This window comes from Lithobates pipiens, unplaced genomic scaffold (assembly GCF_037356315.1).
Source record: "Lithobates pipiens isolate NorthernLeopardFrog02 unplaced genomic scaffold, aLitPip1_a1.2 Scaffold_28, whole genome shotgun sequence".
Lineage (NCBI taxonomy): Eukaryota > Metazoa > Chordata > Amphibia > Anura > Ranidae > Lithobates > Lithobates pipiens.
Window position 1 is genome coordinate 139,281,492 of NW_027507789.1, and position 72,089 is coordinate 139,353,580.

General features: G+C 46.1%; 1 protein-coding gene across 1 annotated transcript; it reads right to left on the reverse strand.

The window, feature by feature from the left end:
- Positions 1 to 35,749: 35,749 nt before the first annotated feature.
- Positions 35,750 to 56,022, reverse strand: CBX2 (chromobox 2). Its single transcript, XM_077459614.1, has 5 exons — positions 55,781 to 56,022; positions 55,638 to 55,681; positions 45,052 to 45,117; positions 40,448 to 40,517; positions 35,750 to 39,223 (listed from the first exon to the last, which is right to left on the reverse strand). The coding sequence occupies exons 1-5, from the start codon at positions 55,850 to 55,852 to the stop codon at positions 38,042 to 38,044; spliced, it is 1,434 nt and encodes a 477-aa protein (XP_077315740.1). The 5' UTR covers positions 55,853 to 56,022; the 3' UTR covers positions 35,750 to 38,041.
- Positions 56,023 to 72,089: the final 16,067 nt, after the last annotated feature.

Here is a 72,089-nt window from a genome sequence, read left to right on the forward strand (position 1 = left end):
CTCCTTAGGTAAGCATATCTTCTGGAAGGAGATGCTCTTCAGCACAATCATCCTTCTTTAAAAAAAAAAAAAAAAAAAAAAAAAAAGAGAAGGAAAATGTATTTTCTTTAGGAGTCTCCAACCAGTTGTAATCCATGTCACCCCTATAGGTCCATATTAGGAGAAAACCCGGATCAGAGGACTTGTAGCCTCGCCAGACCCGCATTCTGCCACCATGTCCCAGGCTGGCAGCGAGGACCTCACGGCTCCATTATCTCCATCTGTTGTCTCAGAGAATGGCAGCCAAAGGGCCTTCAGAGCGTGGACCATTCCCAGGCTCACAGCCGAGCTAAGACGCAGGGGCGTGCCCTTTCCAGCAACAGCCAGAAAGGCCGAGCTTTTCAGGCTCCTGTTTCCTCCCCCTGCGGCGGTTGAGGCTTCTGCCCAGCAGGCCTCCCTGGGCTCCATCGCCTCCTCAAACTCACAGCTTCACACCCTGGTGTCGTCCCTCGCAACCTCAATGTCAGAACTGCAGAGTCGAGTGGCCCTCCTCGAGACCCACCCCGCTGTTCCTCTGCCAGTACCAGCATCCGAGCCAGTTGTTAATCCTCCCGCAGGTATCTCCGGGTGTGCACCAATAGTGTACCCATCCCATCTGGTGTCAGCTAACATCAGGAAGGACATCTTAGAGGGCAAAGACGTCAATTTGGCGTCTCTCCTGATCTCTATTCATGAGCTGGCAGAGAACAAGGCGTATACTTGGGGGGACGTTTCAGTGGTCCTCAAAGCCAAGGATTCCAGACTGGACAGGAAACTCTCTATCACCGAGTTTACCTTGGCTTTCGGCATGATGAGGGACATCATTTGCTCAGCTTCCCCTGGCAGGAGGGAGGAGCTGGATCGGTACCTCCATGTGGTAGTTGACCTGGGTTACAAGTACGGCGGGTTTTCATTCTATGATTACCACCGCTCCTTCTCTGCTAAAGCAGCCGCCAGGCTCTCCCAGTTCCAGACACCGACGGACTGGAGCACCATGGATACCGAGCTGTTCTGCCGCCACTTCGCGGGGCTACGGTCCCCTCTGTGTGCGATCTGCCAGTCAGCAACTCATACTGCGGCTTGGTGCGCTAGCCCAGTGGCAGCCCCGCCCTTAGACGGTCCATCTACCTCGAGTGCCGCTCAGGGCCTACAGGCACCGGCACGCCTGCCACAGACCGATAAGCTTGGGCGCCCAGTCAAAACCATGGGCGGTGCACCAATCTGTAACAATTACAACAGTGGGTCGTGCAATTTTAGCCAGTGTAGGCTGCTCCATGTGTGCACCCAGTGTCATAGAGCTCACCCCCGGCTGATGTGTGAGCTCAAGCCGCTCAAGAGGTCCTGACTATGCCGGCTCAACATTTCATGGCTTAGTGCCTACCTCACCAGTCATCCTACCCCCTCACTATCCGCCTTCCTCGTCCAGGGCTTCACGCATGGTTTTCATACTGGACTTGTCTCTCTCCCTCACATCACGCACGAATGCCAGAACCTACGGTCGGCAGCCACGGATGAACAAGCCATTGACCTACTGCTGCAATCTGAGCTAGACCAGGACTTTGTCATCGGCCCTTTCGTACAGCCCCCATTTAACACCTGGCGAGTCAGCCCTATTGGGCTTGTCAAGGGCAAGTTCTCTAATAAACTCCGATTGGTTTATGATTTGTCAGCGCCTCATTCCTCTACGGTCCCCAGCCTCAATTCCCTTATCCCCTCTGAGGAGTTCTCCCTTAAATATGCATCTGTAGACATGGCCATCCAGGTCATTCTTAAAACAGGCACAGGTACCTGGCTTTCCAAGGCCGACATCTCAAACGCCTTCAAGCTTCTTCCCATCCATCCATCCCTCTGGTGCTGGCATGGCATTAAGTGGAGGCAGCGGTACTACTTCGCCACTAAACTCACGTTCGGATCCAAGAGTAGTCCCTGGCTCTTCGACACTTTTGCGCAGGCTCTCGCATGGATCTTGCTGCACGTAGCCCAGTGTCAGGAAGTCATTCATTATCTGGATGACTTCCTGCTAATAGAGTCACCCGGCTCTCCTCCACAAGATCTGGGTAAGTTGAGGGCAGTCTTCAATAATCTTAACGTCCCCATTGCCGAGCATAAGGTGGAGGGGCCATCGCAGGCCATCACCTTTCTCGGGGTCAGCCTAGACACTAACACCATGCAGGCCAGCCTTCCCCCGGATAAACTGACCCGCATCAGGACGGTCCTGAGGGACTTCACCCGTGCCAGGACTTGTACCAAGAGACAGCTTCAATCCCTTCTGGGCATGCTTAACTTCGCCATGCGCATCATCCCTCAGGGGCGCTCGTTCGTGTCACGCCTGTTAGCCTTACTGTCCCACTCTCAGGACCCGGAGCAAGTACTCAGCCTGGATTCCACAGCTATAGCAGACCTTGCCATGTGGGAGGAATTCCTATCTTCCTGGAATGGAGTGTCCCTGTTCGTCCCCTCCGTGTCCTCCCTTTCACCTCGGGTGGTGACCGACGCGGCGGCCTCCACGGGCTTTGCGGCGATCTTTGGCAACCTCTGGCTCGCAGCCCCCTGGCCTCCCCAGATACTGGCTATTCCTGGCTTCACTGAGACGTCCTCCCTGTTCGAGTTATATCCCATTGTAGCCGCTGCACACACGTGGGGCCGCAGCTGGTCGGGCCAGACGGTGGTTTTTTCTACAGATAACCTGGCCACTGCGGAGATCATTAATAAAGGCAGGTCCAGGTCTCTACAGATTATGTCCTTCCTGCGGCGACTGACCCAGCTCTCATTGTTGTTTCAGTTCAACCTTCATTGTTCCTTTGTCCCCGGTAAATTTAATCAGGCAGCGGATGCCCTCTCCCGCTTTAACTTTGTTTCGTTTTTTGACCAGGTGCCCGGAGCCGGACCAACATCAGCGGCTATCCCGGACTGGTCTCAACTGACCTTGGATTAGCCCCACACCTCTCAGCAGCAACTCAACTCATTGATCTCTCCCTCTCAAACAATACCCGCAAGGCCTATCAATCGGCCTGGAGGGCCTTTAGCCGTTTCGCATCGTCTCACAGCACAGAGTCCTCCCTGGTCAAACAAGTCCTTGCCTTCATTTCTTACTGCCATTCGGAGTTGGCATTGTCTTTTAATACGATCCGGTTGTACTTGGCCGGGGTACAACATTTCACGTCCCTTCAGGACCCTACTAAGCCCTCCTTGTTCACTTACCACGCCGTCCGGGCTCTCATGCGCGGCATTCAGAAGCGTCGGCCGGTGTCCAGCACCAAACGGCTGCCTATCACAGGTGAAGTGTTCAGGGACATGTCAGATATTTTGGCCTCTTCACCTTTCGGTCTCCACGTTAGTGTCGTCCTGCAAGCAGCCATACATCTGGCCTTCTACGGCTTCTTGCGACCAGGCGAGTTTACCTGCAGTAGCCCCTCAGCACGCATGCTGTGTAAGCACCATCTAATCAGGTTCGAGGACCACTTCATCCTACATTTAGCGGTTTCCAAGACACAGCAGCTTGGATCAGGCACGGACATACACTTCTATAAGACCTACAACCGCTGGTGCCCGGTCACTGTTCTCACCCGCTTGTTGACCCTTTTGGCCGATCAACCAGGGACTGGCCCGCTTCTGCCCTTCCACACGAAACCTCTCAACGCAGCCCAGTTCATGGAACATGTCAGGATACTCCTGGGCATCCTTCACCTCAATCCTGCCCACTACTCTGGACATTCATTTCGTATCGAGGCAGCTTCGACGGCCTCCCGCCAAGGGGTCCCGGTCCATGTTATCAAAAAGTTGGGTAGATGGAAGTCCTCCTGTTTTGCCCGTTACATACCCAATCCGCAAGTGGAGATGGCCCAGGCCTTCGTCAAACTCACCCAGTAACAGTCTTGGTTCAATAAAATGTATTCCCTACCTGAGTGTTTTGCCCCCTTATTTTGGTATACCGTACGTTAGACCAGGGCACACTTTCAGGTCCATTTCAAGTAAGCGAGTTTATGTTATCCTTGTTTGTCATCCTTATCCGTATCGGTTAGAGGGCTCTACACCATAAATAGAAAGGCCAGTATGGTGGCCTGAAATTATGGGAGGAGCCCGGTCGTGTATATAACCCGCCGTTCGCCCATCCTTCCTCGTCGGTTCTGATGCGCGATACCCGCCCACCCGCCCCTTTATCAGGGCTTTTCTCCAGCATACTCCTCATATGAGTACTCATTTCATCATTTCATATTCATTTCATTTTGAGGTATGCCCCCTTATTTTGGTATACCATACGTTAGACCAGGGCACACTTTCAGGTCCATTTCAAGTAAGCGAGTTTATGTTATCCTTGTTTGTCATCCTTATCCGTATCGGTCAGAGGGCTCTACACCATAAATATATATGTATGTAATTTTCCGCTTGATTTTATCACTCGTTTGCGAGTATAATTAAAACCTTTTACTTAATTAAAGTGTCGCAAAGGTAATGCACAAGGCTGGTGTGCCCTCTGTTCCTTTTCTTTCTAGAGTTTTCCTTTGTGTTTCCCCTGACCTGTTGAGAGTGGCAGCACAGCTGATATGGTGGCTTGATCAACGAAGATCGAAGTCTTCGATCAACCACATTATCATCTCTTGAACACAGGAATATTCGTTCTTTTTATGTTGAAGTAATCTGATATTTGCTATCCCAGCCGGGAGGGTAGGATTTAAATCCTTTCCCGGTTCTTTTGTCTTTTTGGCGAGTTCTTCTCCGGGTTTGGCCCACTGGTCCTGTGTGATATAAAAAGGGACAGTGGCCCGGGCAGAAGTCCGAGTTCCATTCAATTACTACTTCATTACTGCAAATTAGTAGTGCAAAACGCCAGCCAGGTGGATGTGGACATTGGTTCAGCATGTCCCTCTTAAATGCTAATTACAGTAAAGGGGTACATTGTCATGGGGAACCAAAAGTTAACTGGAGAACAGTTTTGTGCCAGTGTACATGGTATACCAACAGCTGAAGGGGCGAATTCCAAGATGGTTTTTGCACATGTGCAGTCTGACCCAACACCATTGCAGTAGCTTGGGTGGTCTGTGCATGCCTTACTAGTGTCAATGGCAGACAGTGAGACCCTCTGTGTTTATCACAGGCATCCTAACCAATGGTACATCTCCACTCACAAATGCGGCAGGAGCACTCCAACAACCACACCTGCGTTTCCTAGAGCCTGAAGGTGGGAACACAGCACCAGGGACCCCATTAGCAGGGGCAGTTACAATGCGAATGCTGCAAAGTACAGAGGTCAATCTGCCTTTCCAGGTCAGGCATACCCCATAGAGTCTTCAGGGAATGAGCTTCACTGCAGCAGACTACAGTTCTAAAGCTGTATAACACCATACAGGCTAAGCGACACAATGGAACTGCCTGCCAAGGTGAAAGCTTTTCTCAGGACCCAGAGCACATAGCAGTATACAGGGCACTCCCCTTCTTCTAGATATACTGCAGTAGAAGGGGAAGCTCTCTCAGCAGGGCTGTGTTAAGCTTTGTGCCAATATCAATCACCTTATGGTGGAGCATAACCCAATGGTTGAGAATTTACTATTTCCTGTGTCCTGTGATACACAATTAAGAAAAGGGATTTTTGTATTCACTGTAAAATTATTTTCCTTGGGTCCATTGAGAGACATTGATGCCACCCCTCTGGTTATGATAATACTCTTTATACTACTTGCTACAAATTGAGGCATCCTGGGTAGTAGACAGGTTATCCTGGGCTGATCTACATTTTTTTTTTTTTACCAGTTTTCAAACCTCCTGTAAGCGATGCTAAATACCAACAGTATATGACTTCTTGTGTCCCTCAGTGGTCTCCAATGATTTTTTGATGAGTAATTATGTGTGTAACGTGAAACGTGCTCAGAAAGGTGAACTTAGCCTTTAATAATGTATTAAACTAAAAGAGTGGCAAGCTTGTTAGAACATGTTTATAATGCACTGGCTTATGATCTGATAGGTGATCAATTTTTGCCAGGGGCTGCAAGCAAAAGTAATACATGGGTTTTAGAAGATGTGATATCATGATTGATTATATGTAATAATTGCCGTATTTATGAGGGAAGTTTCAGGAAGAAAACTTACATTTTAAATAAAGTGCCCATCTGCAGCCTCACCATTGCCCATCATTACAGCCTGATCTGTGCCCATCTGCAGCCTCACCATTGCCCATCATTGCAGCCTAATCTGTGCTCATATACAGCCTCAACATTGCCCATCATTGCACCCTGATCTGTGCCAGATTACACAGAGCAGGGATCTCCTGTGTACTCGGCGCTCGCAGTCATACACAGTCCCACCTCCTCGGCCAGCTTTTATGATAGACAGAACACTGGTCCACTGCCGGGGCATGTGACGTCTATTCTAAGAACTGGTCCAAGAGGTGGGACTGTGTGTGACTAAGGGGGTGCTCGCCCCCACACTTTCCCGCCGAGGCAGCCAGGTACAATATCTGCGTATAACATACACGTGCCGATAAATACAGTATTTTTCACCGTCACAGTGACAGACAGATTATTATTAACCACTTAAGCCCCGGACCAATTGTCAACCTAAGGACCAGAGGTCTTTTTACAATTTCGCACTGCACTGCTTTAACTGGTAATTTCGCGGTCATTCAATGTTGTACCCAAACGAAATTTGCTTCCTTTTCTTCCCACAAATAGAGCTTTCTTTTTATGGTATTTTATTGCCTCTGCGATTTTTTATTTTTTACGATATAAATGGAAAAAGACTGAAAATTTTGAAAAAAAAAGATATTTTCTACTTTTTGTTATAAGAAAAATCAAATAAATTCAATTTTAGTCATACATTTAGGCCAAAATGTATTCAGCCACATGTCTTTAGTAAAAAAAAATTCAATAAGCGTATATTTATTGGTTTGCGCAAAAGTTATAGCGTCTAGAAACTAGAGTACATTTTCTGGAATTTACATAGCTTTTAATTTATGACTGCCTATCTCATTTCTTGAGGTGCTAAAATGGCAGGGCGGTACAAACCCCCCCCCCCCAAATGACCCCATTTTGGAAAGTAGACACCCCAAGGAAATTGCAGAGGGGCAATTGAATATTTTTTTTTTGTCCGAATTTTTTTTTTTGACCGAATAATGACAAAAAAAAAAGTTTACAAAAAGTTGTCACTAAATGATATATTACTCACACATGCCATAGTTATATGTGGAATTGCCCCCCAAAACATATTCTGCTGCTTCTCCTGAGTACGGGGATACCACATGTGTGGGACTTTTTGGAAGTCTAGCCGCGTACGGCACCCCGAAAACCAATCACTGCCTTCAGGATTTCTAAGGGTGCAAATTTTTGATTTCATTCCTCACTACCTATCACGGTTTCGAAGGCCATAAAATGCCAAAATAACACAAACCCCCCCCCCCCAAATGACCCCATTTTGGAAAGTAGACACCGCAAGCTATTTACTGAGAGGCATGTTGAGTCCATTGAATATTTTATATTTTGCCACAAGTTGTGGGAATATTACAAACTTTTTTTTTTGCACAAAGTTGTCACTAAATGATATATTGCTCACACATGATATGGGCATATGTGAAATTATACCCCAAAATATATTCTGCTGCTTCTCCTGAGTACGGGGATACCACATGTGGGGGACCTTTTGGGAGCCTAGCCGCGTACGGGACCCCGAAAACCAAGCACCGCCTTCAGGATTTACATATAAAACGCTACCAAAAAAAACTGTTAGCGATCCCAGGGATCAGGCCTGACTCTGCGAACGCTGCAGTTATGTGTTTAGTGTTTTGTAAGTGACAGTGATCGATCGATACTGCACTTGGGTGGGCTGGGCGGAGGGGCAAAACGCAGGTGCTAGCAGGTATCTGGGCTGATCCCGCTAACAACGCTAGTATAGATCTGATCAGATATTGATCTGTTCAGATACTATACAACTACGGGTGGTGTATGCTTTGCGCGTGGGTGTTAGCGGTACTGGCACTAATCTAGAGCTGCCTGGGGCGACCCTATCGGACCCTAAAACCTAATTGATATCACCCGCCGGGTGATCAGGGGGTTAAACCTTTATTGGGTAATAAATGGTGGGTGCCCTGATGCTATAAAAAGCGAACTAACTAACCAGCGTCACCCGTAACACTTATACGGTGATCGCTGGTGAAAGGGTTAACTAGGGGCAATCAGGGGATTAAAACCTTTATTAGGTAGTATGTGGGGGTCCCTGACGCTATATAAAAACCTGACGGGGAACCTAAATAACTAGCTGGCTAACCAGCGTCACCAGTGACACTTATACGGTGATCGCTGGTGAAAGGGTTAACTCTAGGGGCAATCAGGGGGTTAAAACCTTTATTAGGTTGTACATGGGGGTACCTAACGCTATAAAAACCTGGCGGTGAACCTAAAAAAATAACTAGCTACCTAGCGGCACCAGTGACACTAATGCAGCGATCAGAAAAACGATCGCTTAGTGACACTGGCAAAGGGGGGGAGGAAGGGTTACCTGGGGGGCAATCAAGGGGTTAAACCTTTATTGGAGGGGTAGGGGGCTACCCTGGACCTAACACTAACTGCCCTGACACTTTTTACAGTTACAATTGACACTAAATGCAGTGATCAGTAAATAAATGATCACTGCAATCAGTGACACTGTGACTGGGGGGGGGATCGGGGGTGACTGGGGGTGAAAGTGTGCCTATGTGTAACTACATGTCAGTGTAGTGTTGGTGCACTTACTAGGATGTCTTCTCTCCTCGCCGTCCGGTCAAAAAGACCGCCTCGGGGAGAGTGACATCACTTCCTCCTGCCTACACAGGCAGGGGAAGCTTCTCATTCGCCAGGAGCGATCGAGAGGGGATGGCCAGAAACCAACGGCCATCCCCTCATCCCAGATCGCCCCTGAAGCGAAACGGAAATCCGATTGGACCCCCTCACCCGCTGGAAGGCAGGCACATACGGGTAAAGTGCTTGTGCCTGTCCGTGCCATTGTGCCGACGTATTTTTACATGCGGCAGTCCTAAAGTGTTTAAAGTGTCTCCACTATTGTTGTTCCTTCTTCTGTGTAAAAAAGATCAGTGTTATCATATACCTATTAAAGCATTATCAAAGTCAGTAAAAAATAGACCAGATGGCAACCCTAGTCCCTACTGGGATGTAAGGAGAAAGACCTTTGCTGGAAACAGTTATAAAGCGCCTCTCACGCCACCCCAGTGTGAAAGCCTGAGTGCTTTCACACTGGGTCGGTGCGCATGTAGGATGGGAAAAAAGTCCTGCAAGCAGCATCTTTGGGGCGGTGCAGGAGCAGTGTATACACCGCTCCTACACCGCCCTTGCCCATTGAAATTTTTTTTTGTAAATTTATTTTTATTAACAGTTTTCCAACACAAACAACACATACAAACATATGACCCAAACCCCCCCCCCCCCCCTCCCACCCATACCCCTGTGCAGCCCCCCAGTCAATTACAAATCACAGAACATATTCATCAGCCGTATCCCACAGAGAAAAACTGGCTCCCCAAAAAGTAACGATGCACCCTGACTCTGAATGCATAACAGAAAGACCCATAGAGCTCATAGCATCAATCTGCCCCGTGCACCCATTGGCTATCCAGGAGTCCACTCCCCACTCAGCAAACTAATTCAAAGTATCTTTGGCGTCTAGCCAGCCCTGCCAAACTTTCTCAAATTTTTTGGAGCATCCCCTACTAAGGTACGTGGCCTTGTAAAGCGGAAGTGCTTTGTTAATCAGGCTTTTCCAATAGGACACAGTAGGTGGTTCAGGCCTTTTCCAGTATAGCAGGATGGCTTTACGCGCATAAAACAAAGACAGAGATATCATAGTTCTTTGTGCCCTTCTAGGAGCCAACTCCTCCACCAGCCCCAGCAAACAAACCGCGACCGTAAGAGGAATCGGCACCAAGAGGACTGTTTGTATGGTGTCCGTCACTCCCCTCCAAAAGTCCCTAATCTGTGGGCACTGCCAAAATATATGGTCAAAGCCAGCTCGGTCCTCCGTACACCTCCAGCACCCCGCCGGACCCGTACCATACATTCCAGCTAGCCTTGCAGGCGTGTAGTGTACCCTGTATAGAATTTTATATTGAATAAGTCTATCTCTGGCCGACACCAGAGTCTGGAAAGGATAGGCCCACATGTCGTCCCAGTCCTCCCCCCCAAAGTCTGTCACCAAAGCGCTCCATGTATCCCTACATTTTTGTACCACACTGGGTCTATCAACGAACAGCTCTTTGTAGACCGCGGACAAGGGCTTCAAAAGGTCCCCCGTCCGCAGCACCCTCTCCAGGGGAGACACACCCAGCTCCAAAGCAGCAGAACCGAACTGGGTGAGGAAGGCGTGTCTCAACTGGAGGTAGCGAAAAAAATACCAGTTCGGTAGATTGTATTTCGTTTTCAGTTGATCAAAAGTGTATAGCCTAGTCCCCCCCACTATGTGCGCAAGTTGTTTGATGCCAACCCTGGCCCATATCACCGGGTCAGGAATCGCACCAAAATGCGGCAGCCTGGGATTAAACCAGAGAGGGGCATCCGGCGACCAGCACCCCCCTCTGTTCTTCATCAAGACTTGCGCCCTGTCCCAAGCTCGCACCGTTACTCGCATGGAGACTGTCAGGGAAGGAGAGGCCCCTGGACCCCTATACACCAAGTAGGATAAACTCTCATACGAGCCCATAAGGGCTGCCTCTAGTACCGTGGCGGAGTCCCCATCATCCCTTGTTAGCCATCTCCTGGCGACCACCATCTGTCCAGCTATGAAATACTTAAAAAGATCCGGTAAGGCCAAGCCACCTTGACCCCAGGGCTCCTGTAAAACACGGAGACTTATCCTGGGATGTGCAGCGGCCCACAAAAACGAACTGAACAGACTGTTCACCCTTCTGAAAAAGGAGCAGGGGATCCAAACTGGCGTGTTTCGCAAAAAGTATAAAAACACTGGTAAAACTTTCATTTTCAGTAGGTTAACCCTACCAATCAGGGACAGCGGCAAATGTTTCCATGCATCCAGTTGTACCTTCACCCTGGCCAGCAATGGAAGAAGATTGAGAGACATATAGTCACCTACTCTTGGGGACACCCTCACACCCAAATACCTGAACTCCTGCACCCATGCAATGGGGACCTTAGTGGTCGCCAAAGCACGAGCCCCCCCGTCAATAGCCATAACGTTTGACTTCTCCCAATTAACCCGAAGCCCGGAGTATGTGGCAAAGGTGTCAAGCACCCTAAACACAGCCTCCAAGGAAGGCCCTGCGTCCCGCAGAAACAGAAGCATGTCATCCGCATACAACGCTAAGCATTCCTTGATACCCCCCACCTCCAAAGCTCCAACCTCAGGGGACCTCCGCAAAACTATAGCCAAGGGCTCTATCGCCAACGCAAATAAGGATGGAGACAGCGGGCACCCTTGACGCGTGCCCCTGCCCACTCTAAACTGAGAGGAGATCAAGGCACCTATTTTGATAACCGCCCGAGGGTTGCTATAAAGTAGAGAAATCCAAGTAACAAAAACCTCCCCAAAACCCATGTGCCGCAGAACCGCTAGCATATACTGCCAGTCTACAGAATCGAAGGCCTTAGCCATGTCAAGGGAGACCACTACTCTCTCGCCCGTCCTGTCATGTTCGACCTGCAGATGAGTAAACAGCCTGCGCAAGTTGGTATCCGTAGACTTCTGCGGAATAAATCCCGTCTGATCTATGTCCACCAAGGTAGTGATGACTTGGGAAAGTCTGGTAGCCAAAATTTTGGTTAAGATTTTCAAATCTTGATTCAGCAGTGCTATTGGCCTGTACGATGAACATGACAGGGGATCCTTACCCGGCTTTGGCAGTAGAATAACCTGCGCCTCTAATAGGGAGTCAGGAAGACACTTGTGTTCAATACAGTAGTGAAAGAGACACTTTAGCCTGGGTACTAAGTCCTCCAAATGTGCCCGGTACCATTCAACACAAAAACCATCGGGACCCGGAGACTTATGTGGAGGGAAGGACCTAACGGCCCTCTCAATGTCCTCCTCAGTTACATCAGCGTCCAACATGTCCCTGTCCTTTTCAGACAGCACCGGGACATCCAGGGACGCCAACAACCCGTCCAGCTCCAGGGAGCTGTAAGCCGGGAGAGGAGAATACAGGGTTCTATAGAATTCCACAAAAGTGTCCAAGATAGCCACAGGATCTGTGAGAATGTCCCCCCGATCGTTTTTAATGCAAGGTATGTTAGTCTGAACTCTCTGTTCCGCTACCAACATAGCAAGCAACTTGCCATTTTTGTCCCCCTGCTCAAACAGGGATTCAGCCAGCTTTGTCCTAGACGTGTGAGCTAATTCGGTATAGTGGAGTGCCAAAACACGCCTCGCCTCCAGAAGTTCACCATACGTGACATCCGAATGGCTATTAGCATGTGCCAAGGCACACACCCTCTCCCTGTCCTGCAATTCCTGCTCTTTCTGATTATGAGACCTGTGTGCCTGCTTAATAGCCGAGATATAATGACCGCGCATGCAAGCTTTAAACGCATCCCACACCACGGTTGGGGCGGCAGTTCCCACATTATCCTCCCAATACTTACCAAAGTGTGGCGCAACCTGAGTGGACACCTCCTCCACCTCCAGCCAGCCAGGGTTGAGCCTCCAGCCCCCCCCCCCCCCCCTAGCTTGCCCATTGAAATTAATAGACGGCTCTGCTGAAGCACTTCGGCAGCGTCACAAACCGGCGCTATTACCCCTTACTTTGGCCGATAGTGAGGGTTAAAAGCTCCTCGCTAGTGGCCGAAAAGTGCTGCTATAACAGCCTGCACCTCCTTAGTGTGAAAGGGGTCTTAAATGTACAGAAAACGCGAATGTGAAATACACACAAGAAAGGGCACTTAAGGGTGTGCTTTGTTCACTCCCCCAAGGGGTAGGACCTCTCCCTGATCCCCTCAGGCGTAAGGCTCCTGACAGGGGCATAGGTTTCCAATGGTCTGCCTAGCCAGAAGTCCTGGCAGACTCTGTTCTTCTAGGTCAGCTAAAGAGAGACACCTCTCCCAGGGGGGGCAAGAGAGAAAGAAACCTAAGGGCCACACATCCTCCCCATAGACATTAGTTCAGTTAGGAATAATAACTTATTAATGTTTGGTTCGCAGCGAACATGCAAACTGACAAAAAGTTTGTTCGAACAGCGTTAAAGTCTATGGGACCCAAACATAAAAAATCAAAAGTGCTAATTTTAAAGGGTAATATACAAGTTATTCTCATAAAAAGTGTTTGGGGACCTGGGTCCTGCCCCAGGGGACATGTATCAAAGCAAAAAAAAGTTTTAAAAACTGACGTTTTTTCGGGAGCAGTGATTTTATTAACACTTAAAGTGAAACAATAAAAGTGAAATATTCCTCTAAATATTGTGCCTGGGGGGTGACTATGGTATGCCTGTAAAGTGGCGCAGGTTTCCCGTGTTTAGAACAGTCCCTGCAGCAAAATGACATTTCTAAAGGAATAAAAGTCATTTAAAACTGCTTGAGGCTGTAATGTATTGTCGGGTCCCAGCAATATAGATGAAAATCATTGAGAAAAACGGCATGGGTCCCTCCCCCCCCATCCCATTACCAGTCCCTTTGGGTCTGGTATGGATATTAAGGGGAATCCCGCACCCAAATAAAAAAAATAAGGCGCGGGGGCCCCTGGCCCTTTATACTCTGAAAAGCAGCATACAGGTGGTCCCCGGGTTACGAACAAGATAGCGACTGTAGCTTTGTTCTTAAGTTTAATCTGTTTGTAATTTGGAACAGGTAAATTTTTTAAGTGTAGCTCCAGCCAAAAAATCTATTTTTACGTTTTTTGGATAACATAGGGAAGGGTTATCACCCCTATAACATTTTTTTTGCTGTCTGTGCCCCTGTTTAGAAGATTTCACCTCACTTTCTGTCCCAATGACAATTGGATTTTGAAAATTTTGGGTTATTAGGGAAACTCGGATTGGTGATAAAGCATCATTGGAGACATGTTTTTCCAATATTAACTCTTACAGGAGAGAATTTCCCTTCCTAGGGGTAGATTTCCTCTCACTTCCTATTGTCTCCCTCCGTTTGTAAGTAGGAGTCGTTTGTAAGCCCGATGTTTAAAAATAGGAGACCGCCTGTATATACTATATGGCCTGCCCTATCTACTCTGCAGAAAATTGGGCCTTAGGTGTTGGTGGTACCAGAACACTGTAAGCACTGCTCTGAAATATTGTGTCAAGAATTGTAATTACATGCCCCTGTTAAACAGCCGCAGAAAAATTGGGTCTTAGGCAGTGGTAATGGTGCCACAACACTGCGGCCCCTTACAGATACTCTTGTTGAGCGCAGGAATGAGCCCTGCTGTGAAATATTTGATCAAAAATTGTAATTACACGCCCCTGTTGAACAGGGGCAGAAACATTGCTCCTTAGGCAATGGTGGTGGTGCCCTGAACCAAAAATATTCTTAGAAGCTATCACCATGAAGATTGAGGAGGAATAGGATAGTCACTCAGCATAATAGGATAGTCACTCAGCATAGGCGGACTTCAAGAGATCCCACATCCATAGGAAAATCAATCGGTTACATCAGCATCAGGTGCTTGGTAGCTGGTGATCCAAGACCGATTCATTTTTATGAATGTGAGCCGATCAACAGAGTCTGTGGACAGGCGCATTCTGTGATTGGATACAAAGCCTCTGGCAGCACTGAAAGTGTGTTCAGAAAGAACGCTGGATGCAGGACAAGCCAGTAGCTCAATTGCATATTGAGCAAGCTCTGGCTAGTGGTCCACCCTCAAGGCCCAGTAACCAAGTGGATGTTCTGTTGGAAAAGTCTCCAAGTCTGATCTTGCCCCAAGATATTTCTGCACCTCTCTTTCTGCAATTGAATGAAGCCTGAGCAACATGTTGTCCAGCACCACGAAATTGTAACCTCCCATGCTCTGGAAAATCATTGCACAAACCTTTCTGCAAGGCCTTCCGAAGACGTTTCGTCCTCTGCTCTCTCTGTGAAGGCTAGATAAGTTCTGTAACCTTACCTTTGTAACGTGGATCAAGAAGGGTTGCCAGCCAGTAATGATCCCTTTCCTTGATAGCATGGATCTTAGGGTCCTTTTGCGGGATCAGGGATCATGCAGCGTAATTTTGCAGAGGCATTCAATCCTGAGTCCTCTAGATCACTAAGGATCACATGATCCACAACCACCTCCTCCCAGCCACGTACAGCTCCATGGGTTTCTGGGGACTGAAGATGATCCCTTGAAGACTGCTGCTGCTACTGAGTGTTATCCTCCACCTCCACGTTGACACAATCCTCCTCCTCTTCTTCTTCCTGTGTGATTGCGGGGCCCGCAGGAATACTATCTGGATAAAGGGGGCCTTGAGAGGTAAGGAAGTCCTCCTCTTCCTCCCGCTGTTCTGCCTCAAGTGCCCTGTCCATTATTCGACAAATCGTGTGTTCCAACAGGAAGACAATAGGGACAGTATCACTGATGCATGCACTGTCACTGCTCACCATCCTAGTGGCCTCCTCAAATGGTGACAGGACAGTGCATGCATCCTTGATCAGTAGCCACTGGCATGGCGAAAAAAAATCCAACCTCCCCTGACCCTGTCCTGGTGCCATACTCACACAGGTACTCATTGATGGCCCTCTGCTGCCTGTGCAGCCGCTGCAGCATTGCCAACGTTGAGTTCTACCTTGTGGGCATGTCACAAATGAGGCGGTTCTTGGGCAGCTTGCATTCTCTTTGAACTGCTGCACTACCAAATTTAGGATGTGAGCCAAACATGGGTCAAGTATCCCTGACGGAAGTCGGAGGGTGGAGAGGAGGTTGGTGCCATTGTCGCATACAACCATTCCTGGCTGAAGCTGGCGTGGTGCCGACCACCCCTAAGCCTGCCCCTGCAGAGCTGACAATCTCTGCCCATGTGTGGCTCCTGTCCCCTAAGCAGACCAACTCAAGCACCGCATGGCATCTTTTTGTTTTAGTGCTTGCGTAGCCCCATGAACGTCTACGGAGCACCGCTGGTTCAGAGGGCAAATCTGCAGAGGAAGAGGCCGTAGAGGAAGAAGAGGAGGAGGGGTTGGAGGAGAGAGCTGTGGCAGAATCACCACTAGCATTTTGGAGGCATGGTGGTGGAACAAGCTCCAACAATAATGAACCCTGTCCTGCATCCTTCCCAGCTGCCAGCAAAGTTACCCAGTGCACCATGAAAGAAAGGTAACGTCCCTGTCCATGCCTGCTGGACCATGACTCAGCGATAATATGCACCTTACTGCTGACCGCCCTGTCCAACGAGGCCAAGACATTGGCTTCCACATTTCGGTAGAGAGCCGGGATGGCCTTCTGTGAAAAGAAATGGTGTTTGGGAACCTGCCACTGAGGTACCGCACATTCCACAAATTCGCGAAAGGGGGCAGAGTCTACCAGCTGAAAAGGCAGCAGTTGCAGTGCTAGAAAATTCACCAAGCTAGCATTCAGACGCTGAGCATGTGGATGGCTGGGGCTGAATTTCTTTTGACAGTTTAGCAACTGGAGTAAGGAACTTTGCCTGCTAAAATCGGATGTTGGTGTACCACTAGCAGATTGCCGCAAGTACTTGGGACACCTATTTTTATACCTTCATTCCTCTCAGTGTAGGTTTCTGAGAGGACTGGAGATATAGTGGGGTTGGAGATCCCAGCTGATGAGGAGCAAGTAGAGGTTCGCCTTCTTCTTTGATGTGGGTCTTATAAGTGCTGCTGCCAACGGACTGCATAGGAGGTTGTCATAGGTCTGATCAAGCATGTGGTGCCCAAGCCGCTGCAGTTTTGGCCATGCTTGATACACTTCAGCAACAGTGCGATCTGCTGCATCATCCCCTCCCTCCTCATCACTGGAGCAAACATGGCAGTATGCTGCAGCTGGGAGAACATGACTGCCAGTCTCTTGTCCTTCTTGGGCAGCCCCTCTCTCTAGGCTCATGTTACTCCCTTCCTCAACCTGGGTACCATCATCAGAGCCTTCAAATCGCTGCGTATCCTCCTGCAGCATGTACCCGACACTGTGGTGGAATAGTTCGGGGGACTCCTCCGTGCATGATGGTGGGGCTAGGGAAGGAGTGACTGCTGACATGGAGCCAATGGAATAGGCTGCTTTGGCAGGCAAACTACTCTGAGCCTGGGTGACAGAGGATGAGGACAGGTTTGTTATCCATTCCACCAACTCTTCTGCATGTTGTGGCTCAATAACATGGCCAGTTGCAGAAAAAAGGGACAAGCGTGCACCACGGCCATGTGCTGAGGATGCACCATGCCCATGACCGGCACTGTTGACTGTAGACACAGAGCCAGCATGCCCTCTTTTAGTGGCCTGTGAGCATCTGCCTCTCCTTGGTGGCCTTCCAGACATGCTGTAAATTTTGTTTAGCAAAACCACACTACACTGTATTGTGTACTGTGTACACCCCCAGAAAAGTAGTAGCAACTGCACTATAGTTGCACGGTACTGTGTACAGCACCAGAAGTCTAATAGCAACTATGGGCGCACTGTATTGTTTACTGGGTACACCACCAGAAGAGTAGTAGCAACTACAATGGGGGGTGCACGGTATTGTGTACACCACCAGAAGTCTAATAGCAACTATGGGTGCACTGTATTGTGTACTGTGTACACCACCAGAAAAGTAGTGGCAACTGCACTATGGGTGTACGGTACTGTGTACACCAACAGAATTGTAATAACAACTATGGGTGCACTGTACTGTGTTCACTGCCAGAAAAGTAGTAGCAACTGCACTAAGGGTGCACTGTATTGTGAACTGTGTACACCAGGGGTGCCCAACCTTTTGAAGAGCGAGGGCCACTTAAGCGAATTAGTAACTGGTCGTGGGCCACAATGAGCGGAGTGGGAGGATGACAGGTTCGTGTCCACGGACACAGCCCACTCTACTCTATGGGCCCTCTGAGCCAATCCGATTCGCCCATATGGAAGGGGCAGATCCCGTTCTATTTTTTTGGGGTAGGTGAGTGTAAACAGACACAAGTCCGTTTATATCTGTTGCTCCATAGAGGTGAATAGTAAGTATGATTGGGTTGGACCAATCATGTGAAAGGGGCCTAAGGCTGCTTTCACACTGATGCGCTGCGATTTGCCCAAACCGTGGGTGCAGCGGAGTGAACCTGTGAATTTTCTGCAGGTTAGCTGCACTTTGCCGTAAACTTCTATTATATCCTGCAGGTTTGGTGCACTTTCTGAAGGAGCAACAAAACCGCAGATAACAACAGAAGTCTATGGCTCAATGCAGGTAACCCGCAGCTGCACTGCACCTGCGGATCAGTTTGAAAGGAGCCCAGTAACCACTGCAAAACAGATATATCCATATATACTGTGAATTTAGTAGTAAACTTACCTTCAATAACTGCCTTCCATTCTGGTATCGCTGGCTGTTGCTGTCCTAAGCGGAGTGCATTTAGTATCACTCTGCCTGTGACAGAAGCGGGCACTATACAGGAAGCATTGGCTTATGTGGCTCTGCTCCACAGCCATTTGCTTCCACTACCAGCAGCTTCATTCACAAAACTGCTGCTCTGGGATGGCGGTTTGGCAACCCGTGATCTGGGCTTGCCAACCTGCCATCTTAGAGCAGGAGGTCGAGGGCCACTGGTTGGGCACCCGTAGTGTACACAATGCAGTGTGTGTGTGTGTGTGTGTGTGTGTGTGTGTGTGTGTATATATATATATATATATATATATATATACACACACATACATACACACACGCGGTATTTATTGGTGTATCGCACGCACTTTTTTCCCTTTAAAATCAGGGGAAAATCGTGGGTGCATGTTATATGGCGATCCCCAACGATCTCCGCTGATTGTGAGCAGTGAGAGCCGCCGATATACGCATAGTGTACTCAGCTAGGCTCAGCTCACAGTTGCGCCCAGTCCCATAGTTGGACCTGTGTTATGTCCATCATAGGAGGTGGGACTGGGCAGGAACGCAAGAGGAGCAGAGATACATAGGACATCCGGCTCTGTGTATCTCGGCGGCGCCATATTTAAACAGCCTGCAATGACACCGGACAAGGCTACAATGACACTGGACAAGGCTGCAGGTGGACACTGATAAGGCTGCATTGATGGGCATTTAAATGTAAGTTTTTTTTCCTTAAACTTCCCTCCTAAACTTGGGGTGCGTGTTATATGCCTATAAATATGGTGTATGTATATATATATATATATATATATATATATTTATAGAGGCTACGCTGGGTGCAGTGTCTATGTGTGTGTGCAGCCGAGCCAGGCGGCATCTCTCCCCAGCTGCCTGACACACACAGTGCACTGCGAAGCGAACTGAACCCGACCCTCCTCCTGTGCGGTGATGTTTATCTGTGTACAGAGGAGAAGGAGGGAAGGAGTCATACCACCTGTACCGAGAGCGCGCCGGTCTGAGGTCTGTGCAATGCTAAAGTGAGTCTTGGAGTGGAGGGGGGCATGAAGAAGAGGGCATGGGAGGGGGGGGGGGGGCAATCAAAGAGTTCACTTGGAGTGATCGGGGGCAAGGATAACCACCCCCTCATACCATCCCGTCTCCATCCACCCCAGCCCAATCCCACCCCGGATCCATTCCCCCCATTCCAATCCCATCCCGGCTTCACCCATGCTCCCTATAATTCTGGCTCCTTCCACTCCACCCCAATCCCATTCTGGCTCCATGCATCCCCCGATCCAATCCCAGCTCCATCCATCCCCCATACCATCCTGGCTCCATCCACCCCACCCCAATCCCATCCCGGCTCCATCCACCCCACCCCAATCCCATCCCGGCTCCATCCACCCCACCCCAATCCCAGCTCCATCCATCCCCGTATACCATCCTGGCTCCATCCACCCCACCCCAATCCCATCTCGGCTCCATCCATTTGCTACTCCTGAGCATGGCAATACTACGTGTGGGACTTTTCCACAGTCTGGTAACATACAGAGGCCCAACATGCAGGGAGCACCATCAGGTGTTCTAGGGCCAGATTTCTCAACCTGTGGTACGTGCACCAAGGGTAGGGGTATTTTTGGGGGATATTTATTATAGCAAAAAGTAAAAAATAATGCGTTTTTTTTTTTCAAAATTGACGCTTTTTTTTGTTTATAGTGCAAAAAATAAAAACCACAAGGGGGATCAAATACCATCAAAAGAAAGCTCTATTTGTGGGGAAAAAAAGGCGTATTGCCGAATCACAAAAAGTGGTCTGGTCTTAAGCCAGCAAAACGGTCCGGTCTGAAAGTGGTTAAGTTTAGCAGCCGTCGTGTACATGGGCTCTAACAGTCCGCAGGATCCTGAAAGCAGGAAGGGGAAGATTCCTCCACTGGTAACCTGGTCGCTTAGTTCAATGCGTGGATCAGGGGCCAAGCAGGCATCCTTCTCCAGAGTACAAGGGCCAGCAAATAGACTAAACATACATATGTGCATCTGTATTGATAACTGGTTCACTGGACCCCGGGGGTGGGGAGTTCAAACTCACAGTTCCACTCACTGTAGGTGTGGAAAGGGAAGACCCGTGCAAGCCCAACATGACCCACTACCCCAGAGGGGGCCACCTGCTGGACATGGCTGCCAGCCGTGGCTACACCAAAATGGCCACTGGCTCCAAGATGGCCACTGGTAAAACCCCCAGCCATCCAGCATTTCCTGCCCACAGGAGGCAGGCGCCAGACTGGAATGAAGGCAAAGAATGGCAAAAACCCACAAAGGATGATGGACGCCATAGCCTGCCCAGCAGGCCCCAAAGCCATGGCCTATGAAGGGCTCAATGGCAAAAAAAAATCCCAGGAGACAGCCCAAGCATCCCCAGCAGTCAGTAAAATGACTGACCGCACACCAACACCTTCCACAGCTGCTGGTCATGTACCCCATTAGGGAAGGGGAAAGCCCATAAATACAAGTGTCCCCTGACCTCAGTGGATTACCATAGGCTAACCCAAGGGTCTGCAGCCCCCATCAGGCATTCCAGGCAAGACGCATAGAGCCACGTTGCAGGCAGGTGGGCCGTGTTCTAGTGAGGAGGGAGAAGAAACTCCACAGGGTCAACTAACTCAGGCAGTACCCATGCCCTCCTCCAGGGAGGGGACATCTATTTACCAATCCAGCAGAGCAGGCATGTAAGGCTCCCGTGACAGATCCTTCTCACCACTGAAGTGAAGTTCTGTCAGCCAGGGCAACACTGTGACACAGGCTCCAGCATCTGGTCGTGTGTCACCACAAGACATTCAACTTGCTGGCCACCGGGTCCAGAATGGGGCTTTTCGCAGATGACCCAGCGCAGTTAAAGGTATGCATGCATTCCCTGGCCAGACTGGGGTGGCCACTAGATTATCCATCTTGGCTGTTGATTGAAGGTCTCCACAGAAATAAATCCCAGGAGGGGAAGAAGGAGGAAGAAGAAAAAAAAAAAAAAAAAGGTGGGGAAGCTATGGAACCACAGGGTCCCCGCAGGGAACTAGGTCCTTACGTCTGAAACACTAGGCAGATATAATGGCTTGTCTATAACAGAGGATGGTGTTTATACCAGCTAGGACCCCTCATAGTGTTGTCTTTTCTGCCTAGTATCCCACGTAGGTCACAATACAGAGATTTGCCAGCACACTATGGATCAACAAAATAGCATCCAATGGATGATCACATCACAGAGTGTTGCAACATTTTAGAGCCATGCAGGGCCCCTTCATCATTCACACCTGACGAATGGGTCCTGCGTGACTCCAATATACAAGTAAATGCGCAATGAACCAGATCACTAACAATTTTTTTTACACACACAGATTAGGTAGCCTGAGATTATATACACATGCTGTTTAAGCAAACAGAGTCCATAGAATATAAAGTGTCCATAAAGGATTTTAGTAAGAGATGAGGATCCGATGGCAGGGAGTTCATACACACAGGGCAGCCCCAAAGAAAACAGAAACCATGTTCCAATCTGTAAAAGATACACAAAAGGAGAGGCATGACTCTAAAATGTTGAACCACTCTAATGCAATCATGCATTAAAAAATCAGTTTGGACCCGATTTTGTTGATCCATGGCAGACTTTCTCAACCTTTGAACTCCAAAAAAAATAGGATTTTTTACTCACCGTAAAATCCTTTTCTCTGTAGTTCACTGACTGACACAGCTCCTTTACTTAGACCATCAGGTTGTTACGCCACCTTCAGGAGACGACTAGGCAGAACATGTTAACGTCTACAAAAATAAATAAATAAGAGAACTTTCTAGTTCCGCCCAAGTTGCGGTCCCTTCAGTAACAACCCCCCCCCAGCCTGCATCCTGCAGCCTCAGTACGTCAACAAGCAGTATAATGTAAAAAATAGGAGAGGAGGGTGCTGTGTCAGTCAGTGAACTACAGAGAAAAGGATTTTACGGTGAATACAAAAATACTATTTTCTCCTATGTTCACTGACTGACACAGCTCCTTTACTTAGACTATTGGGACATCCCCAAGCAGTGTCAAAACGAGGGGTGGGAAACAGCATAAAAAAAACTTCACCCACCAAAACAGAGTGTGGGAAACAGTATAAAAACGTCACCCACAAAACAGAGTGCTCCCTAACCGGGGAGTCACCACCTTATCTAACTGCATCAGAACTTGCAGTAACAATGCATTTACTTAAGGTAACTGAAAACAGAAAACATTTAAGTGCAATTGCAAATTACACGGCCGCCTGCAAAACTTTGTGGCCAAAACAGGCATCAGCCATTGCACTGACATCTACCTTGTAGAATTTTGTAAAGGTGTGAACAGACAACCAAGTCGCCGCTTTACACACTTGAGCAACAGGCGCTTGATGTCGGAAGGCCCAAGAGGTTCCAATTGCCCTGGTGGAATGGGCACCTGCCCCTTCAAGGCATAGGCCTGAACCACAATCTGTTTGATCCACCTGAAAATGGTGGCCGACAAGACTGCCATGCCTTTTTTCGGACCAGCTACCAAAAACAAACAGAGTCTGACTTCTGAAAGAGAGCCGTGGCAGACAGATATACCCTTAGAGCCCGGACCACGTCCAGGGAATGGAGGGTCACCTCCTTAGGGTGTGTCAGTTTAGGACACAAAGATGGTAACACAATGTCTTAATTGATGTGGAACGCCAAAACCACCTTCGGCAGAAAAGAAGGTTGCGGACACAACACCACCTTATCCGTATGGCTAATCAGATAAGGCGACTTGCAGAACAAGGCCGCCAGTTCTGAAACCCTCCTGGCCGATATAATGGCCACTAGAAAGACCACTTTCTAAGAAAGAGTCAACAGTTATCTCTCCGATATTCTCAAATGGCGGTTTCTGAAGCGCCGATAACACCAGGTTCAGATCCTATGGGGGTAGCGGTGGACACACCGGAGGAACTACATGTCGAATCCCCTGAACAAAAGTGCTCATTAGAGAGTGAGACGTCAGGGGTCGCTGAAAAAGACAGCCAAGGCTGATATTTGTCCTTTTATGATGCTTAAAGCCAAATTTCTGGTCTACTCCACGCTGTAGAAACAGCAGGATCCTGGAAAAGGAATAGGAGCGCGGACGCCATCCTTTCTCCTCCCACATAGTGATGTACGCCTTCCAGGTACGATGATATATCTTCCGAGAAGATTTCCGAGCTCTCAACATAGTTTAAATCACAGAGTCCGATAGGCCACGGTTCCTTAGCACCTGGCTCTCAACAGCCATGCCATTAAAACAAGCGATGGTAAAGTAGGATGGAGAATTGGATCTCTCATCGGTAGTCGCCAGGGAGCGTCCGCAACCAGGCATACTAGGTCGGCGTACCAGGGACGCTGAGGCCAATCTGGGGCCATCAGAATTACTGGAATCCCCTTGTTCTCCACTCTGCAGAGCAGGCGTAGTAGCTTTAGTGGAAAAAAGGCATAGAACGGTTGGTACTGACCCCATGGAGCCACCAGAGCGTCTGCCCAAGGATCTCTTGTCCTGGACATGAATCTCGGTACCTTCCGATTGAGACGGGAAGCCAGTAGATCCACGTCTGGTGTGCCCCATCGCAGCCATAGGAGCCTGAACACCTCCAGATGCAACGACCACTCTTCTGGGTCCAGCATCTGGCGACTTAGATAGCCCGCCTGCCAGTTTTCCACTCCCGGGATGTAAATGGCCGATACATGTCGCTCTGCCCACTGAAGGATGTGAGCGACCTCCCGTGCCGCAGCCAAGCTTCTTGTTCCTCCTTGATGATGGACGTATGTCACCGCCGTGGCGTTTTCTGACTGGATCCTGATCAGACGTCCTCAAAGTCTCATTGACCCTGTGGAGAGGCATAGCCTGATCACTCAAAGCTCAAGCACATTGGTTGGCAACTTGGATTCCTCCTCCAACCAGAGGCCCTGGGTCGACTGTATTCCCAGTACTCCACCCCAGCCGGTCAGGCTCTGAGAGTCTGCAGCTTGTCTGGAGGGAGAAACACAGCAGTAAGCCTAGCTACTCCAAACGCTGAGTCGGTATGCGCACTGACTTTTTTATGTTCAACGGCCACCCAAATTCCTGCAGGGTCTGCATGGTGATCGCCACATCCTCCTTTAATTCTGTGGTGGAAGATGCTCTCAGGAGGAGATTGTCTAGGTAACCTACAATCGCGATCCCACGTTGTTGCAGCAATGCCAAAACTGGAGCCAATACCTTGGTAAAGACTCAGGGGGCTGATGCCAAGCCAAAGGGTGAGCCACAAACTGGTAGTGGGCATCCCCAACTGCAAATCACAAACGTCTGATGCTGTAGGCATATGGGTATGTGCAGGTACGCATCCTGGATGTCCAAGGATGCCAGGAAGTCCCCTTGATGGAGTGCAGTGACTACTGAGCGAACAGATTCCATTCTGAACCTCTGTACTTTCACAAAGCAGTTCCCTTCCTTTTTGGGGACTACAAACAGATTGGAGTAGAACCCCTGGAATCTTTCCGGAACAGGTACTATCACCCCGCAACACAGCAGGTCCCTTACCGCCCCCATTAGGGCCTCCTGGCGAGCCGGGAGTAAGAGTATGCTGGAGGGGAAGAATCTGTTTGGTGGCCAAGAGAGGAACTCTATCTTGTAACCAGAGGAAATCAGTTCGCAGACCCATTGGTCGGATAGCCTAGAGGCCCAACAGGCAGCAAACTCCCGAAGGAGACTCCCCACCCGTGAGACGGGCAGGAGCAAACCTTCATGCGGTAACACTCTTGCTCGCAGGCTTGCGGTTCCAGGGATGCTGTTGTCCTTCAGAGGCCGTCCTGTCGGGCTGGGGACGTTTAGCCAAAAGCCTCGGATGGACGAAAAAGCCGTTTGTGAGCGGAAAAAGAGGGCCCTTGCCTACGGCGTGGCTCCTTAGCCTTCCTGGCCTGTGGGAGTAAGGTACTCTTCCAACCTGTATCATTCTTAATGATGTCAATCAATGAGGCTCCAAAGAGCTGCACGCCAAGGAAGGGTAGATCCGTCAGAGCTTTTTTTAGATGCCTGTTCAGCTGACCAGCATTTTAACCAGATCAGGTGCCTCAGCACCACTGCTGACACTGAAGCCCTGGATAACAGAGGGAGGGTATCCAGGGTCTCATCACAAACGTACCTTAAGGCCTTGCACTAACTAGTCTGCTAGTTCCACGCAGACAGGAGAAGCCTGTTGCTCCCCCAATTCGCGGTGCAAAAGTTTTGCCCACTCAGTAAGCTTCTGCGACACAAGTGCGGAGGCCAGTACTGGTCGCATCGATGACCCCACAACCATCAACAAGGAATGGGCCACTGCCTCAGCCTTCCTGTCTGTGGGGTTCTTAAAGGCAGGAGTCCCCTCTACCGGGATCGTGGTTACTTTATTTAACCTGGATACTGGGGGGTCCACAATCGGAAGAGCCGACCATTTTTTGAGAAGGCTCCCCCCAAAGTGGTAATGCACCGCCATTTATTTGGGGACCGAAAAGGTTGCGGTCTACCCCATTCCTTGTATATGAACTTATCGAAATAAGTCAGATACGGAACACCTTAGGTGCACGCGCTGGCTTACGGGACCCAAAAGGGACTGCTACCTCAGCAGAGGAATCTACTGTGTCCTGAATTTTCAGGGTATCACGCACAGCTGTGATAAGTGCACCAACAAGCGCTTTGTCTCACCCGGACCCATCCTCACTGTCCGATCGGTCCTGGTCAGCGTCATCTGAAACAGAGCAGGGGTCACCAGCCTCAGCGGGGCCCGAGTCTGCATCAGAGCTCTCCCTGGAGGACGGGGGCACTTTTTACCATCTTTGCGCCCACACACCACCTCCATCTTGGCAACTACCGTGTTAAGGACCCCCGTCAAAGCGTCCAGAGGCACTGCACTGTCTGCAGGCGAACCGGTTGCAATTGCCTGGATTTCGGGGGAAGAAACACCAGTTTCTGAAGCCATGCTGACTCTACCCTACCCTGTGTGTCACCTTAGGACAGAGATGGTCCGACCCTCCTAACTGCCGCAGCTGAGGGGGCCCCCACTGCAAGACTCACCACCCTGACCGAGTTCTGCGCTGTCCAGCTAGGTGTGCCCGTGTCAGCTCCCAGTTGCATGCAAGAGTAAACCGCACTGTACTGAGCCTCGGGGATCAGCGTGGGCAGGAAAAACATGTTAGGCTACAACAAAATGGCCACCGAGCATCCAGTATAAAGGACATAATCACAGGGAAAATGGCCACCGAACTACAAAAAAAAAAAAAAAAAAAAAAAAAAAAAAAGGGTTGCTGACCATGCTTCTCCCTGGTCACACCAAAAATGGCCACCGAGCACTGTACAAAGAGAGACAGTGAAACAGGCAGAGAAATGGCAGCGATCAGCAGACAGACCTCCAGACACCCAGGAGAGACACAACAGACATCCAGGGCCCGTCTGTCTGTCTATGTGGCACACACACTGCTCAGCAGCCCATGCAGCATCCCCCCCGGGGGAGGAAGATTTGGACAGAGAAAAGAGGGAGGAGAGGGACCCTCAAATCGACCTCCTAGGGAATGCCCAGCTGCTCAGCCCCACCGAGGCAGGGAGAGCTATACTTACCAGTCCTGACGAGCTGGGGAACATTCCATCACAGACCCATTCCCCAATCAGTACGGGGTGGCTTCTGGCCTGGCACACTGATGCAGACATCAGGAGCCCGGTCATATGTGTGCCCCAGGAGCATTACGCTCACCGGCTGCCCCTGGAGCATGTCGTGGCCAACCCAGTGCAGAGCTCTGGTGTGCACGCGCTAGCTGGCCAGGCTGGGGAGACTACAAGGATAAGGGTTATCCAGCCTGTCACCCAGCCGGCTGTTGATAGCAGATCACAGGATCTTAATCTTCCACAGACCGATGGGCCCATTCCTAGGTCCTTCTTCACTAGGCAGAACAAAAAAACTGAGGCTGCGGGATGCAGGCTGGGGGGCTGTTACTGAAGGGACCGCCCCTTGGGTAGAATTGGAAAGTTCTGTTTTTTTTGTACATGTTAACATGTTCTGCCTAGTCCTCTCCTGAAGGTGGCATAACAACCCGATGGTCTAAGTACTGTGTCAGTCAGTGAATGTAAGAGAATTTTTTTTTGTCTCAAGGAACCCTTTCTAAAACCAAATCATCAGGGTTCAATAGGAACAATGCTGCTTTTAAATCGGTGGTTAATAGGAAGAATGCCCCCCTTAAAGCGGTGTTCCGAATGCCACCCTTAAAAGACAGCCAAAAAGATATTTGGTGTCATGCTGCTGGCTTTGCTAAGAGGTGCTGAACCTTGAACGCTGTAGACATCAAATAGGTAGTTCATCAGCCACAGCTCAAGGAACCCCTAGCAACCTCTGGAGGAACCCTGGTTGAGAATGGCTAAAACATAGTGTGCTGGTAAATCTCTGCATTGTGACTTTTGAACCAGTCTCAACCTGGCCATTGCTGCAGCACCCAAATCTTTTGGAAGCTTTATCCAGGAACGTGTGCAATGGGAATATGGGTTACTACCCCTGTAGGTGGCACTATAAAACCCCATGGTCAAAAATTGAAGAGTTGCGTGTCAATAAAACGTAAGAAAAAAATATGATCATTTGCTGTGGTTACTGCATGTTTCTTTTCACCAGGTGATCCTACCCCTAAGGTCCCATTCACATTATTGTGTAGCAGAAATACTGTCCCTGCTATGCGATTGACGTGATTCTGCATGCCGCATAGGGGAGTCTGTCCACTTGAATGGGCTTCCCTTTGGGAGGTCTGTTGCCCAAAAAATCTCCTGTTCCTTTTTTGGCGACACTTCATGTGATTTGCCGCATGACAATCATGGCAGAATCGCACTGAATTTGGGGTGCCATTGAAAGATAATGGTACTCAAAATGCTCACAGTGCATTATGGTGCAATTGCCACACAATTTAGCATAATAGCCAGAATTAGAGTGGCTTCTGCTCACGACTCCAAATAAGATGGGAGCGGGGTCCTACACTTTCTAAGGTGACACCACTCACCGCACGGTGTATGTATGTAGGAGCAGCACTTTATGACAGTACTAACCTCCCCCTCTTTATATCATATTGGTGGGGGTTCACTCATTGAGCAGAAAAAATAAAAAAATTCTCTGTGGTAGATTAAACAGACCAAACAAAAGTTCATTGTTAGGCACCGTTCACACCTGTGCATTTTACATGTGATAATTTTTTTTCAACCACACAAATGTATAATTCCACACACACTTATTACACTGCTACACAAGCTGTAGGATATAGGTCACTAATGAAAACATTTGTTGCTGGCCTTTCCTATTAATATTTACACACAAACCAGTTCCAAAGATTACAAAAATATTTTATTAACACAATACAAAAAGAAGAATCTGTGTACAAAAATGTATACATAAAGCAGTTCTAGTGTTTTCTGCAAATAAATTAACTCTATAGTTCTAAAAAGCATAAGTAAAAGTTTACAAACACAATATTGAAGCCCAAAAAATATAAAAACATTAGATATGACTATCTTTATAGGGTAACATCCGAAAAATATTTTACAAAAAGTACAATTCAAAATATAGATTTGTCTAGGCAACTGCAGATAAACACACTAATTTCTATCACGATTCTGAAAAGTTAGGGCACTTTTCTTACAAGATAATGATGTATCAGACAAAGAACACAACCATGGTTTAAGGATACTGAACTAATCAATGCTGAGTGTGGGTGGGCCAGAGGTAAAGTAATTTAGATCTACGATGTAGGAATACTCGTTCCTGCAATTGTATTGCGCAAAACATAAAATATCCTTTACATAATTGTATCAAACTATTTATAATTAAATACATTGCAACTACCAATCTGTATTGGTATGTTACACTGCCAATTATATGGGGATTATTTATATTTTTTGATCAATTTAATGTGCACCAAAAGCCGCACCCAGTTGTATAACTGAATGGCTTCTGTCACAGAGCACATGTGTGATTAAGCTCTAGAAGCAGCAGTTTCCTTACTCATGTCACATGTTAGGTCTAGGGTTGTGATTTAATGAATAGGTGATGATTCATTGCCTCAGAAAAGTTTGGGAATGACTCATCTATTCAGAGGAGTTTTACTTTGACAGATTCCCTTTAAATGTTGAACTCCAGGGCAAACCACATGAGAGTGGTTCTACCTGCCAAAAAGATTTGTACTTCCGTCCATGCGTCCTGGGATTTGCACAGTGCTGGGAAACAAACCTTCTCTTGCGACTTGGCTCTTCAGCACTGTTTTCTATAGTTGAGAAATACAAGCAGCTGATATGTTTTTCATACACACATTAGAGTGTTTTTTAAATTTAATATCTGCTTGGCGTTCAGCTTAAAACAAAAGACTACACTTTTGGAAAGTTAAGATTGAATTTAACTATATATCCCCAAAGAGATCTGAAGCGATCGCTTTGCTGCCAGTGCCTGTCATTCAATACAAGCAAACAAGAGATGAGGAAACTAGTTATTCTACATAACGCCAACAAAAACTTTCAAATGTCTCCAAGTTAAAGTGGTGCATTAAGAAAAAAATAATCCATACAGGCACATTTCCCCTTCCTTCTGATAACAGGTCCTTTAGTATTCAAGTGTTCTGCTTTTTAGGTGTGCTGCTGGTGGGCTCAAGGTTTAAAAAGGCATGGGGCATATATTTATAAAGCAGTGAATGTCACACACACACACCTCTGATTGACATTCACTGTGGGTGAGTCTAATACACTGCTTTATAGCTATGCCCCATGGTGCTATTACAAATACTAAAAAAAAGGTATGATAAATGTTACTTTTCAGTTTAGCTCTTTTATTACAAAAATGCCCAAACATGAGACCCCAAGTACAAAATATTTCTTTGTACAAAGAGAAGGTATCTGTAGACAACTGACGATTGCTTTTGTTTGTATAGCAGCATAGGCTAGAGCAGGGATCTCCAAACCCCGTCCCTCCAGCTGTTGCGGAACTACACGTCCCATGAGGCATCGTAAAACTGACATTCGCAGACATGAGGGGAAACTGTAGTTCCTGAACAACTGGAAGGGCCATAGTTTGGAGACCCCTAAAATGTGAAACTTGGGTTTTGCTTTGAGAACCCACACACACACACACACACACACACACACACACACACACACACTAGGGAGCCCATTTGGAAATGTGTTTAAAATGAGCATACACTCAATGTTCAGGTCAAATTTAAAAGGATTAGCTAGGAGCAGGTATTAGAAGGGGCAGACATTTCCACATCAGTCGTAAGAGATTCTGCGATATCCCAGTTCCTATATCCAGCATGACATGCAACACCGCTGCACCGCACCAACATCGGCACCACCCATCCTACATAGCTTAATATATGTATATAGCAATTTCATTTGGTCACATGAGCAAGAACCAGCTCACCCCTGAGTCTCCTTGTTACAGTACAGCTGTAAAAGTAAACCAATATCCCCGCCCATCCTCCATAAAGCCTCTCCATTTATAGCAGATCTATATCTAAATACAGGCCTGATTTTATGTATAAAAAGGTCACTTCTTGATCATTGTGCATCCAACAGTTGCTCAGAAATATAGTTTTCATAAAATAAGCACTTACAAAAGGGCACCCACAAAGGAAAAAAAAAAAAATATATGAAATCAGCCAGATGCAGATCTGGCATTAAAAGGCACTTGAGATCAAATTATAATGTTTTATATTGCTTATCAAGGGTTAAAGCTCATCTTTTGAATGTAACCAGCTGATGCAGTCACAGGACTCCAGTTGGTTAAAATATGCTGCAGTCTTGAAAAACATATTGTCTTATGTAACTGCCACTTACAGCACTCCCAAAGCCTGAAAGAAAAACTCACTGTTTGCATCTCTCACCCTGTAGCAGAAACAGCAGAGCTCAGCTGTTGCAGGGGAGAGAGCACACACTGTGCATGCACAGCTTTTTGAACAAAGAACAGCACCAAATTCTGTGATGCTGGGGAAGAGAGCTCAATGTATGCCACGACCTAGCAACTAGCCAGGATGGGGAATGCCTAAACTATATAGAATTTTTTTCAGCCAGGGGCTTTGAGGGTGTTACAGTCTACAGGTATGAAAGTTACATTAAGCAGTGTTTTTCAAAACTGCACATTATTTTAACATACTGGAGCCCTTTGACTGAAACACCCATTTTATTCTAAACAAAAGCAAGCCTGTCACAAACCATGGCAACTCAGTCTGAACATGTGATGGAAATATGTTCAATAAAAATCAGATATAGGCAAGGTTTGCTCTTGCCACATGTTACGTTTGGTACCTTTAGGCATTTGATAACATTACTGACCTATAGGGAACAAAGTCAAATTGGATTTTTAAAAGAGTGGAAATCTGAATATAGCTCAATAGTATGCCATTTCAGCATCTAATGATCTTCATTGGAAGTGACTTGTGTGCCTTTTTCACCATATATCAGGTCTGAAATGCTTGATTTGTGACAGATTCACTTTAAAGTGAAAAGCTGCTTCCCAGCAGCTCCAAGTACTTTTTACTTGCTCTGCAGCGTTTCAAGCTAGTTGCAAATTATAGCTACTTATTAGCCAATGATTGCCAACAGGGGTTTACACCTTTATAAACACTAGATGCAAATTGCCAGAGAACAAAAAGGAACTGTAGCTGCTACTATGCTGCTGTGACATGACCCTAGAACTCCTCTAAAGCTGGCTGTACATTATCCAATTTTCTTGCTCAATTTCCTTTAGAATTTACCTTCAGCTATGTAGTGCAAGGGCATGCCTGATTACATCTGACCTCATAGTATATGGTTTTGGTAAACCTAAAGGAAAACTGAACAAGAACATTGTATAATGTATAGCCAGCTTAACCGCTTCCGGACCGCCCAACTGCGCAAAATCACGTACCTAAATGTGATTTTGTCCACAGTGTAGGGGGCGTGCAAGCCACAGCACTGCTCCCACTGTTATTGGACACAATGGGAGCCACTCAACGGGTGTGGCGGCTACCATGATCTGCCAATTTTTCTGTGGAGAAAGAGCAGCGGTGTGCACAAGGCAAACTGCTGATCTGTTCGGCCTCATGTACACGGCTGCTGGTAAACGGATGTTCAGAAGCAGTTGGATGCTTTTTTCAGCTGCACCCAAACTCATCCAATGTCATCTTATGTGTAAATGTACACAGGTTCGTTTAATGTCATTTAGGCAGTTTAGACTTTTTTGGAAAGCAAAAAAGCACCAAACAGGTGTTTTTGGCCATTCTGAAACAAAACAAAACAAAAAAAAATAAACGCTTTTAAAATGCAGACGCGCCATGTATTTGTAGGAAAAATAAAAAAGGAAATACATTTGGGCACAGTGTCGCATCGCAAAAATGGCCTGGTCAGGAAGTGGGTAAAACCTTCTGGAGCTGGAGTGGCTAAAGGAACCGTTACAAATTGTTCCCTGTTTGTCCTCAAACCTAACACGCTTATTTTGCTGCTACCAGAATGTTGTGGTAGATCCTTCCAGAAACATCTTATTTCTCTTTGGGACAACAGCTTACTCTACGAGACTAGTATTCATCAATTACAAAGCATTTTACCTGTTAAACTATTTTGTAGTTTTCTAGATTCTTAACAAAATTAGTAACTATAATGGAGAAAAAGTCCAAGTAAGTGGATAGCCTATTCTACCTGCAGTTGGTTCTATTTATTAAATTAAACAGAAAATGCTGCAACGTGCTATATACTCTTTAGTACTTGAAGAGGAATACATAAACTGCAACCTCTACTGCCTACAATATTTGGAGAAAGCTATTACAGAAACTCTGAAAAGGCACAGCCATATAAAAAAACAAAAAAAAAAAAAAACAAACAAAACACAAACACTTTTGTAGATTATTCACACCCCGCTCTTATAACAAGCTACACACAGTGTGCCTTTAGCTTCTTCCCAATAACAGAAACAAAGCGCGTTCACACAATTTGATGTTTTTAGCAATATGATTACAGGAGGCTAAAAGTAGCAAGTAATTTATGGGTTTAGTAGGTGAAAATTACAAGGTAGATTCCAAATGACTTTCTACTACACATTTAGTCTTGCAGATGAATTTACAGTCTCTTAAAGATCTATGTTGCAGATTAACTGCTACAGACTTAAAGAATCCAAGAGAGACCTGATCCACTTGCAGCATTAAAGAGACACTGTCAACTTATTACAGATAAAAGCACTGAAAATCAAATCTTTTAAAAAGCTTACTTGTAGTGTTCTGCCTTTCCATTTGTTTTCCTTTTCCACTTCTATTAATTTGCAATGTGCTTTTAACTTGCTGGAAGAATTGACTTTCCTTAAGACAGCCATGCATGTAAGTAAATTTGGCCAGTTCAGAAGAGACTGTCCCAATTTTAATAAAAGCATGGATAGGGAGGCTGTACAGAAGTCCATCTACCAACTGGAATTCTGTACAACCAGCCTGTTGGGTTTTACCTAAACGATCAGTGCTGCCGGCTATAACTGGCAACACTAATGCGTGTATTCTGAAGGCGAGGAAGTCTCCCCACTGTCAGAACAGCACGACGGAAGCGATTCAAATAAAGCCAATTTTTTTCTTCAACTTGTTGGCTGAACAAAATAAAAAAAAGTCTAATGTATGGGCAGCGTAGAGTTAATTCCCTAGCACGTCTCCTCCTCCACTCACATAATAACCATCACCTATAGCGAACACTTGCCCAATCCGCAGAGAGCCACATAAAACATTTAGGAATTATAATTGCCTGGAATGCTGAACTGCAGGATTCTCTGCCCACAAATATCTGCATTGAAATACGTAAAATTAAAAACTGTTTGCCATTAGTCAATTCTCCCAATTGTAGAATGTGTGAATTGAAAATCTGTTCCCATGTATTTGTGTCTGATAACTGAAATCTAGACAACCATGTTTTACAAAGCCCAATGACTGCAGATTAGACCAGGCTTTTTTTTTTGGGGGGGGGGGGGGGGGGGGGGGGACAAACACCTGCCTCATCCGCTTTGCAAATCTATTTTCTTAGTCCTACATCTAATATTCTATTGGGAGTTGGTTTCTCATACAAGATGAAGATAGGCCATGGCTCACAGCAATCTTGAGTGGGGTTTTATTTAAATCACATTGAATTGCTCCTGATTGCAATTTCCAGAACAGCATACTCTAATTTACGGTCTTACAAGTTGATTTTTATAATATATATAATTTTTCAAAGGCAGAAAAAGGAATACAGTGGAGGTGTTTTTTGTGAAAGCACTGATTAAAAAAAAAAAAATCAAAAAAAAATTTTTTTTTTTTTTAATTTAATCTTTTTCCATTTAACCATTAACATCTAAAGCTCCCAAAAACTGCTTCCTTTTTGCGACAAACACTAAATTTTTCAGTTAGATTTTGTTTTCTTAGCACAAAACAAAGTTGTATATTTGGGACTCATTTTGCAGCACTTTAAACATTTTAAAAATAAAAATAAAAGTGTGTCAGAATAATAAACATGGCAAAATAAAATTACCATTTTATAGTAACACTATATTACTTGTCAAACTGGGAAAATAAATGTTTAACCTTTTTTGCTTTTATTATATATATTAAAAAAAAAAAAAAAAAAAACAACAATCTTAAGAGAATGTTACTAAAATAAAGGCCTATTTATCCAAAAAAAAAACAAAAAAAAAAAAAAAAAAAAAAACACAACCCTGCCCCCCCATGGAGTTATTGCCAATTCACAAAATGGGCTCTGGTATTCAACCGGTTAAACTGAACCTATGCTCAAAGTTTTTAACAGGCTTTCAGTGATGAACAGGTAAGTAGAGCTGCACGATTCTGGCTAAAATGAGAATCAACATTTTTCTGCTTAGAGTAAAGATCATGATTCTCGTAACATCTTTCATTTTTTTTGTAAAAAGAAAAATTGGGCTAAATTTACCGTTTTTTTTTTTAATTCACTGAACTAAGCAGTAAGGTAAAGCCATTTGAATACCTAATTCAAGAGCAAGGGAAACAAAAAAGGTATATAAAAAGGATTTTACTTGCCCACTATGAGGGGTGGTGAACAAAGCTTTACCTTCATCAAGTTAACCAAACATTCATAATGAAAGGTGAAAACTCTTTACAGTGAATATGCTCTATTTCTTTAGACACTCAACCAAGTGGGTTACATAGTACATCTTCACACGAGGCCCATGAAGGAAACCAGGAGCAACTGGTAAGCACAGCTTGAGATGGTAATTTGGCATGCACATTCAATTTTAATTAATTAAGAGACCCTGTCACCAACTTAAATAGCAGGTAAAAGCACAGAAATATAAAGTATTTTACACACACACCCCATTTATTCTTTCCAGGAATGATTGTTTTACTGACTTGCAGTGTCCCTTTGATTTTGCTAGCAAATTTAAAAATTCTTCACCGAGTTAATTCCCCGTCACACCCCTTTGCAGATTCTAGCCCTCTCCTAGTCCGGGAGTGTAATTACTGTCTGTGCTGGCCTAGTTCTCCACCTTCCTTTAGGAGAAAAGGGTAATACTGCAGAGTGTCAAGTGACACGCTGGTCAAGATGGCGGACCCAGCAGCAATCTCAAGGCTTTTGGATGTTAACACAGGGGAAGCTTTCATAGGTAAACATACATAAAATGTTAAAGTGGTTGTAAACCCTTACAAACCACTTTGACCTACAGGTAAGCCTAGATTAAGGCTTACCTTTGGGTCCAAGAAATATCTCCTAAACCTATACGGTTTAGGAGATATTTACAAAAAGACAACCACCGCTGTCTATGGCGCTTGCGCCGGAGACAGCGGCGCACTAAGCAGGCCGCAGATCACGGCGATATGCCGCTCGTGTCCACTCCCGTGCACATGCGCGGGAGTGAGGTCATCGTGGCTTCGGCGAATCACAGCGGCGGAGCAGCGAGACCCAGAAGTCACTCCGATACATGGCAGTGGTGAAGATGAAGGACCGCTTTGGGGGCTTTGTTCTCAGGCAAGTTATTCATAATGAGCTAGTATGCTATGCATACTAGCTCATTATGCCTTTGCCTTGCAGATTGCATTTTTTTTTTTTTTAAAGTGCCTTTACTTCCTCTTTAATGCAGATATAATCTTATGGGAAGATTATTGCTGAAATTGAACGGTATTGGTGATTGGATCTCTTTAGGTGTACTTGCATGCAGGAAGACCCAAGAACATTTTCTGAACTAGAATGGTTCTACAAGGAAAAGTGGAAAATGTCCTAATTCAAGAACTGCAAGTGAGCAGGTGAGAAGGTAAGGGGCTGCAACTTCTGCCAAAAGGGGCATTACCAAGTACAGACTTACAAGGCACCTAAACTTTTGCACATGAAAAATTTGAAGCCCCCTTTCCCACCAAGGGTTAAACCAATACATTTTAAAACTGCCAGAAATACATTTAAACCTGTTGACTAAATCATTAAATATCTGCCCAAATGTGGCTATAACTGCATGCTTAAAACATGGAAACATGGATGTACAAAATTAAATTTTTGCTTTCAAGGGCTCATAGGAGCCTTAAATATATAACTCACTAAATCTAGGAAAGCACAGCCAGATTGCTAATGTGCTGACTTTCACTGTATCAATACATAAAGTGTTTAAAGCAAAACTCCAGAGGGGGAGAAATAAGAATAAAAAAAAAAAAAAAAAAAAAAAGTTTACTCGCAAGCCACTCCTTTTACAATTTTGTGAATACAACAGTCTGGACAGGGAGAGAGGAGGGGGGGGGGAGATCATTTCTAGTACAGCTTCTGTGTATGAGAGTTGCATTTAACACAGTGGCAGCGCTGGAATAGTGAAGGTTACACCATCTGGCATAAATTAAATTGTAAATCATAAGAAAAGGGCACCGATCCTTAAAGTGGAATACACCTCATACACAGCAGACTGGGGGGGGGGGGGCTTGTCTAGTTCTTTGATAGAATATATATATATTCTAGGCTTCAAAGACACACAGATTAAAATCCTTGTTTAGGTCTATATTGTTTTAGAGAACACTGCACAAACCATAAATCAAATGAATCAATACTCTACAGTATTTTAAGGCCTAACAATATGTACAGGGATAAATAATTATATGATTATCCAATCTGCCTCTTGGATACAAAAAGTGCTGTAGGTGTAAGGCAACCCAAGCATTAAGCACCTACTGGTAAGGTGCTTGCCATTTGGGCTTCACTTGTGTTAGGGCTGGTTAAATCCTTGGTGCTAGGCAACAAAAGCTATTATATTATATTATATAATAAATGGAGCCTACGCTACTGCTGCCAAGGAGCAGTATGAGCTGCTAGATTGCCTTTCTTCGCTCCAGAATACTGTGTAAAATTTGCCAATCCAAAATCACCCAAAAGAGTTCTGCTGGTATCTTGATTATTATTGTGCTCACTGATCGAAATAACACATACCCCAAAAAACAACTTTGGCCAGCTTTAAGTCTTGTTTCATGAAGTAATTAGCCATTTGGCCATTTTAAAAAGGAATCTCCAAGCCAAACGTTCCACAGGGAAGTTAAAATGAACAAAGGGTTTTAATAAAAAGGAATCGCAAGACCTTTAAATGGAACAGGCAATTTGGCTGTATGCTCCCATCAGTTTGACACTGATCAAAATGGTCGCATATTGAAGAAGCCAACACTAGTGGGAGACTCCTTTACAGTTACTGTGATAAGGTTGGCAGTGACATCTGTCACAAAAACATGCTCAAGCAAGCTGCGGGTTGGTTTCCAATCCTGACCAGCCTGAACAGACATATCCTGGCTGGATAGTGATGAATCGTGATCAGAGTCCAAGCTGCTGTCATCTCCAGTGCTCAACTCTGCCAGCTCTCTGTGTGCCTCTGCCTGCTGCCCTTTATCCGAAGTAGTACGTGCAACATCCCTGGTGGGTCCCGAGATTGCAGATCTTACAGGGCCCACACCTCCCACTTTTCTGCCAACTTTATCAGCCTTGCTGCCCGTAGTCCCAGCATGTGTGGGAGGGATGTTATTTTTCTGAGGAGTATGTACGGATGAGTTATTTCCAAATGTTCCCATGCCTTGTGCACTGTGAAGCTTATTTTGTACAGTTGGGATGTTTTCTCTGTTGGACGCTCCTCCAGTTAACACAGGTTGACTTATTGGAGAATCAGTTGGTTCTGCAGAGTCATGAAGCTTCACAGTTTTAATTGGAGGTGGTCCAATATCCACCTGGGTTTTAGAGATGGTTTTTGTATCAGATGCCTGATTGTTTCTTTTTGAAGCAAAACTGACTGGCCGCTTACCTGGCTGAGAGCTGTTCTGTGTTATCCGGTTCATATAATGCACAATAGAGCTTTGCCAGCTAAGGCTACGGGGTGAACTACCATTAGGATGATTAGGAGAGCTTTTTGCAAAGTTTGAGAGAACCTCGGAAGACATACCACCTTGATGGTTGTTGCTAGACACTGGTACATCTTTAGTGTGCGATTTAAGAGAAGAAAATCCCGGTAATCTGTGCCCAGATTGAACCTTTTCTGCTCCACTTTTAGGTCCAGGTTTCGCTCCCTTTGTTCTTCTAGGGACCTTTTGTTCAGGGGGTAGTGGTTTCCTTCCTCTCTTCTTACGCAACTGTTCCTTTAACTCTGGCCTTACCACCACAGCTTGAGCTTTCTTCTGTGGTACAGGATGGGAATCTCGAGGTCTGGCGTTTTGCTGTGTCTCAGCATCACTGTCGTCTGATGAGGAAGAAGACGAAGAGGACGAGGAAGATGAAGATGATGAAGAGGAGGAAGAGCTGCTTGATTTGGCTTTTGGTGGAACTTCTGACTCCTTTGAATACAAAAAAAAATAAAAAAAGAATTTACTACATTCATGTACACAGATATGACCGTTAAAACGAAACACTTGAGTCACATTCCCATAAATCCTAGAGTCTCACAGTATCTCTCTTCCCTCCACCCCCTTTGGCTATGTCTCAGTTCCACACATTATACCTTTTAGTGTTTGTAGCCTACCCTAAATTCTCCACCCCCCCCCCATTGACAGATCAGACTTTCATTCGTTAAATTGGTATTCTTCTAAAAAAATGTTTTTTTTATTAGGAATAGTGCAGCTCATACTGCTCCTTGGCAGCAGTAGACTAGGATAGGTGTGTGTGTGTGTCTACATTACCAGACAGTATCTTCATTATGATAGGGATGTTTTCAAGCACTGAATTTGAGGGGAGGGCAATATGGCAACAAGCCAAAAGACACCAAACCAGAACAGGTCAGAACCTCACACCTGCAAGACTTGTAAGCCCTGTGGTAAATCTTCCTTGAAGTTCTTACCTAGGTTAACAACCACTTTAACTGCTTTGCTATAAACAACCTCCGGCCTACAAAGCAGAGTAGTTAAAGAGGAAGTAAACCCTGATGAGTTTACTTCCTCTTTTTTTCCCTGCAAAGGTAAAGCATAATGGACTACTATGCATCGCATAGTAGCCCATTATGTGTCACTTACCTGACACAGGAGCCAGCGAAGTCGCCGCTGTCCCCTGTAGTCCGCCGCATCCATCTTGCTTGTGGCGTCTCGCAGCTCCGCCGAATGACAGCGGCGAAGCCGCGATGACGTTACTCCCGCGCACGGGAGTGGCGTCTCGCAGCTCCGCCGCTGTCATTCGGCAAAGCCGCGATTATGTCACTCCCGCGCATGCGCACGGGAGTCGACAAATGCGGCAGCTCCATTCTTGGAACTGCCGCGTTTAGTGCGCCTGCGTGCCGCTGTCTACGGCGCATGCGCCGTAGACAGCGGTGCCCGTTTTCGGGCAAATATCTCCTAAACCATATAGGTTTAGGAGATATTTCTTGGACCTACAGGTAAGCCTTAATCTAGGCTTACCTGTAGGTCAAAGTGGTTTGTAAGGGTTTACTTCCTCTTTAAAACTCTCACAGATACAGCTAAATGATGACAGCACAGTACATTTTATATTGAGCCGAGAAGATGGTTGGGTTTCTATTATCATTGTTTTGTGGACACCTGCAAAAAAAACAAACAAAAAAAAAAAAAACTCACCACATTTTTACGCGGTCTTCCTCGTGGGCGTTTCCCCCTTTTTTTGTTCCGCAGTTCTCGCTCTTGTTCTCTGTAGATTAACGACATATCAAACCCTTAACCTGAAACCATTGCTCACAAAAAGTAGACAGCTATTTCAATTAGAAATATCCAAAGCATGCCCTAAAATTAACATCACAAGCATTGCGCATGTGCTTTTCAACAATCTGCTGCTAAATTACATAAGCAGTTTCCTCTAGGGATGCACCGAAATTTCGGCCGCCAGAACATATCGTCCGAAAATTGCCTTTTTTGGCATTTTGCCGAAAGGAAAATTCTTGCCGATAATGGCGCTGCCCATTACGGGGTATCATTTTGGAGTGCTGCTGTGCTTTGTGGAGGAAACTGCAGAGCTGCTTTCTCTCCCAGCTCCTCCTCCTGACATCTCGCTCTGAGTTGCTCCTGCACAGTATGTCAAGTGCGGCCGGTGTACAGGTTTATCGGAGGCACAGGCTGTGGAGTTTGCTCCCCTCCTCCCATCACTCAGCACTGTGCGTGGCGATCAGTGATAGACGTCCCTGCATGTGGGAGGATTCTGACATCTGACCCCGTTCCTGCTCCTGTCACTGTGCAGTGCCATGTGATCCTCTCCTATCGCCGAGTACCACTGCCCAGTACCTATGTACTACCAAAATGTGCTTTGTAGAAGGTAAATGAAGTACAGTAATCTTTCTGGTATCACTTGCACACTGATAACTCCCTCACACCTGTCCCTTCTCTTCTCTCCCTACACTCGCAGCCCCCCCCCCCCCCCCCACATCCTCAGCATTTCCACAATCTTTTCATCTACCAGTCTTCTTAACCCTCTGTATGCTCTAATCAGCAACTGTCCCAGCCTCAGAATCCTGCCAGCATTCCATTCATTCCTCATTGCTCCTTTATTCTGCCAGAACTTTTTTTTCCCCTTTACTTCACTGCAGGGACATAACTACAGTGATCGCCATTGTGACCCTGCCTGAGAGGAGGGGCGGCAGACAGAGAAACCAATGCCTTACATGTTTTTCCTGCAGCCACTGAATGCCTGCAGGAGGGAGAGGAAGAAAAGTGGGCATTCAGCAGCTGCAGGAAGAACATGGAGGACATTGGTTTCTCTGTATGCCTCCCCTCTCCAGCTCTTTTCTGCTGCCCGTGGGCCCCTCAGCTCTCTCCTGGCCCTTCTGTGATCTTGCCCAGCAACTTCTCTGCCCCCCTCTGCTTTTCCAGTCCCCCCTATACTCTACTCAGACCCCCCCGTACTCCAATACCCCCCCACCCCGATTCCCCCCCCCCCCCCTACTCTGACCCTTGTGCTGTCTCCTGCCCACCCCCCAGTTCTGCCAGGTTCCCCCTTCCCATCTCCCACCGGCTGCCGTGGGGAATATGTCAGGATGGAGAGCGCAGAAGGCTTCCCTGCCTGAAATGACAGAGTAAGTTACCTGTACAAATTACTTACTCTCTCCATTCCTAACTGTAGCATAATAAACTGTTTACAGACAACACAGTTTACTTTGCTACCCCACCCACTTTTTGCCGTGGTGCACTACGCTTGCCACAGGTCAACCCCCCCCCCCCCCCCCCTTAAATGTCCCTCATTCTCACCTTCAAAAGTTGGGAGGTATGCACTGGTAGGCTGCTGGGCACTGGTGAGGCCCAGTCAGGCTGCAAATGATGGGCACTGCTGAGGCCACATTGATCTCCTGTACCATGTCCCCAGTCTGACTATCTCCTGTATAAAAATATTTTTTTAAAACAGTCAATTTTGGTATTGGTCAGTTTTGGTAACGGTTTTTGGCCTAGTGTATTTTATTTTCGGTATCTGTTTCGGCACCAAAAAACCCATTCGGTGCACCCCTAGTTTCATCTTTTCAAAAACATATCAGCTTTTAAACACACAAATAGAAAAAAAAAAATCTCGCTGCAGTTCCCAAGTATGAAAAATGAATTGTTAATATGCAAAACCATATTCTGCTAAATTCAATCCTTCACAGGATACTTGCACAGGATACCGTCACCGCTGTAGGCCCCCACAGCTCTCTACGCTGCCAATTTTGTCAAGCAGCGTACCTCTTTGCCTACTCAGTCACACGTGTGCAGGAATTATAGAATTCCATACCAGACTCCATCCTCGGCATGCTGAGAATAGAGTCAGAGTCTGCGTGATGTACAAAGTCACAGGAAGACAGACATTTTGGCAAAAGAGACTTTGCTGAAAAATGACCTACTGGTGATTTTATGCTTTAGGCCCCTTTCACAGTGGGGCGGTGGGTGCATTGGCGGTAAAACACCATCAATTTTGCTGCACTATTTCGGCCACTAGCGGGGCACTTTACCCCCCTCCCCGCTAGCAGCAGAGAAAGGGTTAAAACCAGCGCAAAGCTCTGCTGCAGCAGCACTATGCTGGCGGTATAGCTGCGCTGCCCCACTGATTTCAATGGGCAAGAGTGGTTTAGGAGACACCGCTGCAAAAGCTGCTGCTAGCAGCAGGACTCTACCGTCCTGCTAGCACACAGCTCCAGCGTGAAAGCCCCCGGGGCTTTCACATTGGAGAGACAGCAGCGACTCTTTCAGGGTGCTTTGCAGGCACTATTTTTAGCATTATAGCGCCTGCAAAGCGCCCCAGTGTGAAAGGAGTCTAAGTAACTGTAGTTCCACTTTAAAGTGATCAGGATACCGAATTACAAATTTAAAGGAAAAGCAACCCCCCCTCCCGCCATAACCCCGCTATCCTCTTCTTCAGCTGGCAGTCCGCTTTCAGATAAAAGTGGTCTGCGGTGGATTCGCCATGAGAGGGCCCCCCACCTTGACCCGGTGCCCTCCGCTTGGATCCTTCTCCTGGCTTGGTATGGAGACGAGCGAGGGGGGAAGATGGCCCCCACCTGTCTCCATATGATTGCAGGGCGGAAGCGACACCACTTCCGCCCATAGCATTTAAAAAGGGCCATTTTTCAAATTGCATTTTCGTCCAAATATGAGATCTGGGGTCAAAAAGACCTCCGATCTTATTTAAGAGGTCCTGTCATGGTTTTTCTATTACAAGGGATGTTTACATCCCTTGTAATAGGAATAAAAGTGACTTTTTTTTTTTTTTAAAAGAACAGTGTAAAAATAAAGTAAAAAAGGTAAAATAATTTTTTAAAGCGATCCACGTCCCACCAAGTTCGTGTGCACAAGCCAACGCGAGTATTGAAATGGTGTTCAAACCACACGCAAGGTATCACCGCCATCAGTAGAGCAATAATTCTAGGCTTAGACCTCTAACTCCAAACATGCAACCTGCAAAATTTTTTAAAGGTAAAAGTTTGTCGCCACCCCACAAGCTGGTGCAGATTTGAAGCACGAAGAGTTGGGTATCAATTTACTCGGCGTAACATCTGCCACAATATAAAATTGGGCTGACTTTTTGCTTACTGGTTTTTTATTTAATTAAAAAAAAAAATATTTTCTTCACCCAAAAAATTTTAAATAATTTATTCAAAAAAGGTTTTACCTTGTAAACAACAAATCTCAGAAAGAGGGTCAGTCCTTAAGCAGTTAAATAAAATTCAATATGACTTGTGTCGCAATTGTATACATTACATTTCCCCCCTACAAAAGTGGAGTTACCCTTTAAATGAATAACCTACAAATGGTACAAACCTCTAAAGAAAAAAAAAAGTTAGATTATATTAGGGCTGAAACAACTAATCGATTAATCGACCACTAATCAATTATGAAATTAATCGATTACTATTTTCATAATCGATTAATCGGCCAGTAACAAAATGTGGTTAAAGTTAATGAGTCTGATGATATTTAATAGATTTACCATTTAATAGTATATCTCTCCTCTAATAGTATATACACTATATCTCTGCTAATAGTATATACAGTATATCTCAGCTAATAGTTTATACAGTATATATCCCCTCTAATAGTATATACATTATATCTCTCCTCTAATACAGTATATCTCTTCTAATAGTATATACAGTATATCTCATGGTGTAAAGCGCTGAGTAAACTGTTGGCGCTATATAAAACCTGTATAATAATAAATCTCTCCTCTAATAGTATATCTCTTCTAATAGTACCGGTATATACAGTATCTCTCTCCTCTAATAGTATATACAGTACATCTCTTCTAATAGTATATACAGTATATATCTTCTGTCTGTTATTTTCAGAGTGATTAGATATTTTGCTCCCTAACAATATAGTTGGGTATTTATATTTACTACTGCAAAAGAGATATTTAAGAATAAATTGGCTTTTTAAAACTTTACATATTAACTAAATTATACACCACACTTTTTTATTTTTTTAACCGATTAATCGCAACAATAATTGGCCAACTAATCGATTATGAAAATAATCGTTAGTTGCAGCCCTAGATTATATCATTGGGAAAAAAAAATAAAAAAAACCCCTATTCCCTCTGCTATGTACTGGATGTATGCGGATAATTGTTTTTTTTTTTCATTGGATCTCGATGTATGTATTGTATGTACCTCCTTTTCTAATAAAAACTGATTCTAAAAAAAAAAAAAAACCCTATTCCAGCATAGATGTAAATTTTGGAAACTTAGGTGTTCTTGATAACAACCTACCTCTTCTGGAAAGCCAGAAGTAGTCGTGGATCCAAAATATTTTCCTCTGGTTCCCAGCTGTTGTGCCTGCAAATGTGAAAAGGGATGTAATTATAGGGATTCTAGACGTGAACAAAATTTTTAACATCTACAACACTTTTTCCGCTTTGTATAGAGCAGAGAACAATTAGAACTTCTATTGTGTTTTTATTAGTGTCTGTGTCCCACTGGGGAGATTCACCCTACTTGTCCTAATGACCAAGGTTCTCAGGATTGACAGTAGTGCTGGTCATACACCAAGAAAAAAAAAAATACAGCTAAAGATACTACCATCATGTAGTAACCAAATTTTGAAAGAAACGCTCAATGGACATAAATTAACCGGTTTATTGTTCGATTTGGTCACATTAGTAGGGAAATGACAAAATAAAATTGACTTTCCTGTATGCCCGCTTGGTGTACCGCATATTGTTGTGGACAGATCTTTCAGATAAAGTTTGCTAAAAGTAATTTTGCTTGTCTTTACTTTGCAAACTTAATTTTTACATGACTGTAGACAATGGCAAACTCAAATGCCTACGTGCCCTGCTAGCTGAAGGTGTATTTGAGCTTGTGTAGATGAAAGATTGCTGTGGCTGCATTTGTTTACTTCCGGGTTAAAGTCTTCTTGCACCTGTGCACGAAAAAAGTGAACAATTTTTCCTATGCGAGAAAGCCACTAACCTTACAAAGATGGTTCATTCAATAAAAATATTTCAACATTGTCAATCACATTTTTCAGGGCTGAGAATTAGAAACCGATCATCATTTGTCATCCACTATCAGAAAATCGTCCAAACGTTCGAAACAATAGAATTTTGTCTGATTTTTTGTATAGTGTATGGCCAGCATAAGCCTAGGCTGACACTTAGGCATTTTGCAGAGAAGCACTACAGTCCATTTAACATGTTTTCCTATTTCCACAATCACATCCATGTGGTTTCAACCGATGCATTTTTTTTGGAAAGTGATTTTTTTTTTTTTTTACATGCAGCAGTTTGTTTTTGTTTCCACAGACTTGAATGGAAGTGCACCAAAAAAACTCTAGCACTGTGTTTAGGATGTGTTTTACCCCTACGTGACAGACCCCTTATCACCCCCCCAAAAAATAAAATAAAAAACAGACAACACCCCATTAAAAACGAGACAGAAAAAACACCTCAGCCGCAACACGCATAGGTGCGAACCTAACGTAAAGAAAAATTTGAACTTATGAGTTGTCACTAGGTCAAGAATAGTGGAAGCACTGACAAAAAATAAGAAAAAATAAAATAAATAAAAGGAGTTTCCTTTTAAGAGATTTCTTACTTCCCTATTGTATTTTTCAATAGAAAGTAAAGGAAAAATCTGTAACTGTGTACAGCATGTTCTGTCAATTGAGCTCTCCTGCCAGACAGCACAGTGACATTCAAGGCATTGCAACAGCAGAATTGTGGTCAAAGCAAACCCTCTGGCTGCTGATTGTCTAATGAAGGAGAAGCAGAATACTGATGGGGCTCATTCATTCAATGTTATCCTATGTGTCCATGTACAGTCTCATTTTTTGCCATTTTTAGGCAGTTGTGTTTAACCTCTTTTCGGGGAAGCAAAAAAATGGGTTCAGACGCAAAAGTTTCCACGTTTCAGACGCAAAACGCTGTTACCGCGTTTTGCTGCATTTTCGTGGTGACCTATTTTTTTTTTACATTAAAAATCTCAAAAATGATTGCAAATGATGAAAAAAACAATAAAAAAAAAATATCTTAAGCAATTGCAAGTGGACAATCCCCCAACTTGCGGCAAGTGGACAATCCCCCAACTTGCGGCAAGTGGACAATCCCCCAACTTGCGGCAAGTGGACAATCCCCCAACTTGCGGCAAGTGACGTGGCAAGTGGACAATCCCCCAACTTGCGGCAAGTGACGTGGCAAGTGGACAATCCCCCAACTTGCGGCAAGTGACGTGGCAAGTGGACAATCCCCCAACTTGCGGCAAGTGACGTGGCAAGTGGACAATCCCCCAACTTGCGGCAAGTGACGTGGCAAGTGGACAATCCCCCAACTTGCGGCAAGTGACGTGGCAAGTGGACAATCCCCAACTTGCGGCGGCAAGTGGACAATCCCCAACTTGCGACAAGTGACGTGGCAAGTGGAAAATCCCCAACTTGCGGCAAGTGACGTGGCAAGTGGACAATCCCCAACTTGCGGCAAGTGGACAATCCCCAACTTGCAGCAAGTGACGTGGCAAGTGGAAAATCCCCAACTTGCGGCAAGTGGACAATCCCCAACTTGCGACAAGTGACGTGGCAAGTGGAAAATCCCCAACTTGCGGCAAGTGACGTGGCAAGTGGACAATCCCCAACTTGCGGCAAGTGGACAATCCCCAACTTGCGGCAAGTGGACAATCCCCAACTTGCGGCAAGTGATGTGGCAAGTGGACAATCCCCAACTTGTGGCAAGTGGACAATCCCCAACTTGTGGCAAGTGGACAATCCCCAACTTGCGGCAAGTGGCGTGGCAAGTGGACAATCCCCAACTTGCGGCAAGTGATGTGGCAAGTGGACAATCCCCAACTTGTGGCAAGTGGACAATCCCCAACTTGCGGCAAGTGGCGTGGCAAGTGGACAATCCCCAACTTGTGGCAGGTGACGTGGCAAGTGGACAATCCCCCAACTTGCGGCAAGTGACGTGGCAAGTGGACAATCCCCCAACTTGCGGCAAGTGACGTGGCAAGTGGACAATCCCCCAACTTGCGGCAAGTGACGTGGCAAGTGGACAATCCCCCAACTTGCGGCAAGTGACGTGGCAAGTGGACAATCCCCAACTTGCGGTGGCAAGTGGACAATCCCCAACTTGCGGCGGCAAGTGACGTGGCAAGTGGACAATCCCCAACTTGCGGCGGCAAGTGACGTGGCAAGTGGACAATCCCCAACTTGCGGCGGCAAGTGACGTGGCAAGTGGACAATCCCCCAACTTGCGGCAAGTGACGTGGCAAGTGGACAATCCCCCAACTTGCGGCAAGTGACGTGGCAAGTGGACAATCCCCCAACTTGCGGCAAGTGACGTGGCAAGTGGACAATCCCCAACTTGCGGTGGCAAGTGGACAATCCCCAACTTGCGGCGGCAAGTGACGTGGCAAGTGGACAATCCCCAACTTGCGGCGGCAAGTGACGTGGCAAGTGGACAATCCCCAACTTGCGGCGGCAAGTGACGTGGCAAGTGGACAATCCCCAACTTGCGGCGGCAAGTGACGTGGCAAGTGGACAATCCCCAACTTGCGGCGGCAAGTGGACAATCCCCAACTTGCGGCGGCAAGTGACGTGGCAAGTGACACGCTAAATACAAGTACACTGCTGCTCTCACAGCTGCTGCTACTCACTCAGGTCTCACAAAATTGCTGAAATAGTTAATACTAGGTATAAATAAGGAGTATATGGGAAAAGAAAAAAGGTGATTTTTACAGTGCTAATATATTGAGAGTACAGTAATAAGAAAATTCAATACATAAAATTGATATTATAAATTATTAAAATGGTTTTTGCACATTTGCAATCATTGCATAGTTACAAAATGACAAAAGAGACTGGTCCAAATAATACAGAAGGTGGGAAAAAGCTTGCAGTCATCTATCCCGACATGTTTCGCAACAGCTTCCTCAGGGGATATGCAAGCTAATAACAAACAATAACACAAACAAATTTACAATTAATGCATTCAGTATAAACCAACATGATTTAATTAAAAGGTCCTCATAGGGGCTTACCCTCCCTTCAAATCCACCATCCAATGAAAGAAAGTGTGTACAAGACTGCCCCTCCAATCAATGGAGTGGAACGGCTTAGGAGGGCATAGACGGGAACCAATCTGGGTGGTGGCAAGATACAATAAAATTCTTAAAATTTTAATAATTTATAATAAAATCATTTTAGGTGTTGAATTTTCTTATTACTGTACTCTCAATATATTACTGTAAAAATCCCCTTTTTTCTTTTCCCATATACTCCTTATTTATACTTTGAATTGGGATGAGGTGCTGTCTAAAAAAGGTGCTGATGGAGGTTTGAGTCAAAAAAATACACTAGTTAATACTGTTTTTTTGAGCTTAGGGAGGGTCTATGATGTTAGCTTAACTAAACGCTTCTAGATACAAACGCGGTACAACGCCGCTAAATCGCGGTAAAGAAACGCGGCAAAACGGGCGTTTCTAAATGCTGGTTTCCGGTTTTAAAAACATATGTCCAGCAGAGTTTGAATCAGCGTCTTGTGTGCATGAAGCCTAAGAATGGCTCAGAGCACTGGATTCCTGCTGTGCTGGGGATTACAGGGGGCAGATATCAATACAAAAAAACGTAGCATAAAAGAAAAATGTACACATTTTATATACATTACACATACACGTAACTGCCATCACTTATATCTGTCTAGGGCTCAGCTTTTTCTAAAATAAGTGGTTTGAGGTTCCCTAAAAAGCAACTGACAGACTTGATGGAAAATAAAAGTGATCTAGAATATGTACTCTATAATTACATTTACTTACAGGTTATATTTTTAAAATGGAAAAATACAGATTGTGAAAACCTGAGGCAAAATTTATTTTAGAGAGCCATTGCTGGCAGCTCCCTGGTGTGTTGCCCATTTGCGGTAAATGCCAGAGTAGCAAAGATTAATGAGTGCAGGTGATCTGTCAGATCATAAATTCTCAGCCAGAGGGATGTGTGTACCCTGGGCTGGGTCAGTTACTATGCTATAGAAAATTTTACCAAAACAGCTGGGAGTTTTGGAAAATAAAAAGATTCAATTGTTAATGAAAAAAACAGGTAGGCTAAAATTGTATTTTTTTTTTTATTGCTTTACTGCACTTTGGGAAGGAAGAAGGGGCAGATCTAGTCAGACTCTAGAGCAGGGATCTCCAAACTACGCCCTTCCAGCTGTTGCGGAACTACACATCCCATGAGGCATCGTAAAACTGACATTCACAGACATGACTAGGCACGATGGGAATTTTAGTCTCTGAACAACTAGAGAGCCATAGTGTGGAGACCTCTGCTGGGGTAAACATACTGCTGAAATCCATGGAATAAATGCTTTAAAAGTTTACTAAACCTACAACAGTAAAGTCGGTATATGCAGCATAGCATGCTTGTTATACTCACTGCGGAACTTGAGGGGTTAATCCTCTGCATTGTGTAAAAAATAGGATTTTTATAACAGCTTACCTGTAAAATCCTTTTCTTTCGAGGTACATCACGGGACACAGAGACTCAGTAATTACTGGTGGGTTATAGGGTATCACTAGGTGATTAGACACTGGCAGACCCTAGACAGGAAGTTCAATCCCCATAGAACCCCTCCTCCTAGTGGAGGTACCTCAGTTTTGTAGCAAAGCAATATAAGTGTATTAAAAGAGGGGAGGGAACCTCTGTGTCCCGTGATGTACCTCAAAAGAAAAGGATTTTACAGGTAAGCAGTTATAAAAATCCTATTTTCTTTCTCGTACATCACGGGACACAGACTCAGTAATTACTGGTGGGATGTCCCAGAGCAATGCTATCTGAGGGGAGGGGAACCACACAACATAGGGTGTACTCCGATCTGAGGACCCTGTACCGCTGCCTGCAGCACACTACGCCCAAAGGCGAAGTCCTCATGCCTTCTCGCATCCACCTGATACAATTTGGTGAATGTATGGACTAGGGGTGCAATGGATCAAAAACACTCGCGGATCGGATCGTTCCTCGGATCAACAAATAATTTAATTTGCAAAAACCTGTGAAAATTCCACCACCATATAGTCCCCACTGTAATATCCACAATCTCCCCCACTGTAATATTGGCTGGGCATGGCTGAGTACCGGCAGGCAGGGCATCGGCAGAGTATTGCTAGAATATTGGGGTATTGCAGAGTATTGGGGTACTGCAGGGTATGGAGGGATGGCTGCTTCCATCTCAGGTTAGTACAGAGAGGGGAGAGAGGAAGCGGTGTCAGTTTGTTTACAAGTGATCGCTCCGTCAGAGCAATCAGTGTAAACAGCCTGGGTGTAGAAAGATGGCCGCCGCTTCGGAGCTAGGCCGAAGCCACAGCCTTTCCTAAGGTCGAGACCGCGGAGTGCTCTGCAGATCGCGGCATGTGCCGATCCGAGCGGGGTGACTCGTTCGGATCACGGATCGTTGACGATCCGTTGCACCCCTAGTATGGACTGATGACCAGGTTGCGGCCTTGCAGATTTGAGCCATGGAGGCCTGGTGATGGACCGCCTACGAAGCACTAATAGCCCTTACGGTGGGCTCCGTTAGGAAAAAAAACATCAGAGACTGGGGCCCCCTTGAATAGGGGGATCTACAGTTTTGGGCCCATAAAGCACCCAGCCAGGAATATGGCTGAATTTTTTTTTTTATTATATATATATATATATATATATATATATATATATATATATATAAATAAAAAATACTGGATCCCAGGGTCCAGCTCTCTAAAAAGAGAAGCGTTACAGGTGAAACCTCATTTCTTCGGACACGAGGCCCGGGTACCATCCAATTTGGCCCGGAAAAGACACCTTGAATGGATCTGGTTGCATAGCTGGCCCCAGTAAGGATATTCCAGCGGAGCTCAGCACAGCACATCTTTAATTATGACCAACACCTAAGACACTGGCGAAAAAAACTGATGTATCGCCACTAGGAGGAGGGGTTATATGGGAATTGAACTTCCTGTCTAGGGTGTGCCAGTGTCCAATCACCTAGTGATACCCTATAACCCACCAGTAATTACTGAGCCTCTGTGTCCCACGTTGTACGAGGAAGAAAGGCTGTTTTATCGTGTATGCACAGATCCTTCCCTCCAGCAATATCTGGCGAAAGCCAGCTAACACAGGCAGGGTAGCTAATCTGCACATGCTCAGTTGTATCTTATGCTGGAGAGAACATTTAACTTCTCAGAGCTAGCCGGGTCACATGATATTGACATCAAACATGTGGGCGTGTATACAGGCTGTATTGGAAATCTCCTCCTACCTGAACTGTCAGCACTGGAGAAACTGTGCAGTTTATCACAGACCACGGTATACGGATCATTGAAGAAAAAAAAAAAAAAAAAAAAAAAAGCATAGTGGCAGTATTTTAATGTAAAAAGGATGTATGCGCTGTGGGGGGGGGGGGGGGGGGGGGGGGCAGATAAACTATTTTCATATTACTGGGTTTAATAACACACGACTGTCAAGTAGTACTTTGAGATAGGATATTTGAGGGCTTGTTTTACAATTATGATGCCTACTGGGGGGCATTTGACAAGCAGTAAGTATGCATTCTATCGCCTTCTTGCCACCTAAATTTAACCCCTGCACTGCAAGCATGTGCATTGTACATGGCTGAAGGGTGCCCCAATTCAGTTGGATGGGTCACATTTGTTGGGCAGTAATGCCCACTGAATGCAACAGCAGGGATAATGTTTGCCATGATGTGATACCAAGCATCATGGCTGCTATGTACATCCCTCTCTACTGTGTAGTTAGCAACTCAGCTTTGATCATATTTGAATGTCCTTGCTATAGATGTAGGCCACTTATCCACCTCCTGAAGCAGGACTCAAACTTCCAGAGATTGTATGACCCCCATCCTGCCTTGTTGCTAAGAGGACTAGCCGATACTGCTCATCGTCACCATCACAAGGAGTGAGCCCTTTCTCTGATTCAAACCCTCCTCCTCACATGCACTCTTCCCCCAGATGCAGTAGCTCTGAGCTCAGTGTTCAAGAGCTCAATCCTGTGATAATGAGAAGTAAGAGCTAGACATCTCTTAGCAATAGCCTAGGAGTTTTCAGGTCAAACTTCATGAGGTACATACATGGCCTACACCTATATTTAACTTTAATCAGAAGCGTTTGTTCTTATCTACAGACAACCCTGCTCTACATAGGCAGTTTTTTGGTATATATTAACAAACCCTTTAAAGTGGTTCAGCTTAAATTTTTTTTTTACCCTACTGTATTCTCTGCACTAAGGAAAAAGAATTTTACCACTTGTGCCCCCATCCCCATACACTTACCTGACTTCTCTCAATCCACTGCTGTGCCTGTCTACAGGTCTTCTCTTCCTGGATTCACAGCCTAGACTGAGCGCCATTGGCTCCTGCTGTTGTCAATCAAATTCTATGAGGACAGCGTTGAGGCGGCCAAACTGTGCTGTGTGTGTACAGGCACACACAACCTGGCTTGAGTAGGAGCTCCCACAGCAGATGGCTTGCTGAGGGGGCAGACACAGTGGAGGAGGAGTGGGCAGTGCTGGCGGAGGACCCCAGAAGAGGAGGATGAGGGCTGCTCTGTGCAATATCATTACACTTTTCAACTTTAACCACTTGAAATTCTGAAGATGTATCCCCCTTCCTGACCAGATCATTTTTTTACCATATGGCACTGCATTACTTTAGCTGTCAATTGTGTGGCCATGCAACAGTGTACCCAAAACCTAAAACGTATGCCCCTTCTCTCCCACAAATAGAGCTCTGTTTTGTTGGTATTTGATCACCTTTGCGGTTTTTATTTTTTGCACTCTAAACAAATAGAAAATTTAAAAGCACAAAAACTCAACTTTCTTCATAAAGTTAGGGCAATATGTGTTCTGCTACATATTTTTGGTAAACAAATCCCAATAAGCGTATATTGATTGGCTTGTGCAAAAGTTATAGCATTTACAAAACTATGGGATTTTTTTTTTTTTTACTAGTAATTGCGGTAATCAGCAACTTACAGTGAGACTGCGATGTTACGGTGGACAGTCTGAAACTAAATGACACTTTTTGGGGAATCAGTGCTAAAAATATGCATTGTCACTGCACTAATGACACAGGCAGGGAAGGGGTTAACATCAGGGGCGACCAAATTTAATTCAAATACTAACTTATAAAGTCATCCACAGCTCAGCCCCCAGCTAGATCACTAACCTAGTCTCAAACTAACCTAATTGTTCTCTTTGCTCCTTCCAAGACCTCCTGCTCTCTAGCTCCCTCATCACCTCCATCCAGGCTCTCCTCCAGGACTTTTCCAGAGCCTCTCCCATCCTATGGAACTCCTTATCCCAATCAGTTTGCTTTTAGACAATCTCTAAAAACCATCCTCTTCAGAGAAGCCTAACCTGCCTCCACCTAACAACTCTACTTGTTTTTTTCTCCATTATCTCATCCTCAGTTATTACCTGTATCACTTGACCCTCCCTCCTATACTGTAAGCTCTAACAAGCAGGGCCATTTTATTCCTCCTGTATTGTAACTGTACTGTCTGCCCACATGTTGTAACGCACTGTGCAAACTGTTGGTGCTATATAAATCCTGTACAATAATAATAAAAGGGTTAAAAAGAAGAAGTATAGCCAAAGGTTGTTTGGCTGTAATTCTATGGACCACATGAGTGAAATTTTTTTTGCACTCCTGTGACCCATTCTCAGCAGAGAGCGGACTGAAAAAGTCGGTCCAGGTACCGTGTCATCACAACAATGGGAGTTGGGATCCGCCAGGTGCCTGGATCAACACCAGGCTCAGCCTCTCAGGGAACTGCTTGGAGTGTGAGTTGGCTGCCTCCACACAGTTCTCCAGTGAGTGAGGGGGCAGAGCAGAGAGCTGTCAAAACCGAGTGACTGGCAGTGTTCGATCACCTTGTTCTAAGTGCAGAGGCACCAGTTGCTGCATCCACCTAGGTAAGCATTTTTTTTTTTTAAAATCCCCAAACCCATATTTTTTTTTTTTAACAGTGTTATTAGCGCAGTGATGGCATACCTTGGCACCCCAGATGTTATGGAACTACATTTCTCATGATGCTCAACTATACTGCAGCGTGCATGAGCATCATGGGAAATGTAGCTCCAAAACATCTGGGGAGCCAAGGTTCACCATCACTGTCCAAGTGAGAGTTTTAGCGTAGTGTTGGAGATGCTTTTTACTAGTGGGTTGAAGGTATGGATCCATGTTTGTTTTACAGGAACACAGCATCCATACCTTCCCTACTGTCAGAACGATGATCTGCCTTGTTTACATTGGCAGATCGATGTTCTGCCTCTGTGCTGGATGATCAGCAGTTACTAGAAGACACAGAGTCCGTGGTACCTGTAGATGAGCTCCTGCTCTCCATTAGCAGGCCAGTGGCAGCATACATGCGCACCAAGACCCGGAAGACTCGACTCACGTACTAGGTAGGGGATCTGGCACAGCAGCGCCACCTTTGGGTGGTATATGAAAATTATACTGTTGGAAAGTGGCAAAAATAAATCTCTTAATGGCTGAACAGCTTTGTACTTTGGCAATGGAGTTTCATGAACAGCACAGATCTGCATGTGGTCCTGTGTTTGTATAGAGGACAGATGAGAGGGCACAGGTGTGATGTACACCCTGGTGGAGCCCAGCCAGCACTACAGGGATGATGATGAGAGGTCGGTAAGGAATGTAAACACAAACATGGCAGATGAGTGTCAGGAACCATAGAGGTGTTGGGGGGGGGGGGGACCATAGAGCTGTATGGGTGGGGGGCCATAGAGGTGTTTGAGTGGGGGGGGACCATAGAGGTGGGGTACACTCCGCTCACACACAGGCCTAGCTCTGACTCACTTGGAGGACCATCCTCTCCACTTCACCAGGTACTCGGACGTTCCCTGCGGGAGACACAAGAGAACACGGGGGTGACTTGTTGTTCCAGGGGGCGGGGTCAGAGGAATGGATGGCGGTTGTGAGGACAGACACACGGGCCTTACCTTCCGCAGCCTCTTATTGAGGATACACTCGGCCGCGAACACCTGCTCCCCGACCGCGCTCAGCTCCTCCATGGCTTCCCCGCAGAGGCGCCCTTCGGCGGAGTCCGCTTCAACTCCACGAGTCCCTCACAGCCACACAAAGCCAGCGCGGGAGCGAGCGGAGGCGCGCGCCTCTTCTTCGCGGCCGTCCAATGAGAGCGCGAGGCATAGCAGGGGTCTTCCGGTGCGGTGGGAGGGTTGTTTTTTTCGGAAGGTGGCGATCGTGCGGCTTCATTTGCATGTCCCCGCCCGCATTCCGCATGTGAGTTCGGAATGGACGGGTGGGCGGGGTCCCTGGCTACACTGTAGTGAAGTTGACGCGGTGGAGTGGGCGGGGCTCTGGGTACAGTGAAGCAATACTGTGGCTGAGGAGTGGGCGGGTCTCGGTGGATGCTGAGCTCAGTAGAGACATGACAGTGGGATTAGAGGTGGAGTTTATACATCAAATATAAAGAACTCACCGCATCTGAGTTACTTAACCACTTGCTCACTGGGCACCTAAACCCCCTCCTGCCCAGACCAATTTGCAGCTTTAAGCGCTGTCGCACTTTAAATGACAATTGCGCGGTCATACAACACTGTACCCAAATTACATTTTTATCATTTTTTTCACACAAATAGAGCTTTCTTTTGGTGGTGTTTAATCACAGCTGGGGTTTTTTGCTAAACAAACAAAAAAAGATGGAAAATTAAAAAAAAAAAAAATCATGTTTCAGAGATTGTTATAATTTTGGAAACAGGTTATTTTTCTCCTTTATTGATATGCGCCAATGAGGCGGCACTGATAGGCTGTATTGATGGGGACAGATAAGGTGGCACTGATGGGGACAGATAAGGCAGCACTGATGGCCACTGATAAGATGGCACTGATGGGTGGCACTGAAGGGCTCTGATAGGTTAGGTACCACTGATAGGTGGCACTGGTAGGTGACACTGGCAGCACTGTTGATGAGGCACTGATTGGTGACTGATGGGTGGCATTGTGAACAATGGAAGGTGGCGCTGGTGGGTGGGCACAGATGATCTAGTGGCAGCTCTCCTTGATTGGGAACGATGTCCCTCTGACAACCGCTGGTGATCTGCTTTTCTTTCTCTCCTCACGCTATCAGCGCAAGGAGAAAAAATAGCCGATTACCAGCTCTGGTTAAATCACATGATCAGCCGTCATTGGCTGACAGATGATCACATGGTAAGGGGTCGGGATCGACCCCTTACTATGATTCATGATCAGCCGATCATAGACTCGCCGCTCGAGCACAGGAGGACGTCTATTGACGCCCTTCCGGCAAAGTAGGTCCGTCCTGTAGCTGTCATTCGGCTATAGCAGGGATCTGAAAAAGTTAAATGGATTGTAAACCCCAGTGCTTTTTCACCTTAATGCATCCTATGCATTAAGGTGGAAAAATCACCTGGCAGTGACCGAACTACCAGCCCCCGTTTTACTTACCCAAGCCGCGTATTTCCCTTAGTGGGGACACAGAGGGACACTCTCTCCACGGGATCTCGGCTCTTGATTGGATAGATTCATAGCAGCAGGAGGCAATGGCTGCACTGCTGTCAGACCAATCCAATGACACGGGGAGAGGCAGGGTAAAACCCAGCATTTGTGTCTACGGACACAAATGCTGGACTCGGAAGTGCGCCCACTGGGGTTGACACTTCATCCCTTTAAACCCAAACACATATTTATTACACAGATTCTGAGGCTAATTTAATGCAGATAAGGCACCAAGTGAGTTTAATTATCACCTTAATCAGCCACAGAACCTGTGTAGTTAATATGTGTTCAGGTTTAAAGGGATGGGCTGGCAACTCTAGTGCCTGCAGGGTACCCCCCCGGAGAGCGCTTCTCCTAGGGGGTTATCTGATGTGGGGAGGAGCCGCGAGAGCCGCTGAGGGACCCCAGAAGACGGTGTTCGGGGTCATTCTGTGCAAAACAAGCGGCACAGTGGAGGTAAGTATGATACGTTTGTTATTTAAAAATAGAATAAAAAAGAGGGTTTACAACCGCTTTAATTACCTTGTAACTGAGGACAAAGTTCAGGTCTACAAGCTTCCAGGTTGTAATAAAGGCAGCTCTACCTTTGCACTGTATATAAACCATCATACCATTGAAGGGAAAACCTGTTTTACTTTTGTATAAAGTGGAGAGGGGTTAGAACCCCTATCAGGTTTTATTACTGTCTGTGTCCCTGTTAGGGAGATTCTCTCTCTCTCTCTCTCTCAGTGACTGTTATCACCAAAGAAAATCAAAAATTTGGGGTTTTCACCAGAACAGGAATAGAGGGGAAATCTTCCAAGGGGGACACTAGTTCTGGTATTTTTTTTGGGGGGGGGGGGGATTTCCTGTCGTTTCCAGCTGTGTCTATTGGACAGGAAGTGAATGGAATTCCCCAAAATGGAAAAAAAACAAAACCTTTAGCACCGATTTAAAGTGGTTGTAAACCCTTACAAACCACTTTGACCTACAGGTAAGCCTAGATTAAGGCTTACCTGTAGGTCCAAGAAATATCTCCTAAACCTATATGGTTTAGGAGATATTTGCCAGAAAACTGGCACCGCTGTCTATGGTGCAGCGGAGCTGCGAGACCCCACCAACAAGATGGATACAGCGGACTACAGGGGACAGCGGCGACTTCGCTGGCTCCTGTGTCAGGTAAGTGACATATAATGGGCTACTATGCGATGCATAGTAGTCCATTATGCTTTGCCTTTGCAGGGAATGAAAGAGGAAGTAAACTCATCAGGGTTTACTTCCTCTTTAACCGATTGCAGACCATCCCATGCACATATACTGCGGCAGGGCGCCCACAGTCTATGCCGGTTCACGTACCTAGTGCATGATCTGACACCGATGGGTCTGGGATGCGTGTGATTGGACATATCAGGAGCCAGTCAGCGGGTCCGGCGGACGCAATGTCCTCTGGGACCTGCCGATCGATCGGGAGAAAGCAAGATCACCATTCTGCCTATCGTTCTGTGAGAGGGGAATGTACTGATCCTGTATTTCTGCTGAGCAGGAACCCAAATCTTTACCTTCCCCTAGTCGAAGCACCTCCCCCATGTTAACAAGCACTCCCAGGGACCACATTTAACCCTTTGATCGCCCCTGATGTTAACCCCTTCCCTGCCAGTGTCATTAGTATAGTGACAGTGCATATTTTTAGCACTGATCACTGTATTAGTGTCATTGGTCCCCAAAAAGGGTGAAAAGTGTCAGTTAGGTGTCCGATTTGTCCGCCACAATATTGCAGTCCCATTATAAGCTGCTGATCGCTGCCATTACTAGTAAAAAAAAAAAAAAGAAGAAAAATAAAATCTATCCTATAGTTTGTAGACGTGATAACTTTTGCGCAAACTAATGAGCGTATATTTATTGGGATTTTTTTTAGTTTACCAAAAACATGTAGCAGAATACACATTGGCCTAAATTGATGAAAAATAGATTTTTTTTAATTTATTTATTGGGAATGCTTTCCCAAAGTAAAAAATATATATATATTTTTTTTTTTCAAAATTTCAGTCTTTTTTGTTTACAGCACAAAACATAGAAACCGCAGAGGTGATCAAATACCACCAAAAGAAATCTCTATGTGAAAAAAAGCAAAACATTTTATTTAGGTAAAGCGTTGCACGACTGCGCAATTGTCAGTTAAAGTAACACAAAAAGGGCCGGGTCATAAAGAAGGGTAAACTTTCCGGTACTGAAGTGGTTAAAGTATAACTTAAGGCAAAACTTTTTTTTTTTTTTTCAGTTTTGGATGGAGTGAAGAAGGATTAGAGCCTCTGTCAGTTTTTATTGATGTGTGTCTCCTTTCACCCTCTGTTTGCTGTGCTTACCATTATCTTTGAAAGTCAAAGTAAAAGAAAATCCAAAATTTTGAGTTGTCCCCAGAAAATGAATAGAAGAGAAATCTTCCAATGGGGGCATTAGTTATGGCGACCTGGGGGGTCCCCAAGAGATTCTCTTAATTTGCAGGGATTTCCTCTCACTTCCTGTTCGGCTATGAGACAGGAAGTGAAGGTAAATCTCTCCAATGGGACAAAGATGGCAAAAATAAACCTTACAGGGGCCTCTCTTACCCTTTCCAAAATGAAAAAAAAAGTTTTTCCTATATGTAGCACTAACCCCCTGAAGGAGCTGCTGGTTTTATTCGGGCTTACCATTACCTCACCTGCTCGCTTGCTCATCTTAGGGGAGTCCCGTGGAAAGTAGCCCAAATGAAGATATATCAGACACGTGGTCCTTTTTGAAGATTTATTTAGGGGTAACACCAAAGAAAGACACAAGACACAGTCCTTCAATAGAGGGTTAGAGGCTAAGGGGGAGTTCAGGCACCTGGTAATTGCGGGTTAGAGGTATTAGTCAGATCCAGAGGACAAACAGCTCCACAGACTGGATCCAGCAGTCACCGGATAGGCCCCTCTCACTTGACCTAGCAGTCAATGAGATGCGCAACAAAGTCTCTGGCACAGATGTGTTAACTGAACTTAGAGATTTGAGAGTTTTTAGGAAGAACTACCATACAGTACCAGATTCTTTCAGCTGACCCGGCGATACTGTAAGGATATTGATCCGAGTTTCCAGGCTCCTCCAGAGACATCAGCCTTGCGCTCGGTCCTCCACTGGAAAAGTCCTCCCCTGGATCCTCATAGTTGCCAATATTGTAAAAAAAAATTCGGACACTTTTTTGGCAGTAGGCGGAGTTGTGTTATAATTAGGGGGCGGGGCATGCAGTTATAGGTGTGACATAGGAAAAGGTGAAAACACAGGCGTGGTTTACATAAAATAGCGGGCGTGGCTCAAAGGGGTGTGGTTAGTGTCTGAGATGAATGCGGGATGGATAAGGAAAGGGAAAGGGGGGGGAGAGGGTGAAGGGAGGCGGAGACAGCAGCCCCCCGATCCTAAACCACAATAGAAATATGTGTTTTCCAGAGTTTTACAATCAGCAGATAAAGATACTCCAAATACCTGGTGTTAGCGCGTCAATCATCCCGACGCCATGATTGTTATGGTGCCAGGATGATTGAAGCGCATTATTTCTATTATTACATTGTAATATGAAATGAAATCATTCAACTCACCATAATGCTGAATCAGTGGGAGCCATGAGTGCGTCACTAGCCACATTGCCTGCCACCAGATGCCATCAGGTGCCCCCAGTAGAGTCCCTCCTTACATCAGGTGCCCCATCAGAGGTACCTGCCTCGGCCTTTTGGCTAAGATCAAGTGTAGTTTTTCGGGAGGGAAAACCGGCTGCTCCCTATGCAGGGGGGGAGGAGCAGTTAGTACTTCCCGAATGTAATTAGGAAGCAGTGACGGGAGCGACGGTGGAGCCTGATGGTAAAGGGCTCTCACCAAGCTTCCTGATCTCCATGCCTTCCTGTCCGGGGTGGGGGCTGCTGTGGTCTGGACCGTGGGTCAGGGCGGTCTTGAAAGCCTATGGAGTATGTGCCCCTGGAGTGGCAGTCCGGGGGTGCCTAAGAATCACTGTGAGTGAGGGTCACTTTGATTTTGGGCACCAAGGTCACTGCACCATAACACGCTTTTTTAGCACCTGCCTCTTGGGCCAGGCCTTTTGGCTGGGACCAGAGGAATTTTTTATTCCTGGCCGGAGGGCCTGGTCGTTGTTTCACACAACGACCACTTTTTCACTTTCCTCTCCACTATCCCTTCGCCACTTTTTATTTATTTTCAGTGTGTCACGTCTTGTTTTGTCACTTTTCACGTTTGCTGTGATGAGTAGCGTCGCAGGTTCTAGGGCCTGTCCTGAAAGTCTGGTGAGGGGGTAGACATGGCCTTCTGGCTTAGTTCACCCTCTTCCTTAGGGTTGGGGTCTTCCTTCGGGGGAGCCTCACCTAGTATTTGGGTGGGTCTGTTTCGGCAGACCTTCCAAAGAACGGGGTCTGACTGGTTTCGGCCAGGAAGACCAAGTTTTAAGTGTCCTTGTCCCTGTCAGGAGCCTAACGCCCCGGGGGATTCAGGACAAGGTCCTCTGATTTTAGAGGACTTGTGTACCCATTGCACTTTTTTGTGTCACTCTTTATGTGTGTGCACATTTTTTATGCACCGGGTGAAGTTTTTTGGAGTGTGTTTTGCACGCCACAGGCTTTCAATAAAAAAAAATAAAAAATCAGAGGTACCTTCCTCACATCTGTGTCAATCAGCCGAGCCCCTCCTTACATCTGGTGTCCCCATCAGTCCACCTAACATCTGGTGCTCCTCTGACATCCAGACTGCGCCCTCTGACATCCAAACTCTGACTGCGCCCTCTGACATCCAGACTCTGACTGGCGCCCTCTGACATCCAGACTCTGACTGGCGCCCTCTGACATCCAGACTCTGACTGGCGCCCCCGACATCCAGACTCTGACTGGCGCCCCCGACATCCAGACTCTGACTGGCGCCCCCGACATCCAGACTCTGACTGGCGCCCCCGACATCCAGACAGACTGGCACCCCCGACATCCAGACAGACTGGCCCCTCTGACATCCGGACTGCGCCCTCTGACATCCAAACTCTGACTGCGCCCTCTGACATCCAGACACTGACTGCGCCCTCTGACATCCAGACTCTGACTGGCGCCCCCTACATCCAGACTCTGACTGGCGCCCCCGACATCCAGACTCTGACTGGCGCCCCCGACATCCAGACTCTGACTGGCGCCTCCGACATCCAGACAGACTGGCGCCCCCGACATCCAGACATACTGGCCCCCGACATACGCAGACTGGCCCCCGACATACGCAGACTGGCCCCCGACATCCAGACTAGCCCCCGACATGCACAGCCTGCCCCCTGACATTTGACATATACAGACTGGCCCCCGACATCCAGACTGGCCCCCGACATCCAGACTGGCCCCGAGACGCAGCACGCCATCGTTGCCGCGCGGAGACTTTGAACTGCAGCGCTGCCACATCTCTATTGAAGACCAGCTTTCTCTAGCGGCCAGCGGCGAAAAACAGGGAATTTGAATTTCCCGGGACAAACCAAATTTCCCGGGACAAAATTAATTTGGGACAAATGTCCTAATCCCGGGAATGTCCTGGGAAATTTGGGACTGTTGGCAACTATGGATCCTCCAGCCTTTCTAGGATAGGCCTGGAATGGAAATGTATAGCATTATAGTGGAGGGCTTGCATGACTGGGGGGGCAGGGTAGGCTGTAGCTGGGTAGATTTGAAAGAGGTTATGAAAAAGTGAAGTTCGCAGGTATTGGTTCAGGGGAAGGCGTGGTAGGGGGAGTAGGTCAAGAAAGGGTGGAGTCTTGGAGGGTGTAGGCTGTGGGGGCTCAAGATTCGTGAAATTCTTGGGGATTGTGATAGATACACGGAAGATGGAGTGCAAGCTTCCTGTGGATAAATTGGAGGATCTCCGCAGAGAGGTGGAGCTTGCGTGTGGTTGTAAGAAATTGCAATTGCAAGCCCTACAGTCTCTTTTGGGCAAGCTGAATTTTGCTTGCCCCATTATGCCCATGGGGAGGTTTTTTTGCCGGTGGTTGGTGGCTGCCACCACTGGGGTGACTGCTCCACATCATTATATTCAGCTACTTCAATCACATCGGGACGATTTACGGGTCTGGAAACCTTTCTTGCCCAGTATAATGGTAGATCCTTGTGGATGGAAACGGCGGTGTCCAATTTTGATTTGGACCTTTATACGGATGGGTCAGTCTGGTATGCGGCCTATTTTGGTGGGAAGTGGAGTGTGGGGAGTTGGCTGGAAAAGAGGAGGTGTTCGGACTTCATTCGCAACCTGGTACTTTTGGAGCTTTTTACACTAGTTTTGGTGGTGGAAATTTGAGGGCAAGAATTTCGGAATAGGCGCATGCTGTTTCACTGTGACAATTTAGGTGTGGTGCAAGCGATAAACTCTGTGAGTTCTTCATCTCCGCCTGTCGTGTGTTTGCTTAGCCGTTTGGTTTTGCAGTGTTTGAGTTTAAATGTCTTTGTGTTTGCGGTACATTTACCCGGGCTAAATAACACAGTGGCGGATGCCCTTTCTCGTCAACAGTGGGAGAAATTACGTCAGTTGGCACTGGAAGTGGAGCGGCGCGGAATCCCCTGCCCAGATTATTTGTGGGAGGTCGTCTCGCCACCGTAACAGGTTTGATTCGGAGGTCAGTTTGCTCCAGTACATGGGCAGCTTTCGAACGGGTCTGGGAGGAATGGCATAGGCTGGTGAGTTCGTTGGGTGGGTGTTTTCATGAAGAGGACAGGCTACATGCGTTGTTGTATTTTATTGGGAAAAACTTTGAGGAGGGGGTTTTCAATTTCATCTTTGAATAAGAAGATGGCAGGCTTAGCGTTCCTTTTCCAGCTTTCAGGGTTGGGGGACGTCACAAAATCTGGTTCGAAAAGCATTGAGGGGTTACAGAAAAGGGCGGCTGTTGCCCGATTCTAGACGTCTGGTGTCTTTTGGGATTCTTGGAGAGCTACTGGATCAGCTGCCAGTAGTCTGTTTGACACCTTTTGAAGCGGTTCTGTTCAAAACAGCCTTTGTTTTGGCCTTTTTCCGAGCTCTGTGGATAGGGGAATTGGTAAGCCCTTCGACTAAAGTTGAGGGTGGTTTGGGGGTGGATGATGTGGTAGTGCAAGGGGACAGGTTGTACTTGAGCATTCGGAGATCGAAAACAGACCAGTTGGGTCGGGGGGCCACGTGGTGCTCGGCTGTATTCGTGATTCTCCGGCATGCCCGGTGGCAGCCATGGTTCATTGGTTAGGGGTGCGGACTGAAGGTCCGGGCCCGTTGTTGACCCACGCGGATGGTTCAGCGTTGTCGCGTTTTCAATTTGTATCAGTCTTTCGGGAAAGTCTGCGGGCGGGTGGTTTGAATCCGGGGGCTTATGCCTCCCATTCGTTTCGCATTGGGGCGGCCAAAGAGGCTGCTAGGTGGGGTTTAGACGACCGAATCTTACAGCGGATTGGTCGTTGGGAATCCCGGCGTTTTAGATTGTACATTTGTCCACATCTCCTGTGATGTGTCTTGTATTTTGTCATACCTGGTATGTGTTGGCGGTGACAGTGTTGTTGGTGTGTCGTGTGTTTTCATGTGTTGGTTGGGGTTTTTGGTATGTTTTGTTTGTTTTTATTGTAATTTATGTTTTTCAGAGAGAGAATGTTTGGTGTGGATTATCGGACACTCCTATGTCTTTTGGGGTGCAAAGCGGGCTGCGGTTCGCCCAGACAGCTGGCAACCCGGCTTCCCATGGAGCTTGGCAAGAGTGAGTGGATTGGAGTCCCAGGGATGGTTTGGTCAGGGGTGTTGCCGGAAGTTCACAGATACGCTAGATTGGACTGACCTCCAGATATTTTAGTGGTGCACGCTGGGGGGAATGATCTGGGGCTCCATTCTGCTAGGGAGTTAATCAGGGATATTAAGTTTGATTTTTTGCGTTTACGTTCCTATTTTCCCCCAAGATTCTCCTGGTTTGGTCAGATATTGTGGGCAGGGCCTCCTGGCGTCTTGCTAGATCGGTGGAGAAGCCAAATAAAGCGAGATTTTTTGTCCGGAATAGTGGCCTTGCAGTGTGCCATAGGGAATTGGAAGGTGACAACTGGCTCTACCTGAGGGGAGATGGTGTTCATTTGAACACTATTGGGATAGATACAGTGGTGTGAAAAAGTGTTTGCCCCCTTCCTCATTTCCTGTTCCTTTGCATGTTTGTCACACTTAAGTGTTTCGGAACATCAAACCAATTTAAACAATAGTCAAGGACAACACAAGTAAACACAAAATGCAATTTGTAAATGAAGGTGTTTATTATTAAAGGTGAAAAAAAATCCAAACCATCATGGCCCTGTGTGAAAAAGTGATTGCCCCCTAAACCTAATAACTGGTTGGGCCACCCTTAGCAGCAACAACTGCAACCAAGCGTTTGCGATAACGTGCAATGAGGCTTTTACAGCGTCCTGGAGGAATTTTGGCCCACTCATCTTTGCAGAATTGTCCTAATTCAGTTACATTAGAGGGTTTTCGAGCATGAACAGCCTTTTTAAGGTCATACCACAACATCTCAATAGAATTCAGGTCAGGACTTTGGCTAGGCCACTCCAAAGTCTTCATTTTGTTTTTCTTCAGCCATTCGGTGGTGGACTTGCTGGTGTGTTTAGGATCATTGTCCTGCTGCAGAACCCAAGTTCGTTTCAGCTTGAGTACACGAACAGATGGTCGGACATTCTCCTTCAGGATCTCTTGGTAGACAGCAGAATTCATAGTTCCTTTTATCACGGCAAGTCTTCCAGGTCCTGAAGCAGCAAAACAGCCCCAGACCATCACACTACCACCACCATATTTTACTGTTGGTATAATGTTCTTTTTATGAAATGCAGTGTTCCTTCTACGCCAGATATACTTGGACACACACCTTCCAAAGAGTTCCACTTTTGTCTCATCGGTCCACAGAATGTTGTCCCAAAAGTCTTGGGGATCATCAAGATGTGTTGTGGAGAAATTGAGACGAGCTTTGATGTTCTTTTTGCTCAGCAGTGGTTTTCTCCTTGGAACTCTGCCATGCAGGCCATTTTTGCCCAGTCTTTTCCTGATGGTGGAGGCATGAACGCTGACCTTAACTGAGGCAAGTGAGGCCTGCAGTTCCTTGGACGTTGTTGTGGGGTCTTTTGTGACCTCTTGGATGAGTCGTCGCTGCGCTCTTGGGGTAATTTTGGGCGGCCGGCCACTCCTGGGAAGGTTCACCACTGTTCCATGTCTTCGCCATTTGTGGATAATGGCTCTCACTGTGGTTCGCTGGATTCCCAAAGCTTTGGAAATGGCTTTATAACCCTTTCCAGACTGATAGATCTCAATTACTTTCTTTCTCAATTGTTCCTGAATTTCTTTGGGTCTCGGCATGATGTGTAGCTTTTAGGCCGAGTTCACACCGCTGCGATGCGGGAACGCCGCGAATCTGCAGCGTTTTCCCGCATCGCACACCTCCCACCGGCAGTTCACACTGCCCTATGCGGACGGCTGGGAGTGTCAATGATATGTTAATGACACCCCCAGATCCATCCGCATATCGCAGTGCGATCTGCCGACACGCACAGGAATCGGATCGTATGGTGTGAACACCCATGCGATCCGATTCTGTTGCGGACCAAAAAAAAGGGTCCCGTGCGAGTTTGCTGCGGGAGCGATGCGAATTCAGCCATACTATCTGTATGGCTGAACTCCCATCGCTACGGAGATCGGATGTGATTTGCGGTGCGAATCACATCCGGATCTCCCCCCGCAACAGTGTGAACCCAGCCTTAAGGATCTTCTGGTGGACCTTACTGTGTCAAGCAGCTCCTATTTAAGTGATGCCTTGATTGTGAACAGGTGTGGCAATAATCAGGCCTGGGTGTGGCTAGAGAAATTGAACTCAGGTGTGGACAACCACAGTTATAGTATGTTTTAACAAGGGGGGCAATCACTTTTTCACACAGGGCCATGATGGTTTGGATTTTTTTTCACCTTTAATAATAAACACCTTCATTTACAAATTGCATTTTGTGTTTACTTGTGTTGTCCTTGACTATTGTTTAAATTGGTTTGATGTTCCGAAACACTTAAGTGTGACAAACATGCAAAGGAACAGGAATGAGGAAGGGGGCAAACACTTTTTCACACCACTGTATGTGGTGCTTGTTTCTGCAGGATGGGATTCAGAGGGCTTTGAGTGTGTGGCGGGCCGCACAAGTGTGAGGTTTCTCACTTGTGGCGTCGGTGGCAGGGGTCTCAGGGTTTTGAAGGTGGGCATGGTCAAGAGGTTAAGTGGAGTATGGTGGGAGGGGCTCATCTTTGGTATGGGTACCCTCTCAAATTAAGTGACGTCATTATGACGAGTTTGGTATCGGGGCTGTATCAGGCTGGTAAGGTTTGGCAAATTGTCCTCAAGCCGGGGTATTCGCGGCTGTGGGCCGTGGTATGGAAAAGTTAGCCTGATACAGCAGATGTGGTAGACCATGCTCGCCCCCAAAATACCTGCTTTAAGAGCCAGTTCATTTTAGAATATACAGTATTGGTTTATGTTTGCAATATGTTTAATAAAAGGCTGCTATGGCCATTTAAATCAAGTCTGGTGTTTTGATTTATTTGGAGGTTTGTGGGGTTAGGAGTGAGTGGCCACGGCAGCCGGTAAGTCTGCAGTACACCAGTCAAGGATAAGGCCTGGAATGGAAATGCGCAGCATTATAGTGGAGGGCCTGCATGACTGGGGGGGGGGGGGGGGGGGGCAGGGTAGGCTGTAGCTGGGTAGATTTGAAAGAGGTTATAAAAAAGTGAGGTTTGCAGGTATTGGTTCAGGGGAAGGCGTGGTAGGGGGAGTAGGGCAAGAAAGGGTGGAGTCTAGGGGGGTGTAGGCTGTGGGGGTGCAAGACAGGGTCAGTTGGAAACAGTCAGGGAAGGAGAATTTCCCTCCCTCCCTTTCTTAAATCTGTGGTTGCAAGGGGACTCTGAGTTGAGGGCCATGTATTGTTTCCATGGAGGTCTTTGGAAAGGGGGGGGGGTGTTAGTGAAGTCATAGCAGCGGCAGGGGTCTCAGGGTTTTGAAGGTGGGCATGGTCAAGAGGTTATGTGGAGTATGGTGGGAGGGGCTCATCTTTGGTATGGGTACCCTCCCAAATTTAGTGATGTCATTATGACGAATTTGGTATTGGGGCTGTATCAGGCTGGTAAGGTTTGGCAAAATTGTCCTCAAGCCGGGGTATTCGCGGCTGTGGGCCGTGGTATGGAAATGGTAGCCTGATACAGCAGATGTGGTAGACCATGCTCGCCCCCAAAATACCTGCTTTAAGAGCCAGTTCGTTTTAGAATATACAGTATTGGTTTATGTTTGCAATATGTTTAATAAAAGGCTGCTATGGCCATTTAAATCAAGTCTGGTGTTTTGATTTATTTGGAGGTTTGTGGGGTTAAGAGTGAGTGGCCACGGCAGCCGGTAAGTCTGCAGTACACCAGTCATGGCTTCTCCCCGCAGGCGAGACAGCACAGGACCACCCCTGGGTCAGTAGGCCTCAAGACATTCCTGGGCCAACACGCTCAGTTGCAAAGCCTCAGGCCAGCCGGCCCGAGGCACAAGACAATACGGCACACACCCCATACCAGGAGGGCCCTGGGATTGGGATTACAGACCCTGGAAAACGAAACTAGAAAAATGGCTTCGGTACCTTAAATACCCTCTCCCAGAATGCACAGCAGGGAAACCACACCCACTGAGCCATTTCCGAGTAAGAGGCGGCATTCAATGCATCCAGCTGTTCCACACCCACTGACGGTGACAGCGACACCTACGGTCAGGTGGGAATCAGTGCAACCCAGCTGGACTGGTACAGAAATTAGTCTGAGCCAAACGACAGCTTCAGACAATTAAATATGAAAACAATAGCGTCTGCTCATCAGGAGCAGGGTGCTACATCTAATTTTACTTTAATCACTTTCCCTCTGGAAGATTTACCCCCCTTCATGACCAGGCAATTTCTGCTATAAAACGCATCCAATAAAAAAAAATGTAAAGAATAAAATTTCTTCATAAATTTAGGCAAATATCCAATTGGAAAAAACAAAAGTTTGTCCCTGGGCTTCCCACAAGGGGGAGAAACAGGGGTATAGGGGACTGTTTTACGTACCACAGTCTATAGTAAGCCAGATGATATGTTTTAAAACAACATTTATTATTCCATAGAAAAAGATATTTAAAAACATGTACACAGTGCTGTCAATTTTGCCATACAATCAACAGAACCCAGAGTGATGGTGGGATTGACGCGTTTAAAGTATATTAACTGGTAAGTAGACAATACATAATTATTGCACAATATACACCTTCAGAATTAATCATATGTAACAAACATTTAAAAAACAAAATTTACACATCAACATCAACGGATCAGCACCCGCAAGCAGGAATGGCACAAAATAAAAAATAAAAATAAAGAAAAGGGGGAGGGGGGTGAGTGCATTAGTGACTCTGGAGATGGTAGGAAAGGTGGACAGACTGGGGGGACCAAGACTAAGCATTTGCTCACCTCTGCGTTTTTTTGTTTTTTTTGCGCTATAAACTAAAAAAAGAACAATTTTGAAAAAAAAAATATATATATTTTTTGCTTTCTGCTATAAAACATATCCAATACAAAAAATACAAAAAAAATCTATCTTCAGAAATTTAGGCCAATATGTGCTCTGGTTTTGGTAAAAAAAAAATCCCAGTAAGCGTATATTGGTTGGTTTACATGAACATTATAGCATCTACAAACTATAGGATTTATTTATGGATTTTTTTTCTACTAGTAATGACGGCGATCGGCGACTTACAGCGGGACTGCGATATTGTGGCGGACATTCTGACTCTGACACTTTTGACACTTTGCCTGGAACCAGTGACACTAATTCTATGATCAATGCTAAAAATATACACTGTCACTGTACAATGACCCTGACTGGGAAGGGGTTAACATCTAGGGTGATCAAGGGGTTGACTGTGTGCCTAGCCAGTGTGCTAACTATCTGCTGCTTTTACTAGGGTAAGATGGATTCTAGTCACTGCTTTGCAGGAACACAGAACCCATTCGTTCCCACCGATCAGAACTGAGATAGGCAGATCTCAGTTCTGTGTATTGCCGATGATTAGCAGGTGCTGGAGGACACCAATTTCCGGACACCCGCAGATCGGTTTCTACTGTGAATTATCAATCCAGTATTGATGCAACCGTAGTTGCTATATATAGATGCAGATATACTGTTTGAAGTGATTTATATGTTCTCATGTTTGTTGCACTGTATGATATATTGTATAGTGAAGAAAGGGAACTAGATCAAGGGCTACTCCAAGCAATGCCCTCGAACATGTGTAATGGCTAGGACTATTACGGTACCCAAATGTATAACAAGAAAATATAAAAAATATAGCATTTATTACAAAACAGATAGCTAATACAAATTCACAACTAAAACAACTCAGTAATTGTCGAAAACGTATCACATAAACAAAGCATTAAAATCGATGATTAGAGGGTCCCCACAGATATGTGGAGACACAGTGATGAGGGAAGAGACGTAGTCCTCGACAAGTTTCATGGCATGCGCAGCTTCTTCAGGAGGCATCACTCATAACATCTATAGAGAAATACAGTCTCATATTTGCAATATCATGATATTTATGATGATAACGGCAAACAGTTAATAATGCATTTCGTTTGGAGTATTTGCACAAAGTTCTGCATGACTCACCAACAAGGGCCCCTGTGGTAGTAGAACGGCATCAATTGAGACAACCTATAATAAGGTAGTCCCCCGGGCGGAGACAGGGGGCCATTAGGGATGGATTAGAAGTAAAAATAGATGATATGAGGTATAAATTGCGGATTAACATTGGTTCCAAAAAGCACACCCAGTGTACGAGATAGAGTTGAGATGCCAAGTTTTTTTTTATGGTGCAAAAAATAAAAAACAGAGGTGATCAATTGCCACCAAAAGAAAGCTCTATTTGTGGGGGGTGGGGGGGGGGAGGACATCAATTTTATTTGGGTACCGTGTCGCACAACCTCGCAATTGTCAATTAAAGCAATGCAGTGCCGTATCGCAAAAAATGGCCTGATCAGGAAGGGGGTAAAACATTCCGGGGCTGAAGTGGTTAAACCCACAACTGCTTTTTTTTTTTTACCACTACTATTTCTTTTATACTGGCTTTTGAAATTTACAAATGCAGCAATTAAAAAAATTGGATGAAAAGTTTAGCACTGGGAAATACTTTTTGAAAGAGTAACCACTTGCTTACTGGGCACCTAGACCCCCCTCCTGCCCAGACCAATTTTCAGCTTTTAGCGCTTTCACTCTTTGAACAACAATTGTGGTTATACAACATTGTATCCAAATTACATTTTTATCATTTTTTTCCACAAATAGAGCTTTCTTTTGGTGGTATTTGATCACCTCTGGGTTTTTCATTTTTTGTAAAAAAAAATTTAAAAGACAGATTTAAAAAAAAAAAAAACGTTTTTTATTTTGCTAATCAATTTTGCAAACAGGTACATTTTCTCCTTCATTGATGTACGCTGATGAGGCTACACTGGTGGGCACTAATAAGTAGCACTGGTGGGCACTAATAGGGGGCACTGAAGGGCATTGATAGGGGGCACTGATGGGTGGCGGTGATGGGCACTGATGTTTGGCAGTGATGGGCACTGGTAGGTCACACTGATAGGCAGCACTGCTAGGTGGCACTGATGAGGCACTGATTGGCACCACTGGTGGGCATTGATAGGTGGCACTTGTGGGCGCTGATAGGTG

Coding starts and splice junctions, on each gene's coding strand:
- CBX2 (XM_077459614.1), bottom strand. CDS start 55,852: ATGGAGGAGCTGAGCGCGGTCGGGGAGCAGGTGTTCGCGGCCGAGTGT. Junction 45,118..55,637: donor TGGAGAGGATGGTCCTCCAA/GTGAGTCAGAGC, acceptor TCACATTTGCAG/GCACAACAGCTGGGAACCAG. Junction 40,518..45,051: donor CTTCTGGCTTTCCAGAAGAG/GTAGGTTGTTAT, acceptor GTTAATCTACAG/AGAACAAGAGCGAGAACTGC.